This window comes from Callospermophilus lateralis, chromosome 6, assembly GCF_048772815.1.
Source record: "Callospermophilus lateralis isolate mCalLat2 chromosome 6, mCalLat2.hap1, whole genome shotgun sequence".
Lineage (NCBI taxonomy): Eukaryota > Metazoa > Chordata > Mammalia > Rodentia > Sciuridae > Callospermophilus > Callospermophilus lateralis.
Window position 1 is genome coordinate 73,635,502 of NC_135310.1, and position 60,948 is coordinate 73,696,449.

A 60,948-nucleotide genomic window follows, 5' to 3' on the forward strand; every position below is an offset into this window, starting at 1 on the left:
GCAAAAATTGTATACAAACTCCCCATTCTGTGCTTTCCCCCAACCCCTGGTAACCATCATTCCTTCCGTTTCCTGGAATTTGACTACTCTAGATTGAGTGCCTCATATAAACAGAATCATAGAGTATTCGTCGCTTTTTGACTTGCTATTTCACTTAGCATTAACATCTTCCAGGTTAGAGTACTATTTTGCAGCCCCGACTGGGTATTTTGCAACTGTAACAAATTTGTAGGGCAACTTAGGACATTGGACAATTTCAATAGAAACACTGTACTGAGCTACTTGTTCAACCGCTGAACCCACTGGAGCTAATTCAGGGTTCCTACATTAAATCATGTTGCAGCTCTCTTGATGACATCATATCTTTGCAAAGGTGGTTGTGTGACAAAAAGTAAGTGCTGTGGAAAAATGAATGTGGAACAGGAAATGAAAGTAGCAATGTTCAATCTTTTCCCAGGATTTGAGTAGTACAGGCATGCACATCCTGTTATTGTGGTTATTTATAAATAATATAAAATATTTTTCTCTATGTTAATGTGTATTATTTTTTCAAACAGCATCTAAGTGGTTAGGATATAACGACTTGGCTGTTTGCACCTACCACCACTAACTACCTCAACCTAGAGGTATTGTGAAAAAATTTACTCAGACACTAAGAACCAAAAATGGGAGGGTTTGCCTTAACTGGAAAGTCATGGAGTTGTGAAAGATGCACTGAAGAGAGCTGTGTGATCCTGAGGAATTAACTTAAAACAAAGACCATTAACAAAAATATAATAACCTGGAAAAAAGAATTTGGGTTAAAACCCTTTTATAAGGTCATTCTCAGTCAACTTAATCCTTCAAATCTCATACAATGCCCACTGGATAATTTGTATTAAACAAAAACAAAAACTTCTAAAGCATATGCATATAAATTACTGTTTTTCCTTTCTTAGGGACTCAAGCAAAGCTTTTAAAATTACAGCCTCCAAGCTATACTGGAAGAGACAGAGCCTCCCCTACACAGACAGAACACACCCTTGGAGTCTGTGCCAAGAAAACAGGAGAGAAATCTTGACAAAGAAATCCTGACTCTATATGAGGAGAACTAGGCCATCACAGCACTTGGAGATTTAAAGTTTTTCTGTGGTTTGCATCTTTCTCTGATTACCCTGCTTTTAACTTTAGAATGCTCCAGATTACTGGGGGAAATGCTTATTTGGAAACTTGCTTTCCAGGGAGTTTTTCATTTAAGATATTATATGTGAAAGTCAAGGAAAACTGTAACAAAAAATCCAGAACAGTGGTACCTTGGGAGAGTAAGGGAGAAGTGAGTGGAAGGTCACAAGGAGGAGCATTCAGAGACTCCAAGAGCCCAGGGATGCTCTAGTTCTTCAGCTGGGTGATGGGTAGCTGGGTGTGTTCTATTGTTAATCTTGAAATTGTACCTCTAAGCATCACAGAGACAGCACCAGAATCTTCTGCATGGGAGGGAGGGCCTTGGGAGTTGCAAGAATGCCTTGCTACTGATTTGAGACTATCACAAGCAGACTACTTTTACTTAGAGTATGTTTCTTTGGAGAAGTTGATGGGTTTACAGTGGAGGCTGAGGATAATTTTTGGTGCCACCATGAATAAGCAAGGAGTTAACAAATAAGCATTTTTTTTTCACCAACATTGGTTTATTCCACCCAACACTGAGCAACTAGTTGTTTGCTGGTCTCTTTACTACCTCTTCATCCTTCTTCTGCCCTCTCCTCCTCATTTATGACCCAGAGGGTAGAAAATCCAATTATAATCTGTATTCCTTATTTATTTATTTATTTATTTATTTTGTGTACCAGGGATTGAACTCAGAGGCACTCAACCACTGAGCCACATCCCCAGCCCTATTTTATATTTTATTTAGAGACAGGATCTCACTGAGTTTTGCTAAGGCTGACTTTGAACTCGTGATCCTCCTACCTCAGCCTCCTGAGTCAATGGGATTACAAATGTGTACCACCATGCCCAGCATATTCCTAATTTTTTAAAATTTATTTATTTATTTTAATTAGGTATATATAACAGCAGAATGCATTTTGATTCATTATACACAATTGCAGCACAACTTTTCATTTCTCTGATTGTTCAGTATGTAGCATTGCACCATATGTGCAGTCATACATGAACCTAGGGTAATGATGTCCATCTCCTTCCACTATCTTTACTGCCCCTATACCACCTCCCCTCTCCTCCATCCCCTTTGCCCAATCAAAGTTCCTCCATTTTTCCTATTCCCCCCAACACATTATGGATCAGCATCCCATATTCCTAATTAAAAAAAAAAAAAAGTCTATTTACCATATGCCAAGCCAAGCCAAGCACATATTAAGGATAAGAGGAAATTTAACACGTATAGTAGACACACTTAGGACAACAGGAACAGCAAGGTTGTTGTTGCTATTTTAAGGATGAGAAAGCCTCACTCAGTGTCAGGACACCAAGGGACCCTGAACCCATGTATGCTGGTCTTCATTCCTCAAGCTTTTTTTCACTTACATTGACTTTACAGATGTTATTTTTTAAGGTACCGAGGATTGAACCCAGAGGCACTTAACCACAGAGCCACATCCCCAGCTCTTTTATATTTTTTATTTTACTACAGGGACTTGCTAAATTGCTGAGGCTGGCTTTGGACTTGAGATCCTCCTTTCGAGCCTCCCAAACCGCTGGGATTATAGGCGTCCGCCGCCACGCCCAGCCAACAGACTTATCTTAACATGATTATCATCATCCAACAGGTTCACAAAAAAAGATGCCTAACATTCAAGAGCACTAGGCCAACCATTTTTCTTGCATCAATTGAATTTCTACAACAATACTTTGAAGTTATGTATGATACCTCCAGTTTACAATTCTAGAAACTAAGGCATAAAGGCGTGGGTTTCCTAAGACACACACCTAAGAATTGGTGGTGTCAAGACTAAATCTCATGACTCCAAAGCAGATCATCATCATCATCATTATCTCTTCCTCCTCCTCGTGTGTGTGTGTGTGTGTGTGTGTGTGTGTGGTGCTGGGCAAAGTGAACCTCCTAACCAGCACCTGAACCTTCTTTAGGAAAAACAGTCTTGACCAGATCGACAAAATTCAAGTCACTCACTCATGGGTCACAAATAATACTTCACTTTTCCAGCCTCCCAAAGCTACCTGAAGCACCGCACTTAAATCCCCAAGACAAGTGTCAGTAAAGTGATGTTTGAACCCAAACAGACAACACGGTCACTTCCTGGCTCCCGGGAGATACCACTTGCTGAATTCTAAAGAGCTGGGACTTCAGCGGGGGTCTCGACCATCCCCCGGGACAGACCCCCATCTCCCGGCACCCTTTACAGTTCTCTAAGGTGGCGGGGAAATGAGGTGGGGAGGGGACTGGCTGTGGACGCGTCGGAGCCCAGCCAGGTCACGCCAAGCCCTGTCCGCAGGCCAGGGGACGGCGACAGAAGAGGACCTCCTTTCCTCCCGCGGCCAGCCGCCGCGCGGTGAAGAGGTACGTGGTGACCTGCCCCCAGCTCCCAGCTCCCAGCCCCCAGCGGTCCTTTGCATAGACCAGTTTGTGCAAACTCCGAGGGCTTACTGGAGAAAAAGGAGAGGGGTGAGCGAAGAGGAGAAAGTTCTCTGTCCACCCACCTCCGGCCCAAAGTGCCATATCCTAAGGAGGCAACTGAGGCAAAGCAAAAGTGGGGAGCAAGGAGACACCCGCTTCCCGGGCTTTCCCCGAGGCCTCAGGACTGGGGCAACGCGCTGGGTCCGGGTCCTCTCCCCATAGTCCGCGATCTGAGGGCGCCCAGGGAGCAGCAGCAACTACCGAGCCTTGGACTAGTCCTCCCAGGATCAGAGGCGCCCTGGGAGTGAGGGGCGCCCAACCTCGAATTAAGGGGGCTCTCCAAGGGACCCAGCGAGGTCGCACGGTACCTTTCTCTCCCGCGCCGGAGGTCCACGCCGCAGGAACCGATGCCCGCTACAGGGTAGGAAGCCGGGGGAGACGATCGCACCGACTCCCGCTGGCTCGGCGGCCCCCGGGCCTCGGCGCAGTTCAGCGCCGCCGCCTCCAGCCGCCCGCACGCCCCTCCGCGCTCGCGGCTCCCGCAGGTTACCTGTGGCCGAGCCCGCCGCGCCCGCAGAGCGCAGGGCCCTCCTCCCCGCCCCGTCCCACCCCGCCCGAGGCTCCTAAACTGGGGCCGCAGCGCCCCGCAGCGGCCTGCTGGAGCACAGCGGGAGGCCGGGTGACAGCGGGACCACCAAAGCCCTCGGGGCTGCTCAGCATTTGTTCCCTGCTGGAGCGCCCAGCCTTGGGCCAGGAGAGGTCTCCTTTTGAATAGTGGAAGGGAGCCTGGAGTAGGACGAGGTTTTCCGCTCAGGGATTGCCAGGTGACTGAGGGAGAGCAGAATTAAGACAAACCTCCAATCCTCAACCTGTAGGCAAGTGGATGTTTCTATTACATCCAGAGTTCACTTGACTGGGGCCGGCTCAGCGGAAGCTAAACAACAGCAATGAATGACTCAGGCTCATTGAAGTAGCTGGAGAGGGGAAGGAAAGACTTTATTTCAACAGATTGTCAGTAAGTAGCTTGTCAAAACTATCCCATATGGAACAGGCAAAAACACTGAGAGATCCCTACCCCCATATTCTTTTTTTTTTTTAAGAGAGAGAGAGAGAGATAATTTTTTAATATTTATTTTTTAGTTCTTGGCGGACACAACATCTTTGTTTGTATGTGATGCTGAGGATCGAACAGGGGCTGCACGCATGCCAGGCGAGTGCGCTACCGCTGGAGCCACATCCCCAGCCCCCTACCCCCATATTCTTACCTCACTTTACACACCATTATCTTAATCTAGTTTTGTCTATTTTCTTTTCCGGTTACTTTCATAGTCTTACCTAGAAAAGCTCTCTGAACATAGACTAGGGTAGTCAGTTCTAGGGATATAACTAAGAGATATATCATGAGTGCAGGATAAAAGCTAATAGAAGCTCAGGGTTACTTCAGAGTGTTTGCTTATTTAGATTTGTTGCAGCTACGACGACCAGACTCTGATGATCAAGACTATTTTCCAGTCTAGATTATGTGAAGGACATTCCAAGACAATCTTCATGGCTTATTACATGTAGGTGGAGTCCTGAAGATGGAGCTTCAGTCTTACCTGAGGTTTGGGACAGGCTTATTATCAACCTGATTTTATTATCTCCTCTGAAATAGGCCTGGTTTCCAGGGGAAAAGAAACATGAGAATCCCCCACTTTTCCTTAAGATATTTGTCTCTCTCTCTAAGGGAGCACAGGCAGGAGAAATCCCAAGACCCCTGCCCACACTAGGGGAATGTAAGTGTTTGATTTTACCCAACTATTTTGGGAACTTCTCCCAACCCTGTAGTCATAGCTGCAGTTTTATTTTGCAAGGGAGTGAAACCTCCCTTCTAAGTGTTCTTTGGCCTCCATATTTGTTCCCAATCCCTGTTGTTCCCCACCTGGACTGTTATGATAACACCTTTCCTTTCCCTATTGATTAGTAGCTCCAAGTTTCTCTTTATCAGGTCACAATGAAGCTCCAGGAGAACCCCTAAAGGCAAGATATATACATATGAGTTTTCAGTGCGATCCTTTCTGTGTTTATACTTTTCCAAATCAAGGAGTTTTCCTAACTTGTTCCTTGAATAAACTTCCAAAGATGCAGAATGCTTCATTTCCCTAAGAGGCTTTTAGAGTACCACCATAAAGTCATGATGAGATGGGGTTTCAAGTTATATTTATGGGCAGTCAGAGCAATCACTCTGGGGAAAAAAAAAAAAAAAAAAAACAGAAAGCCCAAGCCGCCAGGCTGCAAGACATGTGAGCATTCCAAGGCACAGACTAGTCTGCATTTGTTCCCAGACTTTGATTAATGGGAATTCCTGGCAAGGGGGCCTCATGAGAGCCAAGGCAGACAGTGGCTGAGCTGCTTGGAGATCTTACTTGATCATCAAGGGGCACACAGTTCAGTGCAACCAATGAAAGCAGACTCCTAAATCTCCCTCTGTGTGAGGGAAAGTTCCCAACCGGCAGCTCCATTCAGCTCTCTCACAGTCACCTTCATATAGCCACCCCACCACCCACTCTTCTACCTCATCATAAAGAAGTCTGCTCTACAAGACACAAGGTTGACTATTTGGTGATAACATAATCTGCTTCTATTTCCAGCAGCATTTATTTAATGAGTTGACTGCACCAGCTACCTTTCTTGCTGCTAGCTTCACTTCAACCTTCAGCACGCTGTTCTGACTTCTGTCCCCGCCACTTCACACTGGCTTTGCTGAAGTTTCCACTCAAACAAGAAGCCTTCAGTATGCCCCCCTGGGATGGTATCCTTTTTCTCAAGAGAAAACCACCATCCTGAATTTTGGTTTAAGAATTCTCTTATCACCAATACATGTATCCCTAAACACTACATGGTTCATTTTAGCTTGTCCTTGAACTTTTGGCTAATGAAACAAATTTACACGATTCCTAGGCAACTTGCATTTTTCGTTCAGCATTGTAGTTCTCAGATTAAACTATTTGATTTCTCTGTTATATAGTATTTCATTGTAAGAATACACCACAATTTCCTGGCAGCGGTGGTGCATACCTGTAACCCAAGCAGCTCAGGGGGCTGAGGCAGGAGGATTGTGGATTCAAAGCCATAAAGCCCTAAGCAATTCAATGAGACCCTGTCTCTAAATAAAATATAAAAAAGGCTGGGCTTGTGGTTCAGTGATTAAGTGCCCCTGGGTTCAATCCCCGGTACCAAAAAAAAAAAAGAATATACCACAATTTAATTATCCACTCTGCTTTGAACATTGGGTTGTCTCCAGTTTTTCCTATTGCAAGCAATATTTCTATGAACATTCTTTTGGGGGTTGGGGGTGGCCCAGGGATGCTCTAAAAATAAGAAACACCCTCAGTCATTTTTTATTTTTATTTTAAGACAGGGTCTCAGTAAGTTGCTCAGGCTAGCCTCGGACTTGCAATCCTTCTATCTCAGCCTCCTGAGTTTCTGGGATTACAGCATGCACCACCATGTCCATTGCACATCCTTAAATATTATTCCTGCTACACATGCTACATGTGTACAAGAATTTTTTTTAGGATAAATATCTAGAAGTGGTATTGTTAGGTGTTAAGGTATGTGTGTGACATATTCTCAGCCCTTTGGTCTTCCAAGTTGGTTTGCCAACTTGTTCCAATGTTCATTCCCATTAACAGTATATGAAAGTTCCCCTTGCCTTGCATCTTTACCAACACTTGTTTCTTTGTGGATGTAAAACAATTTCTCATAATGGTTGTAATTTGTATTTACCCAACTACCGGTATGGTTGAGCATATTTATTTATTTATTTATTTATTTATTTATTTTTTTATTTTTGTGCTGGCCATTGAATTCAGGGATTCTTTACCATTGAGTTACATCCCCAGCCCTTTTTACTTTTTAGTTTGAGAAAGGATCTCATGAAGTCACTTATGGCCTCACTGAGTTGCTGAGGTTGGCCTTGAACTTGTGATCCTCTTGCCTGAGCCTCCCTAGTTGCTAGAATTATAGGCTAGCACCACCACACCCAACACATATTTAATGTTTAATAACCATCCTCATTTCCTCTTTTGTTAATTGGTCATGTCTTCCACCATTTCATGTGTTTTGAGAAGTCCTGACCCCTAGAAAATAAAAATATTCTCCCAGGTTTTCGTCCAAAAGATTTTAAATTTTGCCATCTACATTTCATCTGAAATGTATTTCTTTATCAGATTTGCAATGCTAGAGCTATCTTATAATAGGTTTCCATGTATGTATGGTTCTGTTTTAGGTCTTCCACTTTGTTCCATTTGTCTATCCCTGTGTTAGTACCATACTGCCTGATGATCTGTAGTTTTATTTAAAATCTTGATTTCTGATTATGGGAGTCCTTCCCTGACCTACTTCTTTTTATCCTTTACAAGGATCTCAAGTATTCTCAGCCCTTTGGTCTTCCATGGGCATTTTAGAATTGGTTTGCCAAGGTCCATGAAAAACTTGGAATTTGGCTTTGGAATCATAGTAAATTTATGTAGTGGATTTCATAGTTCATTCACAATTATTTCTTCCATTCCACCTTTGCCATACTTTCCTATATATTATATAATATGACTTCTGTGCTCTATTGACTTTGAGCTTGTGTTGACTTGCCTTGGTCAATACCAGTTTGGAGTAGAAACTTTAATATATTATGTCCTTTAGTATTTTTCCTACCATCCTGGGTTTTAGTCCTCCACCATGAATGTATGCTCGAACAATGTCTTCTCCAATTGGAATCCTAAAATGAGAAGACAAATGAAATAGTAAAGAAATAGGATAGCCACAGGAATTCTACAGCTCTCGTGTAATTGGAGCAAGAAATTGTTTGCTACTCTTGCAATTTGGAGCGAAAATTGCCATCTTCCCTTTTTTTTTTGGGGGGGGGCTGCTACTGGGGATGAGGATTAAACCTAGGGGTATTTAACTACAAAGCTACATTCCTAGCCCTTTTTATTTCTTATTTTGAGATAGTCTCACTAGGTTGCTTAGGGCCTCGCTGAATTCAATCCACTGACAACCTAAGACCTCCCTTTAGGCCCACCTTTTGTGAAGTAATGGCTCACCTTTGTGACTTAAACAGAACTTCCCAACTTGTTTGTCACTTTCACTTGTGTGTCATAAATAGGTTACAGATATGGACAAGATACTGATCTCCTTAGACTTTGGAGCAGCATAACAGGGCCCCATGTGACCAAGGTGTTCTGGTTACAAGCAGTCTGTCCATTTATATCAATGCACCATACAAATACTTTCATTTTCTATGTGTGTCATGATTGAACAAAGTGGGGAAGTACTGACTTAAGGAATAGATTTTTAATTTTCTCATGAGCCAGATGTGGTAGCACATGCCTATAATCCCAGTGACTTTGGAGGCTGAAGCAGGAAATTGTAATTTCGAGGACAACCTCAGCAATTTAGTGAGGTCCTAAGCTACTAAGTGAGACCCTAAGCAACTTAGCAAGACCTTGTCTCAAAATAAAAAATGAAAAGGGCTGAGGGTGTGGTTCACTGGTTAAGCACCCATGGATTTAATCCCTGGTACCAAAAAAAGAAAAAACACCTCGTGGAGGAAGAAGGGAAGAAGTTTAGGCTCTTTTTTACCACCATCTTGATTCCCTGTGCCCTATATAGGTGTGGAAAAGAATCTGATAATGATGAATCAGTATCAGACCTCAAGGAACAAGATTCCATGAGATTCGGGATAGGGATATAGCTCATTGGTAGAGCACTTGCCTAGTATGCATGAAGCCTTGGGTTTGATCCCCATGCCCTGAAACAAAACAAAACAACAACAAAAAAAAAGATCGATCGATAGAGAGATAGATACTCCACACAAGCATCAATACAAAAAGTCTCACTGCTGACAATAGCTGGTATCAATGAAGAACATTAGTAAAGCAAAACAAAGTCAGGTTGAAAAGAAGGCATGGAAGGCTATGTCCAAATTGGGTCTATGAGGTTACTAGAGTCTTATACTGTAATCTGGAAATATCTTCTCTTCCTCTTTGTCCTTTTAAAACGAGACATTTACAAGAGCCCAGCTTCAGATTCCTACATGGTTTTGGGTTGTTTTGTGAAACTAGGGATTGAACCAGGAGCACGTCACCACTAAGGTACATCTCCAGCCTTTTTAAAAATTTTGAGACAGGGTCTCAGTAAGTTGCTCAGGCTGGCCTGGAACTTGAAATTCTTCTCTATCAGCCTCCCAAGTGCTGAGATTACAGGCATGCACCACCACACCTTGTCCCGTGATGGGTTTTTAATCTTATGCCTGTTACCTCATATATGCAAGATGGCTTCTCCACCTCCAAGTACCATATTCTTACAGTTAACCACCATTACCTGCTCACCCAGTGTTGGTCAGTTCAAGGAAAGTGATTCTTTGCAGAGCCATCTTGTGACAATTGGTTCATAATGTCCTGCATTCTCATACGGTTGGAAAGTCAAGACGACACTGGTCACCCATGGTGTTCTCATCATCAGGAACCGTACAACTGTGCTCAAAGGTGCCTTTGGGGGACTCTCCCATCAGCCTCTCTTATCAGGAGGTAAATTCTTTCCTAGAAGTTCCCCAGCAGGATTTCCACTTACATCTGACTGGGCAGATGTGAAAGAGTCTTAAGAGATTGAGTATCTGACTTTTTCATCTCTAGCTTAGAAGCAGACTTAAGGAAGGGGTTTGGGAATGGCTGGTAAGTAGCTGACAACAGTGTCTTCTATACTTTTGTAAAGTAAAAGAAATGAAATGTACAGGTAGCAGATTCTGGATTTCATTGAGTGGATTTATTTTGTTATTGTTTTTGCTTCTTGTGGTACTGGAGATTGAACCCAAGGGCACTTTAACACTTTTTATTTTTTATTTTGAGACAGAGTCTTGCTATATTGCTCAGATTGACCTCAAACTTTTGATCCTCCTGCCTCAGGAGCTGGGTTTACCAGTGTTCAACACTGTGCCCAGCTCTACTGGATTTTTTATTTTTTTGTACCAAGGATTGAACTCAGGAGTACTTAACGATTAAGGCACATCCTCAGCCTTTTTTGTATTTTATTTAGAGACAGGGTCTTATTGAGTTTCTTAAGACATCACTAAATTGCTGAAGCTGACATTGAACTTGTGATTCTCCTGCCTCAGCCTCCTGAGCCACTGGGATTGCAGGTGTGCACCACCTCACCCAGCCACACTGGATTTGTAATAAGATTATTTGTTTTGGAGAATCTGCCTTCCTCCATCACTGAGTATACAAGTTGGTGTGACTATCTCAAAGTAGGAATTGCCAAGTCCAAACCGATCTATAGATACATGGAGTTCTTAATACCTCTGTTCTGCTGACTCTACTGTCAAAAGCTTTTTGCTTCATGGTAGGGCATTATGATGTCAAAAGTTTGTTCTTAAAGGTCCACAAAGATATATCAAAAAAAATTATAAATGTCTGTAAACAGAAATTCTAACTCATTAGTTTAGGACTTTTCCTGGATAACACAAATGTCATGGCTTGCAATTGGAAAACTTCATTATTTATGTTAAAGAGACAAGATGACAGGGCTGGGGGTGTAGTTCAGTACAAGAGTACTGGTTTAACAGCATAGAGCTCTAGGTTTGATTCCCAGAACTGCAAACAAAAGCAACAAAAATAATAACATAATTGATATTGAAATTGCAGGATAAGCCCGTTCCTATGTGAGACTTACTTTTTTAATAAACTTCATTTCCGTACATCTGATTGCTCAAATGAAATGCCTCAGAGGAATATTTCGCTGACTTCCAGTGTCAAAATCGTCAACAAATCTTACATTACCTCGTAAACTTATTTCAAATCTACCCACTTCTCTCCGTTTCCTCTATTCCCTCTTGTTTATCTTTTGGGCAACCACAGTGGCCTCTGAACTGTTATTTCTCATTCTACCCTGATGGCCCCTACAATCCATTTTCCCCACATCAGCCTGAGTATGTCCATCCGTTATCTACTGTTGCATAACCACGCAACTAAAAGTTTCCATGGTTTTTTAAAGGCACTCATTTTGTTTGCTCATGATTCTGTGTTAGCTGAGCAGCATTCAGCTAGAAGAGAGTCTGTCGCCTGGTCAGAGCCACACTTGTGCATGGAACTGAAGTTTGGGCAGGAGAATCCAATATGGTGTCACTCACATGTCTGGTCCCTCAACTGGAATAGCCGAGTACTGGGGCCTCTGTAACTGTGACCGTGTGCTTGGTCACCCTTCAGGGTCTCTCTGCTGATGGAGCCTCTCCAGCAGGCTAGCCTCAACTTCTTTTCATGGTGGTTCAAGGTTACAAGAAAGCTAAAAGGAAGCAACCATATCTTACATTTCAGTCTCAGAAGCTGCACCATGTCCCTGTCACTTCTACCATACTCAAGTGTGACTAAAGGAAAGTGACTGACTAAAGCAAGTCAAAGGGACTGCCCAGATTCAAGAAGGAGGGTAACGGAGGGGAGGAGTGACAAAGTCACATTTGCAAAAGGGCACATGGGTTGGGATGGATGGTCGTGGTTATCTTCAGAGACAATCTATCAGAATTAGCTTTTATCAAAGTAAACCACCCATGTCTCCTCTCTTCTTAAAAATTGTTAATGCTTCCAGTGGTGCTTAGAATAAAATCCAAATTCCCAACCTGTCCAAAAAGGCGACCTATGCCTTGTGGCTACCTCTTACCTTACCCTGACCTTTTGGTTCCTCCAACACCAAGCCCTGACCCTTTTCCTTGGTTTTTCCAGCTGATGATACACCTTCAGAGTATTACTTTCCACCCTTACTTTTTCTGTGCTAGCTCTCTTTCAGAGAGGTCTTCTCTGATTATCCCTGTAAATCACATTTCTCTGTTTATTTCTTCAAAGAACACTAAAAAATCCCACCGATTTCCATTTATTTATTTATTTATTTAGCATTAGTCAATGATTAAAAGGATGAAGTTACAGCAACTCAGCAGGCTGAGGCAGGAGGATCACAAGTTGAAGGTCAGCCTCAGCAATTTAGCAAAGCCCTAAGCAACTTCATGAGGCCCTGCTTCTAAATAAAAAAGTTAAAAGGTCTGGGGATGCAGCTTAGTGGTAAAGTGCCTCTGGGTTCAATCCCAATCCCCTCCGCTGCCCCTCCCCCCCAAAAAAGAAAAAAATGTTATAAAATATAAATCTCTAAAATGGCTATGAGTATGTTTGCTCATTTAAGGGCAGAGTGTTTCCCCCTGAGAATGGGGGTTGATTATAGTCAGAGGAGAGAGAGAAATTAACTTTTCAGTAGATATTCTTTTGTGCTGTTAGGGTTTGTTGTTATTCCCACAGTATGTTTTTGTGGTGCTGGGGACTGAACCTGGATCCTGGTACATGCTAGACAAACACCACTGAGCCACATTCCTAGCCCTGGGTTCTTTTACCATATGTATGTTTTTAAAATAGTTGAACATTATTTTAATAAAATCTCTTTCCATGATGGTCTGCCTCAGTGAACGTGATTTCATGAATGTTCATGATTTCATGAGTTTCATCAACTGTCTTAGGTGAGACAGAGGCTCTGAGCTTCCCTCTTGAGAAATCTGATTGGGTTCTCTGGATATAAGGAGTCCAGCAAGATCCTGCAGCAGGCTCTTTTCTTTGTTTGCTTTGAGAGTGAATAGCTTTAAATACATATTTAAAAAGAAAGCGTGAAAAGCTTTCAACATGTGAATCCCAGGAACCAGGCACAATGCCATGAGATGCCTCAAAATACCCTAGGATGCAGGATGCAGGCTGTATTTAATTGTTTGCCCTATTCAGGACTGCAATTACTCTGCCTACATTGTGCAGGTTTCTTTTAAATAGCTCTCATGTTCTTTGTCACAAGACATCTAATTGGTAACAGCAAAATAATTCACTGAAATAAGGAAACAAACTTTTGGCCTTTGAAACTCAGAATTTCAAGCAAAAGTGCATTTAGATTTTATGCTTTAGTTTAGCATACAGTGTAATATGGCCATTTAAACCAGAAAAGGAACTAAATCACTTGATGGTTGTGTTCTAAATAAAAGGAATGATGACGATGGACAATTTTATTATAACAAGAAGTTTTCTCTTTTGTTGGTTAAGAAGTTTTTCAGCACCCCCCCCTTCCTCTCAATGAAAGCCTATAAATTAAATGGCCTAAGAAAGCAGACAAATTTTTGAGTGTTTATGTGGGTTCTTGATCTTTCTTTCTTTCTTTCTTTTTTGGACTGGGGCATTTTACTAACTAAGAAACATCCCCAGTCCCTTATTTTTAAAAAATTTTCAGGTAGGGTCTCACTAAATTGCTGAAGATAATGCTAAATTGCCAAGGCCAGCCTCAAACTTGTAATCCTCCTGCCTTGGCCTCCAGAGTAGCTGGGATTTCAGGCTTGTATCCCCAAACTCGATGATATTTTCTTCTTGACCTAGAAGATTGGAAGCCAGCTCTCTAATTCCCTCCCACCCTTTTCAGTTCAATGGTGTAATGTAGCCTTTAGTCTTGGCCATTAAATAGGAATAAATTCTCACATAAGAGTTGCCTGAATTTCAAGTAATTCCGCCATTCTTCTTCCTGTGGCACCTGGGTAAATTGTCTAACCTCAGTTTTATTATCTATAAAGTAGGGAAGATAATATTACTTACTCAATATTTTGAAGTTCACATTATTTTGAAATAGTATATCATTTATGGAAAAATCTCCATTTACTTTTAGAAAATAATGGGCAAGAAACAAAATTCATCTTGTAATCCCAGTGACTGAAGAGGCCAAGACAGGAGGATTGCAAGTTTGAGGTCAGTGTTTGCAACATATTGAGGACCTAAGCAACTTAGCAAAGCCCTGTCTCAAAATAAAAATTTTAAAAAGACTGGGGATGTGGCTTAGTGGTTAAGTGCCCCTGGGTTCAATCCCCAGTATCCCCCTGTCCTGCTCAATAAAAAGCATTTAATTGTCATTTTATTGTGATTCCTTAAAATCTTCAGGGACTCCTGGAGGATGGATTCTTCAAGCTATCATTTCTTGCATATCAGCTCATTCCTAGTTACTTGTTTATAGTTCATTTTTACCTCCCTATGGCATTTCCCAAGGATTACAGTGAGTAGAAATCTTGTCTTCTCCCTCTTCCTAAAGTTTTTCTCAAATACGCTAGGTCTGTATTAAGGAAGATATACTGAAGAAGATCGCCATGTACTATCCATCTTCTTCTCTTTCTCTACCTTTCCTTTCTCTAACCCTCTACAGTCTCTTTTTTCTTTTCTTTTATTTTGTACATGTCCTAAGCCTTGGTCAAGTATAAGGCCACTTGCCATGGTTACATACAAAGAATGAGAACACTCTGGTAGAGAGACATCCACAGACAAGCTGAGCTCCAGGACAAAGAATGGCCAAGATAGCCACTAATTCACTGAGCAGATCCCACACTGGGTTTCTAAAAGACTTTTAGGGTTCTTGTCCTGTTTTTCAATTTTTATTTAAATTCTGAACAAGAATTCACACAAATGATTTTTAAATTCTAGAATTGTTCCAAGGATTTTTTTTCCCAACAAGTCCCTTGTCTGAAAACTGACAGTATTGAAATAAGAATAGCAAAAAATGAAAAGCAATACATGTTTTCCTGTCTTATTTATTCAAACTTTGCTAATACTATATATTTCTCAAATGACAGTGAATTAGAATGTCTTTAACCTGTATATCACTCTTTTATCTAGCTGGGAGTAGAGAATAATTGAAAACTTTATTTTCATTTGATTTTTGTGGTACTTGCTCCTTTTTATTCTCAAGATGGTCCTATTCTCAAATAGGATGTGCTCTGATCTATTGCTGGTATTTCTCCCAAGAGCTCTCTTCTTGGGGAATGGCCACTCCTGGGTCCATGGGGCATATAAACTTAGTAACAACAGCATGGATGCCCTAGTAGGTCTGAGTCTGGGGTGATGCTAGACTGTCTTTTAGCATCTTTAAGTAGCTCTCTGCAGCTTGAATCAGGCCAGCTCAAAGGCATTCCCAGGCTAGTAGGCTAGCTCTGGGAGAGAAGCAAGTCTTCATAGTCATTCTGGGAAAGTCTTCTTCCCCAGGGCTTCCTTTTATAGAAAGGATAAAAATGTGCTAGGAAAATTACCCCTAGGAAATGAACTTGGAAAGAACCTGAGTTTTATTTCATTTTCCTTTAATCTTCCTAATAACTCTTAGGGGGTAATGTTTTATTGATGAAGAGACAGGTTTAGAAAGGTAACTTGCCTGTGATAACAGTAAGTGGAGCCTCTTATGCTGGTTATGCTGTTTGTATCCCACTCCAGGCTGGGAGCACTACCTGCTGGAGTAGTCTGCCCTCCCTACTCATTATTGTCTCCACTAGGTCCAGGCTTTCTTGTGATCTGGTTTCCCCTTGGATTTGACCAAAGGGAAACTTCTACAAAAGAGTGGCGGGAAGGTGTGATTGGAGAGTTCTGGGTATTTCCTTCTACTGCTGTGTCCTGAATGTCAGATGGTTCCAGCAGTGGCTACTTCCCCTTCAGCTAAAATGCCTTTTTTGCCTCTCTCCAGAAGTATAACTTTATTTTCTCCTTGATAAATTTAGAGGTGGTAATATCTTCCCACTATTGCAAATTCTTGTGTTGATTCCCCAAATTCTGCCCACAACCCTACAAATTGTCCCTTCACCTAAAGGTTTTTCAGTTTCCTCCTGGGAAGGACCTTGACCCATGCAGTCATACCAAGTTACACTTTGTCCACCTGGAAAATCTAGGACTTTCCTATCAGAAGCAACCACCCACTAGAAGATGTTTACATCTACTTTCAACACCCAGGAATACTAAATAATCCAGGACACAAGTGATGATTTGGCAGAACTAGAGCTCCTCTATTCCTGCCCTTAGCATCCTTGGACCCCACTAGTAATCCCCAGCAGGTAGTGCTCAGTAAATAAACTGCACCCTTGGGGCCCAGACAGTCTTCAGCCCGAGCTGCCTTTCTCCTTTTCTCCTCTGTCACAACACCTGCTGAACTGCAGGCACCTGTAGGATCTGGATCACCTTGCTGGCCAGCTGGTTTTTTCTTATTGTTTAACAGAAGGAAGTTCATCCACGTGATTTTTTTTTTTTTTCCATTACTCTGGGAGGGTGGGTACAGTATGTTCTGAGGGGAAAAGCTTATGAAGGAAGAAAGCACGTTTTAGTCTCACCCCCACATCGCTGCTTTTCCTATTTGAAAATTGTTCACCCCCTAAACACACACACACACACACACACACACACACACACACACCCCTCCCACAAAAGCCTGGAAACATTTCAGGTGGGATTCAGTCTAGGCAACAATGAGACTTGAGTAGGTGGCTCTGAATAGCCCCTGAGCGTGTTGTACACCTGAGACCTTTTCCAAAAGGCTGCAGAAGAATTATTATTTAGTCTAGGCAGCCACTAGGCATGTGATTTCTTCAGAAACATTTATATCTGCGTAGGCCTGAGTTTTGAATATTCTTGGTGGGAAACACTTTGAACCATAAAGACACATTAAAAAGCAATTGCTATGGAGACTGCACTGCCGCTGTGCATTTCTCTGAGTTCTTTTCTCGGGGTACTTCAGCATCCACCTGGTGTCCTCGGCAGGCATGCTGCTCTGGGGTGGGGGCCTGGGCACAGCAGTGTTGGGGGAAAGCCTGTTTGGGACCCGAACCTTAGCCCAGGACTTAAAGTTGGAGGCTGCGGCCCAAGGAAGAGCACTGCTGGTGTGTATGTAGCGGGATGCGAGGAGGTTTCTCGGGATGTGCAGCCTCCCTGCACCCCCAGCCCCCCGCGGCTCGGCCGCCTTTGCGGACCACGTGCAGTAGCTCCGCGTGGGGGCCCCTGGCGCGCAGCCGCGGTGGGTGACAGCGACGCGTCCGGGGGCCAGTGTTCAGCGTGTGTGTCTGTGTGTGAGTGTTTCTTTGGGTGGAGGACGCCGCGCCGCCCCGCACCCCTCGTTGGGGGGGGAGAGAGAGAGAGAGAGAGAGAGAGAAAGAGAGAGAGGGAGAGAGAGAAAGAGAGAGAGAGAGAGAGAGAGTGTGTGTGTGTGTGTGTGTGTGGCCTCGGCCCAGCGCCCCGCCGAGCCGTGCCTGCAGCCGGGTGAGCGCGCGCACCCGTGTGTGTGCGTGTGTGTGTGTATGTGTGTGTGACAGTGTGTGTCAGGTGACTCGGGTCACGCAGTCTCTCCCTCTCCCTCCTCGGGGAGGAACTGCCGCGCTCCGGCTGACTCCTCCGCCAGCGGGCGAGCGAGCGGGCGGGCGGGGGAGGGGGCTCGGGGCGCGCTGGGAACCGCGCGACCCGGACCTGGGCGCCGCCCGCCGCTGGGTACAGGCTGCCCCCGCCTCCGCCGGCTCCCGCGAAGCTCCAAACAAAACCCCAATTCAGAAATAGGTTGTGGGCGGCTGGCGAGGCGGCTTGGCTCCCGCCCGGGACCCCTGCTGTCCCTGGGACGGCCGGACGGCCGGTGGGCGCGATGAGCCAGGTGCTGGGGAAGACGCAGCCGCAGGACGAGGACGACGAGGAGGAAGAGGAGGAGGATGAACTGGTGGGGCTAGCGGACTACGGGGACGGGCCCGACTCCTCGGACGCCGATCCGGACAGTGGGAACGAGGAGGGAGGTGAGCGCTCGGCCCCTGGCCCCGCGAGTCCTCAGCTCGCGCCCCTTTCCTTTCTCTCGGTGTCTCTCCGGCCCCGGCCGGGCCAGGCGCGCGGGCCGCCGACTTGGAGGGGATCCAGGGGATCGGACTTAGGGGGTGGAGGGGAGGGGCTATAGAGGAGCGACCTGGAGCAGCAAAATGGGGGATCCCGGTGCTGGAGGCGGAGGGGAGACCGTGATCGATGGGGAAGCGGGAAGGAGGAAGCGTCTGGGCAGGAGGATCGCGCGCTTTCTGGCCCCTTTCGGGGCTGGTGCCTCTCCCCTCCTCCCCCTAGAGCTCTCCGCAGAGTCCCGGGATTGGGAAAGGAGAGGATCGCCGGCGCTCCCTGGGACTTCTCCCTGAACGCTGCTGTTTAAGCGGAGGTCAGATGTCGTGGCTAAAAAAAGGCAGCCGGCGGCAGCGTGACTGGCAGGGTCGTCTGCAGCTGCGGGTGTCAGTCTTGTCCCGCGTTGCCACGGGAGGGGTCCTGGGGCTTCAATGTGGGAGCCCCCTCGGGGCGGTTGCTGGGGGGGATGCTCACTACGGGAATCGCCGAGCGGTCGCGGGTTTCCCGGGATCCAGGCAAATACAGTTGTTAGGACACCTTATCTGCGCTCAGTGTCACCAGCTGGGCATGGCAGTGCTTGCCTGGGAGTGAGCGCGGGGCGAGGACATTCTTTGCCCCTGAAGCAAACTTATTTCCTGTTCAAGAAGCAGGTTGTAGCTATCCTTCAGCCTGTAGAGGCTTCCTGTATTTTATTTTTTAAGATGTAAGGACGTTGAGCGCTTTTTAGGATTCCCGAAAGAACAATCTAAAAATTTCCTCAAAAGCAAGCAAAAGATTCTGTGTTGTAAGGTCACTTGGAAAGGTCAGTAGAACAAGGCTGTTAAACATAACATTATTCTTGGTGAAGCTGTATGCATCTTAGAGAAGGAATTAACTTCTTTAATCTTTCATACTGAAGAAATTGGGCAAGGGATAAAAGTACCTTTGTGGCTTGATATTTTTAGAACTTTTATCGAGAATTCACTTATTTTAAATTCTCTGAACAAAGTCTTTCTCTGAGGACAGTTTTGATTATTCTACATACAGTAGACACTACCTTCAATGAATCAGAAAAAAGTAAACTTTAGCCTTGAGCCTGGCAGATGAGAAAACAGCTTTCCAAGTCACCTTTTTTTTTCTTTTTCCCTCCCTACCATCTTCTCTCCTGGGAGGATTTGTGCTAATTCCCAGTTTTCTTAAACTGGTGTGTGCACCTGTGCACCTCTCTCTAATGCATTCCCACTAATTGGTCCCACTGTTGATCTCCAGGCCACATTTTTGTAGATAAAGAAAGGCTTTGCACCCTTTCTATGGAGTCTCTGGGGCTACCTTTTGTAATTAAATTGTTCAGCTGCTTCATTATTATTAAAATTGCATTTGTTAGCTCCTCCCAGATTCTTTGGAGACTCTGGAGAGGCAGAATGGGGATATATTTGCAAGATATTTGAAATGGTAGGTGCACCATGGGGTGCATGTGTGATATGCTTAAAAAACAGAAGAAAAGGGGAGGAAAAGTCAGCAATCTAATATTGTCCCTTGGAGGTGGGGTGGGGGTTGGGGCAGAGACATTCCTGGAAAAGCACAGGACCTGTTTGTTTATTCTGCGGTTCTTTAAGGGGGAACTTTTAAATTTTTGATGTTGGGACTTGAAGTTAAAGTGAAATTAAAACCATGCCCGAAAGGTAAGATTCCCTGAACAATGGCTTTTCCAGATCCTGGACTTGGAGACTTTCCTTGCTGCTAACCTAAAGGCAAATTTGCCTGTAGCTGATGTTTTGATGACTTCGGTAATAAAACTTCCCATGTGAGTTCTTAGGATCATCCTGGAATCTTGCTAAAAAAGTATTGAATATATTAATGTAGTGAGAAGATCAGTTCATTAACATTTGCCCTGGTAAATATTACTTAAACCTGGCTTCTTTCCACCTGCCTGATGTAGGTAGGTGGTCTTCATCTCAGACTTCCTTTGTTATCTTTGGCCCCTGTTCTTTCCAGGTTTCCTTACCTCTGATTTGGAGATATAGATCTTAGAGCAGAATCTTTATCAGCACATTTGTTTTCTACAGTAGCAGATAGGCTCCCATCAGCAATTCCAGCTAGGACTGGCCCTGATGATTGTCATGCCAACTGATATGGTCCCAGGGAGTTGGAGATGGGAGTAGAGAAGCCAGGAGTTTGGCTTCCCTCCCTGTGTCCTTCAGAAGTCTGTTTGATGTGTTGCATTATAATCCTGTTTTATTTTGGGTAAAATTCACACTTACCTGCTCTCAAACTTAAGAAATGGAATATAAAAAACAGGGACTTATTTATTCTGAGTAAAGATGGATATGATGCACTTTGAACTCAAGCAAAGCATTTTTGTAGTGAATTCTTCTCCCTTCTCCATCCTAAGAGACTTGGTTTAGTGCCTGTTCTTAGTGGAGACCTTGGACTTTTCCCATGAGGTTCAGAAACTTACCCTGGCAAATGGGATCCTAGGAGGGTGATGCATGACCCACAAGCATCACTAGTTAGTTGCAAGGCAATTCGTCAGGAACTGTGCAAGACACGTGGGCTGAGGTGGATAATGCAATTTTCATTTCCCTCAATCTGTGAGGCTTATAAAGGAATCTCTGATTTCATGTTTAAAGCACCACCTTGTGAGTTTTACCACATTGTGCATTGAATATGTAGTGCAGCTAAGGTGAGACTTAAATTGCACTTCTCTGGCTTCCACCCCATATTTTATTCATGAATACCTGGAGTGTTCTTAGGCACTTTATTTCTGTTTCGGACAGATTTAGGCACTTCTTAGTCTTTTTTTTTTTTTTTTTTTTCATTGTAATTAATCACAGATAAGGTGAGTCTTAACCTTTAACCTCTACAGTCCAGATAAATCTTCAGAAAGGGGGCAATGATGAAGCCATTAAAAACAATTGCTTAGGGGCTGGATGTGTAGCCCAGTCCAGCCCCTAAGCAACCCTTCTTCCACAACAATCCCACAATTTGCGTCATAATTAATTATTATTTTAGACCCATGGACTTTAAATCTTTAGCAAATTATTGTGCTTTAAAAGTTGTAATAACAAGGAAAGCAATTAAAAGATCATATTAAATGTGTGCCAGGTTCTGGGTTCCATTCCCAGTACCAAATACAATAAAATACTTAATCAGAAAGTGAAATTGGTTTTCCCCTCAAAGACCTTCCCAATTTTTAGGGGAAACTTGGTTAAGACATCTGCCCACCACAGTCTACCTAAGTTTGGCCTATTTTTCACAGCAACCTGCACACTCACTTAGAATCTGAGAAAGCAACAGTTTGGTTGTTACTGGAAGCATGAAGATCCAGGGTTAGCAGATGATTCTTCCTGAAAGTGTGTACATAATGTGAATTCATCATTTCCCAACTATTAATCACTTTTTTCCCTTAAGTTTTTTTTTTTTTTTTTTTTTTGCTTCTGGGGATTGAACCCAGGCCTCCTGAATGCCAGGCAAGTACTCTACCACTGAGCTAAATCCCCAACTCTTTTTATCTAATTTTTAAAATTATATGATTTTTCTTCCCATCATTCCTTGAAATTTGAGATAATCATTCTTCTGATACTGAAACCATGACTCAAGAGATGGCAAAGAAACTTTTCTGAGACCACATCATAAGCTACAAGTACTTGAGTTTTATAAGAGGGTCAAGAGCTGGAGATATAGCTTACTGGTAGAGCAAGGGCCTAGGATTGATCCCTAGGACTGCACCCCCGCAAAAAAAAAAAAAAAAAATGCTTAGAGAAGAGGGTCAACTATGTGAAAATGTAAGTCCCTTTCCTTGAAATTCCATTTTGTTCCAAAAGAGCTGGGTTCACCAGGTAAGGGGTGCACTCCTGTAATCCCAATGATGCAGGAGGATGACAAGTTTGAAGCTAGTCTCAGCAATTTAGTGAGATCCTGTTTCAGAATAAAAAATGAAAAGGACTGGGGATGTAGCTCAACACTAAAATGCCCCTGGGTTTGTAATGCCAGATTCATGGGACCCCAGTAGACCTCCAGGAGCCGAATCCGATGCAATCACACAGGAGTTTTTATTGCAGGCTCCAGCCTGGACTCACAACCATTCCCGACGCAGCCATCCCAGGGAGTGAGGTTTGGTCCTTTGTTCAGTGAGATTTTATAGGTTTTGGGGGATACTCTATGAGTCACAAAATCACACAGCAAATCATTTCATACTGCAGGAAAATCAAACAACAACTCTTAACATTGATTTAGCTCATTCACTGGTGGGAACAAGTTGGGTAAGGATGATTGGTTAGTTCAAGTGGTGGGTATATTTGAACTGATTGGTTTAGGCCGATAGAGGTTGCAAGAGTGTATATGCTAGACTGCAGGGTGGCCTAACCATGTTATCAATCACTGAAGCTACTGGGAGGGTCACCAGGCATTTCAGATATTTTCCCTGTCTCATGCTGATTGGTGGTTGCTAGGGGGTTACTATGGGTCCTCACCTAGTGTAACTGAGTTAGGGACACCTGGTGCTGCAGATCCCTCCTGTTAAACAACTCAGCAGGGTGGGTATGTGCCTAGGAGTGGTCTGTGGATTTTTCCAAGGACAAGGATCACGCCCCCTCCCTCTGAACAGGCCTTGAGGTAGAAGCTGTTTTCAAAAATGGAGTCACATTAGTGCCCTAAACAATTTAACTTTGGTAACATCTGTGAAAATTGGAGCAATATAGAGATTAACTTGAACCTTGTGTACAGGTGGCCTGCAAATTCCATGTATTCCATATTAAAAAAATATTTTTAGTTGTGAACGTACACAATACCTTTATTTTGTTTACTTAGTTTTTTTATGTGGTACTGGAGGTCAAACCCAGTGCCTCATGCATACTAGGCAAGCACTCTATCACTGAGCCACAACCTCAGCCCATGTATTCCATATTTTAAAAAGAAAATTTAAATGATGCTGCCAAAGTCACACCTTAGTTAAGTGCTTCCTCTAATACCTATATAGAGAAAGCATCATCTTAAATCAGATGTTTTGTAAGCACAGTGATCATCACCAGTGATTTAGAGTCTCACAGAAACTTGACTCTACTTTTCTTAGAAACCTCTCCCAATTTAATATTAAGACAGACATAATATAGACTAATGGAAATACCAGGCAGAAAAATCAAGTCCTGAAGTTCTAGATAAGAAATGGCTCCAAGTCTGAAAGAGCATCTTGCCTGTCAAAGATAATTATGTGTTCACCTGAGTTCACCTTCTGCTTTATTCCATTTTCCCCAACTCCATAGCAAATCCAGACAATTTTGCTCCCTACCATAGCCACCTCTTTCCTGCTCATTTTCTTCTTTCTTCTCTACTTCCTATATTCTTTTTATATCTTTTACCTTTTTAAGAAATTTTTTTTATCCTCCCTCCTCTGCCAAAGCCTTAAAGCTCTCTGGTGACAGTGGCTTTCCCTAGTTCTGTTTCACACTTAAATAGGCTTTTCACTCCTGGCCTAAAGTGTTCAGGTTGCTAGTTGACTTTCTCCTTCTGCAAACCTCTTGAGAAACTGCAGATCCATTTCTCAGTGTGTAAAAGAGAGGACTGGATAAAAGCAACCTTGAGTCTTAAGAACACTTTCCCCATTTGCAGGAAGGAGCATTGGTAAGGCAGAACACATCAGAAATGTCATCAAATGCGCATGTTAAGGAAATACCTATGTATGGTATCATGTGTTTGGGTTGCCTACCAGTGTGATTTTGAGAGGATTTTGTAGAGAAAGATTTGATCTTTACCTTCATGCCTTTGAAAAATATGTGTTATTTTCATTTAATGTGCCTTATTAAGTAGTTTATCAAATGGACAGGGGATCTTCAGGATTTCTGTATATCCTCTTCTTTATAGTGCTATTATTATCCATAGGATTCATTCCCTTTTGGATTGGGATTTCTTCAAGAACTCCTAGGTCTTAAATATGTAAGTAGTTCCATTGATCAGCCTACCTCCAGAAATGTAAAGGAGCCACAGATAATGTAAATAGAAAGTAACTAGAAGCCTCTTCCTTTTAACTATGCAGATCCCTAAGCCTTTGTTGACCCTATTAGAATTGCTATTAGAATGCTAATAGCAAAGGCATTCTAACTTCCCCTTAAAGTTGAGGGAGCCTCTCAAGCTTCTGGCTGTAGTCACATTCCACAAAGGACCTTCTTGTTGCCTGGGCTTGGGCTGGGAAGAAAAAGGGGAAAAAATGTGGGTGTGTGTACACTGACAGAGCCTGGCAGAGGAGGAAATTAAGACTCAGGGGCACATGTGTGGTGTCACATGCAGCTAGAAAGTGGCAGAACGGGGACTTGGATCCGATCTGACGTTACCCCAGGACTTTTTAGCCATTCTGCTTGCCATCACTTTGCTACCACCTTATCCTAATTCTTTCATTAAACCTTTGTCTTATTTTTCTGTCTGGAATCTATTCAAAGTTGTCACCTCTCAGAGAACTTTTCTTAATTAATAAGCTGACAGTTGTAATGTGCCAGAAATTATGAAGTTCATTTCACACAATGCCTCATTCTCCCCAGAGCGACCCCTTAGACTCAGGAATGCAGGGTCTCTTCCCTGCTAAGTCTGTACGGAGAAGCACATTGACCTTCAATTCCTGTTTTTTCTGATTTCTGGTTACTTCTTTATTGTGAGCATCCCCAGCCCACAGATCAGCGGGGCACAGTCCCCAGGCAGCCCTGTTGTTCAAGGTGCTAGTTCATCTTTCCTTTCCTTCTCTACTTACAAGTCCTGTTTTTTTAATTAATTAATTAATTAATTAATTAATTAATTAATTAATTTTTGACAGATTCTACTGGCTACTGGATAATTCCAGATTAAGTAATTAGCCAGCAGATGTTAAAGACTGGTAATGGCCCAGTGAGGTGACCACTCCTCTCATTGCTTTTCTTCAGGTGATTTGAGTATCCCTAGGGTCTTCAGCAGTCTTGTTCCACACCTGGGGTAGTGGGGAAATTTAGGTACTGTCAGGACCGCATGGAAGATGGATGGTCCATACTTCTGACCTTAGCAGATACTAAAGCATACCTAGGCATAAAGCTGACCCATTTGATACCCAGTTTCAAGTGTTGATGTGGGCCAAAGTCAGACATGAGTTTCTTTTTAACGCTTTGGTTAATTTAACTTTAAATTCTGTTCAGGCACTTTTATTTAATTGACCCAACCAATAAATGTCTGCTAAGTGTTTATTGTAGGAAGCTCTGAGTTCTCAATTTGTTTTGTTTTTACAATAATTTTAATTGTACTTAGCTACAAACTATTTACAAAATACAAACAGTGGTAATCTATACTTTGTAGTACACAGTCCATTGGATCCAAATTCATTTTTATCTCTCTATCTACTTATTTATTTTGTGGTACTAGAGATTGAACCCAAGGGTGCTCTACCACTGAGCTATATCCCTGGCCCTTTTTATTTTTAATTTTGATACAGAGGATCACTAAGTTGTCCAAGCTGGCCTTGAATTTGTGATCCTCCTGTCTTAGCTTCCTGAGTTACTAGGATTACATGCATATACTATCATGCCTGGCTGTGTCCACATTTTAGACTAAAGGAAAAAATGTTCCTTCGTTTTAAATTTTATTATTTTTTCTCTTGCCACATTTTTATTGGTGCATTAGAGTTGTTCATAATGATGAGATTTGTTGTTACATATTTGTACATGCTCACAATATAACAATATAATTTGGCCAATATTGCTCCCCAGAACCTCCCCACTTGGTCTCTTTCCTCTATTGATCTTCCTTGGATTTTCATGAGATCCACCCTCACACCTCTTTTCATTTTCCTCTCTAGTTTCCACATAACGGGGAGAAAACACAGGATCCCTGACCTTCTGAGTTTGGCTTATTTCACTTAACAGAATGGTCTCTAGTTCCATCCACTTTTCTGCAAATGACATAGTTTCATTTTTCTTTATGGCTGAGTAAAATTCCATTGTGCATTTACACCACATTTCCTTTATCCATTCATCCATTGATGGACACCTAGGCCAGTTCCATAGTTTGACTCTTGTGAATTGTGCTGCTGTAAACTTGGTTACACAAGTCTCTCTATAGTCCTATGACTTTAATTCTTTAGGATAAATACTGACGAGTGCTATAACTAGGTCACATGAGGTTCCGGGCCTAGTCTTTTGATGAACCTCCATGGTGGTTGTAATAATGTAAAGTGTAAAAGTGTACCAAAAAGCCCTCTTTAAAATATATTTTTAGGGTTGGGAGTAGCTCAGGGGTAGAACACTTATCTAATATGCATGAGGCCCTGGGTTTGCTAAAAAATAAAGAATTATAATATTAAAAATTTACAGAAAGGAGAGCCAGGCATGCCTGTAATCCCAGCAACTCAGGAAACTGAGGCAGAAGGTTGCAAGTTCAGTGCCAGCCTAAGCAACTTAGTGAGACCCTCAGCAACTCAGCAAGACTCTGTCTCAAAAATAAAAATATAAATGGGGGTAATGGTGGTACTGGGGACATGACTCAGTGGTATAGCACCCTTGGGTTTAATCTTCAGTGCCAAAAAAATAGAGAAAGGCAGAAATCACCACCAATACCTTCTCTCTCTTCCAATGGCAACCTTTTCATTTTTCACATATTGAGGGGTTTGGTGTATAACAGAGTACTCGACATTGGGTACTTTATAAAGAAAAGAGATTTATTTAGGTCACAATTTTGGAAGCTGTTCCAAGGTGAGACAACTCCATCTGTTTGTTCTCTGATAAGAGTCCCTTTGGTGGGAAGCAGCATGGCAGGGAAGCAGAAAAAGAAAACCAGCCAAGGATGTGGGGTGGCTTCACTTTATAACAGATTTCTCTCTTGAGAACTAACTTGTTCCTTGAGACCAGCTTTAATCCCTTCTGAGAGTGGTACCTCCAGTGACCCAAGCACCTTCCAGGAGGCCTGCCTCATAAAGATTCCACCTTCTCAACATCACCACACTGGGAACCAAGCCACCAGCATGTGAACCCTTGTCCAAGCCACAGTAAACAGATATGGCAGAGATAACAAAGGGTTACAGTGACATTTCCAAAATATGGAGAAAATAAAGACCAGTGGAAACCAGTAAGCTTACTGTTATCCATGGCCCAAAATACACCTATATATCCCCAGGTGAGGTCTTGCTTTGTTGCCTTTGTTGTATAAACAGTTTTCCACAAACAAAGGTTTTCAATGCCTACATGTCTCATAAGTATTGTCTGATTAGTTCATGTATCTTCTTATTTGCTTTTCGGCTATTTAAAAAAAAAAAAATGTTTATTGGGATAAGAACATCTAACCTGAGGTGTACCCTCCCAGCACGTTTAAGTGTAGGACACATTGCTGCTGAGCATATGAACATTATGCTGACTATAGGAACAGTGTTTACAGCAGATCTCTAGATCTATCAGTCTCTCACCTGGAACATCATTGATTGAAACTTGGTTGATTAGTCTGGGAGGGTAAATGCAATCGACCTGAGGACTGAATATGCTTTGTAGGTGCCCTGTTGGGAGATGGTTTGAGCTGTTCTGCAGTGACCAAGGCTGAAACCCCTCAATCCTTAGCCAACAAGATCAGGGGGAGAAAGGGCCACCAGACACAGACTGCCTCAGCACTCTCCATTCCCTCTTCCAGCCTGTGTGCATCCTCACCTTCTTATCTCCCTTCTGAGGCCCCATCTCATGGGAGCAACAGAACAGCTGGCACCTCAGGTTCAGCAAGTTCAAACACAGGCCCAACCTCTTCCCCATTACCATCTTGGTGAGAGGGGCCATCAGGTCAGGAACTCAGGTCTTCTTTCTCTTTTGTCCCCGACATCCAGTGGGCCGTGGGTCATGGGCCATGGGCTGGAGCTTCTCACAGATCCATTCCTTCTATCCCTTTTCACAGCCTGTACCTTGGTTCCATCTCTTCTTATTTGTGCTCTAGAACAACCATCTAACTCCTCCACCCTAACCCCTCCAGGGAGTCAATTTCTAGAGGGAACTTCCTGAAGTGTAAATCTGATCACCTTAGTCTCCCCTGAAATTCTTAGTGATTTCCTCATGTTTTGGGGATTAAACTCCAAACTTCTGAGCATGGCATTTGAGAGGTAGCTCTGTCAACTGATTTAATTGTTGAACTCATGCCTTAGGCTACATTGAATTTGCCTGTGCAGGAGACAGTACAGAAGCTAACAAGACACATGTACACAGTAAAAAGATAATTAATTGTTTTGTAGTGATAAGGACCATGAGACACAGGGCTATGAGCACAAGTGATAGGATGTGATTTAGATCAGAGGAGGTGAGATGGAGCTGCTGGGCTGAGTGCAGAGAAGGAGCCTGGGAAAGGCTCCCAGGTAGAGGGAGAAGCAAGTTGAGACCCTAAGGTGAGGAAGTTTCTAAAAGTTCTGAGTGGATGAGGGAAAGAAAGTGGAGCAGAAGAAAGTGGGTGAGAGATAGCCCCTGTAGCACCTCTGGATCCAGAGAGGAAGGTAATAGCTGGATTTTACTCTAAATGCTCCTGGGACCCTCAGACCACATGTCACCTCTTCTTACCTTCAAACTGCATTCCTTCACCTCTAGTTCCTTAACGTGCCAGATCTCTCCCTGGAGCAGCCTTTCCCTGTCAGTTCTTTTCTGCCTCCTGTATAAGATTCAGACATGCTCAGTGCTCCTAACACCTAGCTAGCTGTGCGTTGTAGCTGTTTCTCTTCCCTCTGTTCCCCTCTAATTGCTAAGAGAGGTCTTTTTTCTTTGTGTTTGCAGCCCTGCACGGCCCTGCCATACACTTGGCAGGCTTTCAGGGAACCTTCATGAAGTGAGAACAAACTACCCTCTTACAAATTTCATTCACTTCAGCAACTGCCTCCACCTCCCTCTGGCTCTGTCAGAACCTCTGGGGCTGCCTCTCTCATTTCAAGTCCTCTGTAGCTTGTTTCTGATTTCATATTTTTTAAAGACCCACTGTTTGATTGCCCCTTTCTGAGTAGCTGTCATCCTGTGTTCTCCTTCAGACTTTCGCCTTTCTGGGCTGTTCTTATTAAACCCAACACAGAAGTGGTCTCAGGGAGGAGGTGTTGGTGGACCAGCAAGGGGGCTTTCCTTTCCCATCAGCATTCCCTGCCTCTGCCACTCCCGTTGTGGAGCGGGGCCCTTTGGGGAACTCACAGTGTACTTTTGAGTTCACTTGGATGGGGACTTAAATTCTGGACCCTCAAGTTAGAAGTCTTGGTACTGCTCTGATCAAGCTACCCAGGCTCTGTGGGGTTTCTTAAGTGAAGATACTTGAGGAGAGGGTGGGAGAGGATTAGAGGGGCCATCTTTGGAGCAGTCTTTCTCTGATGTAGAAGAAACTTTTCTTAATCTATAATGGTAGTATACAAATTTTTGTTATTGCTTTGTTTTGAGGTTTTGGAGCTTGAACCCACAGCCTCGTGCATGCTAGACAAGTGCTGTACCACTGAACTATGTCTCCAGCCCTTTTTAAAAAAGTGTTATTTTGAAACAGGATATCGCTAAGTTGCCCAGGCTGATCTTGAACTTGTGATCTTCTTCCATAGGTCCAGAGTAGCTGGGATTACAGGTGGGCAACACTTCCCCGTCATTACAAATTTGATTATGGCCCACCGTAAAAAATGTATGTTATGAACCAGCACTGACATACATGCAAATAAACCCAAAAGTCTCACTTAGTAGTATTTACTCTTAACTATGCATGTACTCTGATATTTTCTAGAATCTTCTTTCGCTTCTTTGTTGTTAAGTTTTATTGCTGTTTAATGCCCACTGATTGATTTTTTTTGTGTTGACAAATGTCTTCTGACTTTAAGGCTTGGAAATCATAGATATGATGGAAATCATGGATATAGAATTTTTGAAGCTAGAAGTTTCCAGAGCTGTCACTAAGCCATTTTGTACAATGCTTGGAAGGTCTGGTATAAATTTTAATTTATAACATATGCAAATTAGACTATATTTAGTATTTAATGTGACAAAGAGAGCTGATTGGTGGCAGAGACTCTGAGTGAGCATATTGCCTTATACTGGGCATGTGACCTTGGACAGATTTCTTTCCAGTTTCCTCATGTGTAAAACAGAGTCTGGCTATGTTGCCTAGGTTGTCCTTGAACTCAAGCGATATTCCTGCCTGTGCCAGCTGAAACTGCAGATGTGTGCACCACTGAAACTAGCTGGAAATTTTTAATAAAATCCAGTTCACCCATTTTGAAGTGGAGAAGATGTCATATGTAAGGAAAAAAATTTGTTTTCTGTATTGGGAGTTAAATCCAGTGGTGCTCAACCACTGAGCTACATCCCCAGTCCTTTTTTATTTTATTTTTAATTTTGAGACAGGGTCTTAACTAAATTATTCTGGTTGACCTTGAATTTGTGATCCTCCCAAGTCACTGGGTTTACCAACATGCACTACTGTGCCTGACAAAGAGTTTTTTGCTCAACCTAAGGTCATAATATTTTCTTTCAGAAATTCTATGGTTTTAGATATACTTTACATTTAGGCCTATGATCAATTTTTCCCCTGTGATCTATTTTGAGTTAATTTTTATATATAGTGTAAGGTGTACATTGAAATTCTCCTCCTTCTCCTCCTTCTTTTTTGCATATGGATGTCCTGTTGTAGCACTGTTTGGTGACAGTCATTATCTCTTCCCCAGGAGCTGCCTTTGCATCCTTGTCAAAACCCCATTGTTGCTGGGGGTGTGGTGGCACATGTCCGTAATCCCAGAGATTTGGGAGGCTCAGGCAGTAGGATCACAAATTCAAGACCAGCCTCAGAATTTAGTGAGACCTAAAAAAAATTTAGAGAGGCTGTAAGCAACTTAGTGAGACCCTGTCTCAAATTAAAAAATAAAAAAGGGTTGAGGATGTGGCTCAGTGGTTAAGCACCCCTGGATTCAGTCCCCAATACCAAAAAAACCCAAACCAAAAACAATGACAATAGAAAACTCAATTGTCCATGTATGTGTGGGTTCATTTCTGGCTCCCCCTCTGTTCTAGTAATCTTTTGTATCTGTATGACAACATTACATGATCTAGACTAGATTTTTACCTTTCTCCAAGGTATGTTTTACATACCATTTTATCCACCAATGTTTCCCAAGCATCTATTTTGGGCACATTCACCAGTATTTTTTTATTATATTCATAAAACAGAAACCTTAAGACAACCATTTAAAGAGAAAACGTAGAGTTGAAATCACAATTTAAGGAGTGTTTAATAGTTTGAAAATTTTGTGTTTGGCATATAAAGTCAAATGGAAATATCAGAGGTTTACAGCGCTCTTGTGCATCTTTGGAAATTAGTTTGTCGGTCTGAGCTTTATAAATTAAAACCAAAAATAGAATGTTGTCTCTTCTTCTCTCTGTGTCCCTTATGACTCTATACATTAAAAGATTATAATTATGTGAATATATTTTCTATTTAAAATTACCTCATTCCTTACACTCCCCCCCCCCTTTTTTTTGGTAGTGAGGATTGAACCCAGGGACCTCAACACTGAGTCACATCCCTAGTCCTTTTTATTTTTTTATTTTGAGACAGGGTCTTGCTAAGTTGCTGAGGGTCTCACTGAGTTGCTGAGGCTGGCCTCAAACTATCAATCCTCCTGCCTCAGAGTCACTGGAATTACAGGTGTGGATCATCATGCCCAGCTCAAATTCCCTTTCTTTACCTCCCCTAAATCCCTCCCTCTTTATTTATCTTTACTATGTGCTATAGAACCTCTGGATCATTTCCTAGTACAATTTTCCCCCAAATTTTATCTTTTCTACTGCTTTCAGATAGTTATCCTTATATTTAAGGCAAAATTAATACTCAATACTTAACTATGCTTTTGTTGTTGTTGTTTGGTGTGTGTGGTGCTAGGAGTTGAATTCAGGGCTTCATGCAAGATGAGTATGCACCCCACCCCAAACTAGTTTTCAAACAAGAACCATAGTGTTCTTTTACTTAACTCTTCCTTAACCAACCTCTTGTTTCTACATTGTCTATAATTTTAGGTTCTAGTTTTTAGTGAAAAAAAATTAAATCAATACATACTTAATAGTTTTCACTATTTGTTTTCCATTGTTTATTGCATTGCTGGACATGTTGGGTATATTTTTCTTGCAGGAATACATCCTTTAGTAATTCAAGGAAATTAAGTGGGCTGACAATAAGATTGTTACAGATCTTTCTGATTCCTTTGCAGGTAATTACTTTCTTCTTCTGGTACTTGTGAGGATTTTATTATCTTTATGTTTTAAAGTTATGATTTTTTTTTTAGGTGTGGGTTTATTGTTTTTGTTTAAATTTCTCCTTTTGTTTAAATTTTGTGGGCCTGTTTATTTTGAGTTTTCTCTTTCCTTAACCTGGGAAAGGCTTATCTGTTACTTAGTTAAATATTGCTTATCCTTCATATTCTACATTCTTTCTTTTTGTGAACTTCTTTGACAGGATAATGGGACTTCAGAATCTTATTTCTGATGTCATTGACAGTTATGTGGTACTTTCCAGTGCTCTATCCCTTTAGACAGCATTCAGGGGGAATTTGCACTCTTTCCTTCCTCACCTGCTTCTCATTCTATATATCTTTTTTTCTCCACAATTATATTTTTGAAACTTTTATCTTTTTGTTTGTTTCTTATTTTTCCACATTTCTTATTGGTGCATTATAGTTATACATAATGATGAAATTTGTTACATATTCACACATGCACACAATATAACACCATAATTGGCCAATATCGTTCCCCCAGCACCTCCCCACCCCCCCACCTCCCACCTCTTGTCTCTTTCCTCTACTGATCTCCCTTGGATTTTCGTGAGACCTCCACCCACCTTCCTTTTCCTTTTTCTTCCCTAGCTTCCAGGTAGGAGAGAAAACATATGACCCTTGACCTTCTGAGTTTGGTTTATTTCACTTAACATAATGGTCTCTAGCTCCATCCACTTTCCTTCAAATGACATAATTCCGTTTTCTTTATAGTTGAATAAAATTTCATTGTGTATTTTTACCACATTTTCTTTATCCATTGATTCATTGATGGACATCTAGGCCAGTTCCATAGTTTGGCTATTGTGAAGTGTGTCACTATAAACATGAGTATTTAGGTATCACTATAGTATAATGAATTTAATTCTTTGGGATAAATACCGAAGACTGGTGTAACTGGGTCTTATGAAGTTTTCATGCTTTTGAGGAATCTCCATACTGATTTCTATAGTGGTTGTACTAACTTTGCAGTCCCATCAAGAGTGTAAAGGTGTTCCTTTATTTCACATCCTCTCTGGCATTTATTCTTGATGACTGCCATTCTGATGAAATCGCAATGTAGTTTTTTTTTTAACTAATTTTTTAAAAAAATGTGGAGCTGAGGATCAAACCCAGTGCCTCATGCATGCTAGGCAAGAGTGCTACCACTGAGTCATAACCCCAGCCCTCTCAGTGTAGTTTTGATTTGCATTTTCCTAATTGCTGATAATGTTGAACATTTTTTCATATGCTTATTATCCATTTGTATTTCTTCTTTGGAAAAGTGTCTGTTTAATTCACTTGCCCATGTCTTAATTGGTTATCTGATTTTTCAGTGTCAAGTTTTCTGAGTTCTTTTTTTTTAATATTTATGTTTTAGTTGTAGATGGACACTATACACACTATCTTTATTTTATTTATTTATTTTTATGTGGTGCTGAGGATCAAACTCAGGGCCTTGCATGTGCAAGGCGAGCGCTCTACCGCTGAGCCATAACACCAGCCCCAAGTTTTCTGAGTTCATTGTATAGTCTAGATATTAATCCTCTGTCAGAAGTATAGCTAGCAAAGATTTTCTCCCATTCTGTAGGTTCTGTCTTCACATTCCTGATTTTTCTTCCTTTGCTGTACAGAAGCTTTTAAATTTGATGTCATCTCATTTATTAACTCTTGGCATTATTTCCTGAACTTTAAGGGTCCTATTGAGAAAGGTGTTGCTTGTGCCTACCTACTGAAGTGTTGACCCTACATTTTCTTCTAGAAGTTGCATAGTTTCTGATATAATTCCGAGGTCTTTGATTCATTTTGAGTTGATTTTTGTGCAAGGTGAGAGATAAGGGTCTAGTTTCATTCCTCTACATATTGATAACCAGTTTCCCCAGCACCATTTGTTAGAAAGGCCGTCTTTTCTCCAATGTATCCTTTTGGCACCTTTGTCAAGGATCAATTGATTGTAGATGTGTGGGTTTATTTTTGTGTCTTTTATTCTGTATTATTTGTATGTCTGTTTTTATACCAGTACCATGCATTTTTTTGTTACTATAGGTTCTGTAATATAATTTGAAGTCAGACATTGTGATTCCTCCAGCATTGATTTTTTTTTTCTTTCTTTCTTTTCTTTTTTTTTTTTTGCTTAGAATTGCTTTGGCTATTCTGGGTCTTATATTCATTCTTCCAAATGAATTTTAGGACTTTTTTTCCAGTTCTGTGAAGAATGTTACTGGTATTTTGATGGGGATTGCACTGAATCTGTATATTGCTTTTGGTAGTATGGCTATTTTAACAATATTAATTCTATCCATGAACATGCAAGGTCTTTCCATCTTCTGAGGTTTTTCTTTAATTTCTTTTTTCAATGTTTTATAGTTTTCATTTTAGAGGTCTCTTATCTCCTAGATTTATTGCTAGGTTTTTCTTTTTCTTTTCTTTTTTTTCTGAGACTACTGTGAATGAAATTGTTTTCCTAATTTCTTTCTCAGCAGGTTCATTGTTGGTGTATAGGAAAGTTATTGATTTTGTAACTTACTACTTTGCCAAATTTGTATATTAAGTCTAGCAGTCCTTCAGTGGAATTTTTTGGATCTTCTAGGTATAGGATCATATCACCTGCAAACCTTGATAATTTGGCTTACTCCTCTCTTATTTTTGTCTTTTTAAATTTCCTTCTCTTGTCTAATTGCTCTGACTAGAATTTCTAGCATTAAATAGGAACGGTGAGAGTGAGCAACCTTGTCTTGTCCCAGATTTTAAAAGAAATGCTTTCTGTTTTCCCCATTTACTATGTATACTTTTTCTATTATCCTTAGGGATTTAGTTTGGGAAGAGACGATATCTTTCTGATATCAGGGATTGAACCCAGGTGCATTTAACCATTGAACCACATCCCTAGCCTTTTAATATATATTATATTGAGACAGGGTCTTGCTAAGTTGCCTAGGGTCTCGCTAAGATACTGAGGCTGGCTTTGAACTTGCAATCCTCTTGCCTCAGCCTCCAGAGCCACTGGGATTATAGGAGTGTGCCACTGCGCCCAGCATCAGAAAAGAAGATATCTTTAAACTTGAAGTCCTATTTTTTTTTTTTTTCAATTCATGATCCGCTTTTGCTGAGATAGACTTGTATTGGTGATACTGTATCATATAATCCATGTTGAAGAAGAAAGTTGTGTTAGCTTCTTGTCTCTGTGATCAAAATACCCAAGAACAACTTAGAGAAGGAAAAGATTATTCTGGCTCATGGTTTTAGAGGTTTAGTAGGTGGTGGGTCAGTTCCATTGCTCTGGACTGAAGGTGAGGCAGAATATCATGGCAGAAGGGCTTGGTAGAGAGCGCTGCTCCATTCATGGCAACCAGGAGACCATGGCACATTGCAGCAGGTAAGATGCACCCTTCAAGGAACAGCCCCAGTGACCCAAGTCTAGCTACCTCCCACCTGCCTCTAGTTCCCACCCAGTTAGTCTGACTGATTAGGTCCAGTCATTTCACCTCTGAAAATTTCTGCATTAACACAAAAGCTGTTGGAGAATCACCTCATCTCCAAACCATGACATGGAGTCCCATTTATGCATATCTCATCTCCTTTTTCTTTATTTAATCATTGTTTTATCTGAAATTTGGGTGTTTACCTATGCCTATTGCAAATGCAAATGTCAAAATATCATATGTAATAAATGAAATTTACAAAGATATTGTCAATGATTAACATGTGCTTTAGGTAATTGCAGAGTTTTGGGGTGAGGAGCACTATTAGTTACAACAGAGAAATAAAAGATTACTTTCCAGTCTCTCTTGGATTGTAGTTAGACTGGGACCAGGAACAGAGACAGACATAGGTATAATTCAGAAGGAAACCAAAAAAGAAATTTAGAAAAATAGTTTAATGTAGATTTATCTCTATATTTGTTTATATTCTTTTTAAAAGATGTTTGTTTCTTTACTTCATCTTTAAGTTTAATGAGGGCTCTTTTATGTGTTTATGGTTTTGGTCATTCATGAAGCTTTTTTAAAAAATTGAGTTATATTTCACATAGCATACATAATATTTGTCTTCTTAAAGTTTATCATTCAGTAGTTTTTAGTATATTCACGAATATGCAGTCATCACCACTACTTAATTCCAGAACATATTCTTCCTCCAAAGAAACCACATATCAATTAATGTTTACTGTCCATTTTTGTTTCTCTGTAGTCTCTGGCAATCACCAATCTTTTTGTCTCTGGATTTGTCTATTCTAGGCATTTCATATAAGGAATCATACAATATGAAACCTTTTATGTCTTGTTTCTTTTATATAGTGTAGTGTTTTCAGTGTTCATTCACATTTTAGCATGAATCAGTACTTCATTCCTTTCATATGGCTCAGTAATAGTCCATAGTATGGATATACCATATTCTGTTTAACCCATTTGAGAGTTGATGGGCATTGGTTTGTTTCTATTTTTTGGTTATTATAAGTTTATGTACAATTTTTACTGGTACATATGTTTTTTTTTCTTTTTCCTTTTTTTTTTTTTTTTAATGTATTTTCTTCTTCTTCTTCTTTTTGGTGGTGCTGAGGATCAAACCCAGCGCCTTGTGCATGCAAAGCAAGCACTCTACCCCAGCCCTTGGTGTATTTCTAGGAGTAGACTTGCTGGGTCATATGGCAGCTCCATACTTAAACTTTAGAGGAACTGCCAAATTGTTTTTCAAAATGTAACATTTTGCATTTTACCAGCAGTGTGTGAAAGTCCCAATTCTCTACATCCTTACTAACACTTGTTACTATCTGTCTTTTTAAAATTCTGGCCACCCTAGTGTGTGTGAAGTGGCATCTCATTTGGTTTTGGATTTTACTTCTCTGATGGCTAATGATGTGTGGAGCATCTTTTTTGGAGAAATGTCTATTTAGATCTTCGCCCATTTTTTGGGGGGGTTGTCTTAGAGTTGAATTGTAGGAGTTGTTAATTTAGTCTGGATACTAGACCTTATCACATATATGACTTGCAAATGTTTTCTTCCATTATATTGGTTCTTTTTATTTTTTTCTTTTTAAATTTTTGATGAAGCCCAGTTTGCTTCCCCTGCCCCTTTGTGGTTGTTTGTGCTTTTTGTATCATAGTTAAAAAACCATTGGGAAAAGGATCTAAATGGTTCTAAACTATTGCCTGATCTAAGGTCACCAAGATTTACACCAGTATTTCCTTCTAACCGTTTATAGTTTTAGCTCTTCATTTTAGGCATTTAGTCCATTTTGAGTTAATTTTTGTATATGGTATGAGGTAAGGATCTAACTTCATTCTTTTATATGTGTAAAACCTTTGACCTTTTGCTGAGTCTTACTTTTAGTAATTATTTTAGGTCTTTGATCTCATTTAATTACCATCACAACCTTGTGAGATATTTATTCCCATTATCAATTTGATTCATTTTGAAACAGAATCTTAAAAGCTAAGTATCTTTTCCAAGGTCTGCTAGCTCAAGCCCCAAGTTTTGCCTTCAGAGCCCTACCATTTAATCACTAGGTTACACTTCCTTTTATTTTAGGAAATGTACATGCTTTTGGTCAAACATGAAGGCTGCTTAGAAATTAAGTGGCTCTGTAGGACTAAAGAACATTGTGGAACCAACACTATATGTTTCAAACACAAAGAAAAGAAAACCCTACTGGGTTTTGAGCTTCTATACCAATTCCTACTTTTATTCAGTAAACTTACTCCCTCTAGGACTCTTGGCAGAGGATTTTAGGATTGGATTCTTATTACCAAGGGCTATAGTAGTGCTGACCTGAGAGCTTTCTGGATGACAACCATGTTCTGTATCCATGTTGTTCATTGTGTTAGCCGCTCCCAGATGTGGCTATTGAGCACTTGCAGGGGTAGTGAAACGGGAACTAAATTTCTTTTTACTGTGGTAAAATACACATAATATAACATTTCCCATTTTATATTTCCCCATCCGAAAATCTGTACTCAGTACTCCTCATTCCTCTCCCTCCCTGGCTCCATAATCCACCATTCTATTTTCTGAGTCTATGAACTTGGCTACTATAGGTACCAAGTACTTTCTATGATTCTAGGTCATACAAAGAGGATCCAGATTTCTAATTTTAATTCATTTTGTTAATTTAAATTTGAATAGCTCTGTATGGTTAATAGCTACTTACTGTTGGCCTAGAGCCAGGGTAGGCCTGGGAGAAGACCACCTCTCACAAAATCGACACCTGCTGTTAGACATAGTCTGAATCTGAGGCATCCAGTCCATGTCCAAATTCCAGGACTTTGTGGCTGAGAACGGAACCAAAGAGGTGAAGATCAAATAAACAAGCATCCCTCTAGTGCACAGAGACTCTGATGATGTCGCACAGAAGGACATTACTCCAGAATGCTAAGACCTGAGTTCTCTCCATGGACAGTCTGCTCTGGGGACTTTCTGCTCTTCACATGCCAGAGTACCTGCTTGGGATGTGAAATCATACATAGAGGTGTCTGCCCCTCTGGGAATGGCCTGAGGTGGGGAGAGGGCATCTTTCAGTGCTCTGCACTTGCAGGAACTGCCCCCTTCACAAGTTGGGTGGTCTAGTTAGGACTGTGTTTGGAAGGACAGCATCTTCTGTCAGTCATGAATCGCAGGAGGCGGAAGTGAAACTCCTCTAATTAACCACTGTGAAAGCAGCTCACTCTCATTCTTGTTTTGTGGTTTCTGCAGTGCTGGACTTCAGCGATCCCTTCAGCACTGAGGTGAAGCCGAGAATCCTGCTCATGGGCCTGAGGAGAAGCGGCAAGTCGTCTATTCAGAAAGTTGTCTTTCACAAAATGTCACCCAACGAAACGCTGTTCCTGGAGAGTACTAACAAGATATGCCGGGAAGATGTTTCCAACAGTTCCTTTGTCAATTTTCAGATTTGGGACTTCCCAGGACAGATTGACTTTTTTGACCCCACCTTTGACTATGAGATGATCTTCAGAGGAACGGGAGCACTGATATTTGTCATCGACTCTCAGGTACAGCTCAGTGCCTCGGGCATGATGGCCCTGAAGCCCTGCAGCCCCCACATCTCCCCACATTCATTTCTGATGGCTTCAGTTTGGTTTTTGAAATCTAGAATAGGCCTTTCTACCTAACCAGTCTTTCTTAGTCATGGCGCTCAGATTTTGCAAAGGAGAAAAGGCTCCCTTCTTCCAGCCTGACAAACAACCGGCCAACCCACCTTTAGAGGCCAAGGACCCCAAATATGTATCACACTTCCTAGGATCCCCTTGGCAGACATCTATAAAAGATCACAGGTTCTGTACACCAAAAATCTATATAAGTGTATATTTAAATGTACATCATGTCTGGCGAAGGTAAAGTTTTAAGTGAACATTTTTCTTCTGAATCAAATTTTAATTATCACTAACACAATTATGACATAATAACTGTCATATATTTTAATAGATAACTATTAAAAAGTAAAATTTGAGATAAATATCTTTTCTAAGATGGACATTTTGATGTTTTTCCACTTAATTTATATATCCATGCTAGAATAAGCTGGGGTTGGATCAATTGGGTTTGTATAGATATTCACACTTTCTTCACATGAATAAGTAGCAGATACAGGGTGAGTTTTATCATAGCTTTTTTGTCCACTTATTTTCAATCCTTCCAAGTTATATCCCCTACATCACCCAGTTTTGGGTTGAAAAGTAGTTTACCAACAGACAGCCTGATTAGGTTCTCCTTCAACCTTCTTGGAAGCAAAGAATAAGGAACCTCTGTGGACTGGTGAAGGGCTCTATTTTCCAGCCATTAGTGAGATTCACATGAGCCTTCCAAACTGGCTCTTTGACACCTGGGTTTCTATACCCTGGGGTTTTTCTCCTCTAATGGCTGTAAATGGGAGGAGGGAAAAGAAAACAGACCTGGTGCTTTTCTGGCAGATTGGTTTTAGGGAGGATGCCTGTTTTGGGGTTTGGGTATTGATGCCTTGCAAACACTTTTTCACAGTGTCTGCGGCTTGAGGCCCAGACCACAGGCTCTCCCATAGACTGACGGTTTTACAGCTGTTGGGGAGTAAAAGGCAACAGATCCTCCAGGTGTGTGCTAAATCATCTATGAAGTTCAGGTATTTCCCTTTTTCCCTGACATTTCTCTGAAATTGCATACCTACCATCATGTTAGGCAGCTGTTGGTGTGATCACCTGGTCTTCCAGAAGCCCAGGGGTGTTAGGGAGTATTGCAGGGTGTCCAGCACCCCACCAAGGTAGGTTCCTGTCAGGAGGTGTGAGCCACCTAAGAAATAAAATGTCTGAAATAATTAGTAAGAAATAGAGACAGAACCAGAAATTAGATATAAAAAGCAGAGCGCCTGATAGGTCTTCCAGTCCTGATAGGAGCTGGAACTGAACAACTGGAAAAGGGCCCCAGTTCTTGGTGTGGCAGGGGTCTTGCAGTAAACAGGTTGATTGGCATTTTGGCAAGCCACATCCATCCCTGAGAGGTTCCAGCGGGTCACCCTGTGTCCGAAGCTGTGCTGAACTGGTGACGGGGCTGGATACGAAGCCACATGAACCAGGCGTTTTCAGACCAGCAGGGTTAGTGCTGGGAGTTCCCGATACCAGGCTTTCCTGCCCGAAGGCTTCAATATCGTTTTAGTTCATGCACAGTTCACATGGGTCATGGATGGCTTCCCTCAAGAGAGGAAGGGGTTATAGAGACTGTTGGTTATCATGGTTCTAAGACCACACTTGGAAAACCATTTCCTGAGAAACTGCTTTTATGCCTGAAAGGATCAGGAACTAGGTGCCTATTTATATAATATAATAATGAAATTTTCAACAGTCTTTCAGTTCCAAGAGGCCACACTGTACTTGTGCAGCTGTTCTTCAGGGTGGAAGTATGGAGGGAGGAGACTGGAAATCCAATGCCTGATCTATGGACAGCAGTTCACCCTCCCATTGTCCCACCCAGAAATGCTGGTATTGTGTGTGCTTGTAGATACCTGAATCATATTTAGGGCCTGCTGTCAGCAGCTACTTTCCTGGCTGTCCCACTTGTACTGACCTGTTTTCTGGCCCATCTGTGGCCTTGGCAGTATCCTTTGCCTTCCTGTCTCAGATCTGCCTGGACCCCAAGGGAGTGGATAGAGCGTGTGCACAGTGCCTGGGAGTGTGGCTCCGAGGTGTGGGGATGTCATCTCTTCTAAGCTCCCCTTTCCCCTTGGGTTGCCCAATCCTGTGCCTGTACTTGTTGAACTAGGTAGCTGTAGTACTAGTCCTGGCCATAGTAAGTAGATTCCAACTAGATGACTCATTTCAAGATACAATGACTTAGTAAAAACTTACTTAAATACAATATTGTGCTAATATAGCAATTTGCATTTATGGAATTCAAATTTCCAATGCAAATCTATCTTAAGTGTTTATTAAATGACTGTAATTTGGCTAAAATAAGTATACTTTTTAATTTTAGATCTCAACTGTATTTGGTTTTAATGTTACCTGAACATGAAAAGCAGACCTTCTGTTTGGCTTATTTTGGTTTTGTTTTAAGATTTCTGTTTTGTTTGTTGTAGGTCAGAGAAAGGTATAAATAAGAAATGTTTGAATTCATCTTTTAAAGTTACACTTTAAAAATGACCAGGGGGTCGGGGGGCATAGCTCAGTGGTAAAATACTTGATAAAGATGCTTGAGACCTTGGGTTCGATCCCCAGCACTGAAAAAGAAGAAGTAGGAAAACTTTGTTGAGTGCTATCATTTACTAAAAATGAAGAATAATCTAAAAACCAGAGTCAGAGCCTATGTACTACTTTTTCATGTTTGTAGGAATCTTCATGATTTTGAGCATAAAGGGAAATCAGATTTTAGGGAAGTGGCTCTCGACAGCACTTGGATGTCCTTTCCATTATTTCTAAGCAGCGTTCTTATGGTCTGACACCTCATGTTTTTATTTTTTGACTGTGAATTCTCACAATCACAGGATTTCCAGATAAATATATCCCCAAGGAGAAATTAAATCCTCACAGAATGTTGTGAAATAAAAACGAATGAAAGCAAGAGTGATTTCCCACAAGCTCAGTGTAACTCTCCCACCCCCAGAAGAGACCACAGAATGTCCCTCTCTTCCTGAAGTCTTTGGATTCCAAAGAATTTCCACTTGACCCTGTTGGTGGTGATTGTGACCTACCTGCCTGTAATCCTAGATTTAATTACAGAGTAGAAACTAGACAGTATGTTTTACCTTATTTTTAAAATTTTGTCATAGGAAACAATAATAGTGGGAAAAAATCATTTGCAATCCTCTGTTCTAATAAATGGAGAATTTTCTTCTTTCTAATGTCAATTTTAGTCTTTTTTTTTTTCTTCAAAGCTGGGAATTGTACCCATACTAAGCACGCACTCTACCACTGAGCTATACTCCCAGTTCCTCGTTTTTGGCCCTTGAGGCTCTATGCTGTTTTACTAGTTAGCTGGTCATGAGACCATTTTATAGGCTTGGCAAGGAGTTTAGACTGGTGGTTTCTAATATTTTGAGATGTGATCCTCTCTAGACATTGGGTTACTTTGCTCATAGACCTGTTCCCTTAACTTCCTGTTTAGTTAAAGATGAAAGCAATAGTACTCTTTTGTGTATTAATATACATGCAATAACATGCACTCGTTTTTAAGCACATAATTTAACGGTATATGTCATGTAACCACCTTATATTCAAGACTGTGTATTTCTATACCCACAAAGGTCCCCTTGGGCCCTTTCACAGACCATCTCTGTAATGCCCAGACTCAGTCAAGCACTGAAATGTTTCTTGTCACTGGTGATTAGTTGCTTTTTCTAGAATTTCAACCATTGGAGCTGTTCAGTAGTAATGGTAGTTTTTATTTAATGCTTAATCTGCTGGCCCAGTGTCTGCTATTTGCCTTTCATTTTGAATAACTCTTCAGAGGGTATGTGTTCTTTATTCATAGTACCTTATTAGTATACTTAATATTTTGATTTACCTAGAGACTAGGGGTGCATTTTTATTGATTTAGTTTAGGAGATTTAGGAGAACAGAAGAATGCCCAAAACATCCTGTTAAATTGGCTTTCTGTATTTTCCAGATTTGAAGTCATAATGGGGGGTGATGAGCATGGTTGTGAAAAGTCCTTTAAATTCCTTTTTTTGCAATAAAAACAAGACCGGTCCACACCCTTCAAACTGGCAATAACTCAGCTTCTGACAACACCAGGTGTTTGCAAGGGTCTGGCACCATCACACACTGCCTGGTCACGTTCAGAGTGCTGTGACCTGCCGAATCAGTATGGCTGTGACCTGCCGAATCAGCCTGCAGGGTAGTGTGTGTTCGCATTACCACTGTGCTAACCACTGAGAAACATTTGGAATGTCCATCAACAGGCACGTGTGTGATAAATTGTAGACCATCCATTACATGAAATGTCACAGAGTCCTTAAAAGGAATTATGTGCTAGAGTTAATGCACTTAACAGAGATGAAAGCTCCTGGATGTAATATTGAATGAAAAAGGCATACATACAACGTGATAGTTCTATAAAATTTTTTGTTCGTTGTTTTGTGGCACTGGGGATTGAACTCGGGTGCTCTATCACTGAGCTACATCCCCAAACCTTTTTTTATTTTTATTTTGAGATAAGGTCTTGCCAAGTTACTGAGGCTTGTTTGAAACTTGTGATCCTCCTGCCTCAACCTCCTGAGCCACTAGGATCACAGGTATGCACCACCTTGCCCAGCCAGTTTAGTAAACCTTTAAACAATGAAAATGAATGCTGTCTGTTGTTTGGGGATGCAGATGTGTATGGTGTAAAGAGATGAGTGAAAATAAACACTGAACTCACGGTAGTAGTTGCCTTGAGTGGCTGGGTAGTGGGCTATGTTGGGAGAATTGGGAGAAATACACAGAGCTTTGGTATTAATGCTTTGCTTTTTAAATAGTGATCGATACACAGATATTTATTACATTGTCATAATAGAGAAAAAATAGATCGAGCTGTTTGGAGCAATTACTCCACATTGGGGGTCCGCAAGCTTTCTGTAAGGGGCCAGATGGTAATATATCTGAGACTTTGCATTCTGTACTGTCTCTGAGGAGCTTCCACAGAGGAAAGCGACTCAACTCTGCCTTGTGTCATGAAAGCAACCTCAGACTACATGCAGACAAATTAGATGGCTGTTCCAATGTAAGTTCCTTATAAAAACCAGGTGGGACCCTGAGGACAAGGTGGGGCCTGTGGCCCAGGGTATGCTGACTTTGCTCTCGTCCAGTGTTTCCAAAGTTATTCTCTGAGCCTATTTCCAATTCTCCTAGTGATCCCTGTTGTGTTTCCATCTCTAATGGTTCCTCATGGTTCACCAAGAGACTTGGAAGGTGGGGAGGACAGTATTGCAGGGAAGGACTGAGGTGGTGTGAGGTCATTTCTCTTTCTGAAACTACAACTTGGATCTTTTGTGTTCATCAGCCTTGGTTACAGCTGCCTAAATCAGCTGCATTTTGTTAGCCTTCTCTTCTGTTTGTTAACACAACTTAGGTTTTCAAACTTAGATTCCACGAAGCCAGGTTCTAAGGGGAGTCTTTGCAAGACATTCTGAAGGGCAGTAGCCATGTGGTAGGCTCTGGAGGGTGGAGCAGCCTCCTCTCACAGGCGTTGCCTTTGTTCCCAGGATGACTACATGGAAGCCCTGGCCAGGCTCCACCTCACGGTGACCAGGGCCTACAAGGTGAACACCGACATCAACTTCGAGGTGTTTATTCATAAAGTGGATGGTCTGTCAGATGACCACAAAATTGAAACTCAAAGAGATATTCACCAGAGGGCAAATGATGACCTTGCAGATGCTGGATTAGAAAAAATCCATCTCAGGTGAGAACAGAAATCCCTCAGGGATCCTAGTCAAGGATGGGAAAAAGCAGATTTGGGCTTCACATTCACCATGATTGGCTTGGAACAGGCTGTAAATTTACCTTCTTTGCCTGTTTTGTGCTATAGACACTGAGATAAGACTTAGGAAAGACAAGTTTTGCACATGCTAATTATTATTATTATTTTTTACCCCATTACCGGAGATTGAACCCAGGGGTGCTTAATCACTGAGCCACATCCTAGCCCTTTGTTTATTTTTTATTTTGAGATCGGGTTTCACTAAATTGCTGAAGCTGGCTCTGAACTTATGGTTCTCCAGCCTCAGCCTCCCAAGTTACTGGAACTATAGGCGTGCCCGTCTTGCACATGCTAATTCTAATCCTTAGTGAAAGTAGTGTTTTAACACATGGTCAAAGCTAAGCTTCTTCCCTCTGGTGAAAGAACATATAACAAAACCTACGAATCTAATCCAGGAAGTTAACTGATGCTAAATTTTACAGTTCTTGATAAATATGATAGTATCTATAAACATAAATAAAGGAGTAGTCTAAAATAGTTCATCTAGAAATACCTACAGAGGAAAACAACTTCTTCATTCTTTGGTGGTGTAGTACACAATTCATTCATTTTGCAAATTGGATAATGAAAAAAGTTACATGATTCATTGTCAGTAATTTAAGTTACTAGGCTAGACATTGAGAGGCTTGCATAAAGACTATCAGGTGCAGATTCTCTTGCAGAATGTATGGACCCTGGCAAAGGCAAATAGGGATGCATTTTTAAGCTTGCCAGTCAGCAGAATAGAACAGGTACAGTTCTGGCACTTGGGAAGGTGATGTGGAATGGCTTATTAAGACATACTCGTTTTTTACCAAGGTTACTGTAAATTCTGAAGGGTGTAGTTTTATGTGTTAGGATTGTAGATACAGAAGGGAGACTATTGGTGTTATACCATAGCTTAAGCAAACTATTCTTCAAAGGGAAATATGGATGAAATATTGTTTTCTCTTTCAGCTTTTATCTGACCAGCATATATGATCATTCAATATTTGAAGCTTTTAGCAAAGTGGTTCAGAAACTGATTCCACAACTCCCAACTCTGGAGAATTTGCTAAACATCTTTATCTCAGTAAGTAAATAATTTACTTCTGTTATAGTCATTTGAAGAATTTGAGAGGAACATTGCAAGAGTGAAAAGGGTCTTCTGCTTGCTCTTACATCACTTCAAGATCATTTAATTATGATTTTTGAAGTTTACTCCTTGATATTGTTCAGTTTTGGAGTTTAACTCCCAAAATGAAATGTGTTACTTCACTGGCATAAGTGGAGTGTTTATTCAAGTTGAGGGCATTCATCATTGTTAATAGAACCCTACCAGAGATAGAGAGCATAAGGCTTGCTGCATTAGTCAGGTTTCTCTAGAAAAACAGAGTCAACAGGAAGTATAATTATAAAAGTGGAACTTATTAGGTTGGCTAGTGGGATCAGAAGCTGGGGTAGTCCACAATGGCCGACTGCGGGCTAGAGAGCTAGAAGAACCAGTAGCTTCACAGTCCAAGAGGTTGGAACCCCAGAACAAGAGGGATCCACGGCTTCTGGAGAATCTGTTTTGGAATAGTGAAGAAGTGAGAGTTCAATCCTCAAGACGATTGCAGTAGCAATCAAGAACCCTTACAAGAGGAATCCAGCTTGCATATGCCAACTGCTTCTTTGTTCTTTCAATTTTTTTATTTCATCCAAGTCATCCTATTGGTTGGTGCTGCCCATGCTTAGGGAGGGTCTCCATTTTAGTTGGCTATCCCACATGCCAGTCATTCCTAGACACACCCTCATTGACACACCATAATCCTCTTGATCCTTGGCATTTCTTTATCCAATCAAGTTGACAATTCAAATTAACCATTACACTTGCTTTTGGTGATGACTCCTTCTTGAATAACTTTTTATTTGTTTAACACTGTATGAATTATGTGCCAAAAGAGTCCTAAGAGTTAGGAAATAGTGCCCAATTTGTTTACCTACAATAAATAATTCGCAGTAACCCTCCTTTTCATCTCTTCTGTAAGTCCATGATAAAGTTTAAGATAATAAGTTTAAGTTGTAATGCAGTGGTGCAACTTAAATTATTTGTAGCTTAATTTTTGCTCATTTATATTTTATATTGGGGCTGGCCCATAATTTTATGTAACCTGTACACAGTTTGAAGTCAGCTATGACTTTAAGGCAGCATCTTTTTTGTTTCAGAATTCTGGAATTGAAAAGGCATTTCTATTTGATGTGGTCAGTAAAATTTACATTGCAACTGATAGTACTCCAGTGGATATGCAAACCTATGAGCTCTGCTGTGATATGATAGATGTGGTTATTGACATCTCTTGTATTTATGGGTAAGTAAAACACTCATAAATGGCAACTAAGCCATCTTTCCCTTTCATAACTTCTTAGGCACTTTGCATTTATCTATTTGACTTTAATACTTTTGTTTCAAATGACCAAGGTCTGTAAATAGACCACTTAGCATGCAATAATAATAACAAACAACTATTGAGCAAATGCCTGGCACTATGCTAATAACTTTATTGCATGCATCATATAATTTAATTCTCAGCTATTCCATGAGACAGGAATTACTTACTATACCCATTTTACAGATGAGGAAACTAAAGTTTACAGTGTTTAAGTTTCTAATTGATGTTCCCATTGTCAATAAGGAACAGAAATAGAATTTGAACTCAAGTCTAAATGATTCCTGATCCTCTGCTGAAAAATCTGTCAACATCTGTGGATATAAATTAATCCTTAAACTCTGAAGAGATATGTCATTAACATTTCTATTAATCCTCTTTGTTACAGAAAATAACTGCTGAGTTTTTTTTAAATACACTTTTGATTTTCTGTGGCCAGCAAAGAATTATAAAACTAAGCAAACGACATTATCTGCATATTATTAGGAGTTGTACAGTCTTGTGTTCTTAGAAACATTTTATACACTGAAAATAATATCAAATAAACAGTGAGCCAGGTGCAGTGATTCGTTCCTATAATCCTAATGTCTCGGGAGGCTGAAGCAGGAGAATACCAAGTTCAGGGCCAGCTTCAGCAACTTCAGCAAGGCCCTAAGCAATTTAGTGAGACCTTGCCTCAAAATAAAAATTTAAAAAAAGGACTGGGGATGTGGCTCCATGGTAAAGTATCCCAGAGTTCATTCCCCAGTGCCCAATAATTAAATAAATAGAAAAACAGTGGGGAAGATTTATTGTATTATCAGAGATAGAAACAGTTCCGAATTAATTATACATTTGCCAAACAAGTCTTGTATAGATTGAGTGTGAACTAGCTGTTTCTTAGGACATCAGGATGTTGCTGTCTGTGGATTCTGGACCTGAGATTGTCGTCCTGTTGTGGACGAGCTGAACCTCTGGTCCATCTTCCTCTGTACTCACTGCCTGTGCCTGCCTCTCTTGGTACTCTGCCTCCTCTGTCAACTTCTGTGAGAGTGTCAGTCTGTTTCTGTCTTCCACTGCCTAAGAATCCTCTGCTCACTCAGTTCAGATTCCCTTGACTGTCACCCCCCAACTCCTGCACACACACCCCTCACAGACACACAACACAGTCCCTTCCTGATGGATGGGGTAAGCGATACCTCCAAAGATTGTGGTGAGGGTGGAACCATTAGGCTCACGATGTGCCTTGACCTGGTAGTTCCTGGATAAACTGTAGCTGCCATAATTTATTACTGCTGTTATTATTAAATGCTTTAAAAATAGACCCTATTTCCCAAAATTACTAGCTTAAAGTATCCTATTATTTTTAAGCCATAAGTGGATGACCTTGAAAGAGCCCTGGAGCTGAATGAACCCTGATTATGGTCTAGATTGCTGAAGTAATCAAGTACAATGAACAACACAATTAATCTGGCACATATTTAATGACATGCATGATCATTATTGTGCCATATGGTAATTAGACGTAAGTGGTAAGTTGTTTGTGTAAATGCTGTTAATCAGAGTTACTTTTACCCAGCTAAAACAAACAGGGTGAGGGAGGAGGCTAGCAGGAGGAAGCTGGGCTTTACCATCAGATTTTTTTCTATGGTGGAGTGCAATGTTCCCGAGAACCACAGGATTCAGGAAGAACCAGTCTGGGTCACAAATGATTTGTGGGCACTGGGTTTCTTTGCTGGAGCAGTGAGCCTGCCCAGTCAACCAGCAGGGGGCGGGGTGGGGATGTTTGTGGAGACTGTGCCCTGCCCCCTTAGATAGTCTAGGAAGGAAGTGGCTCTGTAACTGGAGGACTTGATCCTCTTTCCCAGCTGCCCAGTGAAAAGGACCAGTGTCGAAGGTGGTGCCTTAGGAATCTCAGCTCAGGTTCTGCTCAGAGCTCTACACACACACACACACACACACACTCACTCTCTCTCTCTCTCTCTTTAAAATAAGTTCCATTTGTTATGTGTATTCATTGCTTGTAGATGAAAACTTGTAGAACTTAGTTGTAGTTGCAAAACTTCACCAATTTCTACTTGTAATTTTATGGATCTTTTTTGGTTGTGTGTGTTTGTTTTGTGGTATTGGGTTGAATTCAGGGGTGCTCTGCCACTGAGTTATATTCCCAGCACTTTTAATTTTTTTTATTTTGAGACAGGGTCTCATTAAGTTGCTGAGGCTGGCCTTGAACTTGCAATCCTCTTGCCTCAGCCTCCTGAGTTGCTGGGATTACAGTGTGAGTCACCATGCCTGGCTTTTTTTTTTCCCTAATTAGTTTGTTGTTTTCTTCCTTTTTTTCATTATGAAATTAATATATATTATAATATGTATACTTTTATGAAAGCATAAAGAATAAAATTAAAATAGCCCATAATCTTACCACCTAGAGACAGTCACTATTTACATTTTTTTAATATTTATTTTTTAGTTTTCGGCGGACACAACATCTTTATTTGTATGTGGTGCTGAGGATCAAACCCAGCGCCCCGCCGGGGCATGCCAGGCAAGCGCGATACTGCTTGAGCCACATCCTCAGCCCTATTTACATTTTTTTATATATTTTATTATTACTTCTCTGTGTAATTTTAAGTATAATGAGATCACTTTGTATATATAATTTTATAACCTGTTTTTTTTATTTAACATTATTACCTAAGAATTTTCCTGTTTTTTGTTAAATGCTATTTATTAATAGATAAAATGTTTGTTATCTATATATTCAAATGTTATATTTACTTGAAAATTTTAAATGCAGTTTTCTTCATTGGGTAAAACATTTTAAATGTTTCAGTCTATTGCTCTTAGAGCATTACTTATAAGCAAGAGAAATTCAGTTTCCCAATTAGCTTAGATCAGACTTAAAATCTACTTTTAAGTAGTCCTGTAGAGACCAGTTTAAAATACTTTCAAAACTTAAAAAACCTCTATTTCCTTTAAAATACTCTATAATTCAGGCTCTTCCTTAAATCAAGCCTTTCATCCTAGCCCCTGTATACTTACAAAATTAAAGCATTGGCTTTTGATGTGAATCGGATCAGGTCTGAGGTCCTGGCTCCACCTCTGTCACCAGCTTTGTCCAAGTTGTCTTTCTTTCTCCAGTCTTAGTTTCTTCAGTGTCTAGCTTAGAGGATTTTTCTGGCAGAAATTGGATAATGCATGGTCAGAACTAAGAATAGTGTGTGTCACATAGTAAATGTTTAATAAATGCTAGCTCTTACTGTGAATTTGATAAGATTTAGCACAATTCCAGTTAAGTGAAAATTCTGGTCAGTTATTCATAGATTTAGGAAGTAAATATACATCAAAATGTATATAGCTGCAAATAAAAGGAAGGCTATGGGTCATGTCCTTTGCCTATGATGGAAGTATTCACAACTCTTTGATTATACCAGGGTCTTTCGTGGGTTCAGTTTCTGTCATCAAAACCATCTTAATTATAACAGCAGTTAAAATTCTTTGTACATTTTATAGATTCTCAGCTTTATACTGAGAATCATATATGCATATTTATTTACTTAGGGAACTTTGACATAATTGCTGTCAGTATATAAATGAGGAAATTGTGGCTCAAAGAAGTTACTAAACTTGTCCAAGTTCACATGATAAATAAGAGAGCTGGGTATAAACCCAGGTTTATCTGTCTGCAGACTACACCTTTTCTTAAGAAAATAGACCAACATATTAATTTAACTATTTTGAAAAAATTTCAAGCTACAGGAAATCTTATATCCATGTTGGGACATACCAGTTGTTACTAATTTGCCATGTTTATTCTTTTTTCCTAATACATACTCTTTGTGTGTTTTTGCTAAACCATCTGACAGTAAGTTTCAGACCTTGATTCTTTTGATCTTGGCCACTTGAACATGTATCTGTTAAGAACATGGACATTCCACTGCAGGCCCATGGTTTAAGTAGCAAGAGAAGCAGATTTAGCTTGGCTACATTACTCTGTTATTTAATACATAAGCCCATATTCAGTTTTTACCAAACGTCCCAATTCTGTCTTTTATAGCAGTTTTTCCCCTTGTTTAGGGTTCAGTCCAACATTTGGCTGTCATGTCCCTTTAGACTCTAATTGTTTTTCAGCCTTTCTTGGTCTTTCACCAGATCATGCTTTTGACAGCCTGGCTATTCTACCATGAGAAAATAAGAAGCCCTTGGCTGTGGAGGGGAGAAGAGTTCACTGAGATGTTTTGCTGAAGGGCACTGCAAGTGTAAATGACATCATTTTCTGTGTGTTAAAGCTGGTCTCTATTACTGGATTGCAATTTGTAATCGTTTCTCAATGGTCAAATACATTTTGATTTCTGTCCCCATTTAGTCTCAAAGAAGATGGAGCAGGAACCCCCTATGACAAGGAATCAACAGCCATTATAAAGCTGAATAATACAACAGTTCTTTATTTAAAAGAGGTGACAAAGTTCCTGGCTCTCGTTTGCTTTGTCAGAGAGGAAAGCTTTGAAAGAAAAGGTAATTCTTTAAATGTGATTTAAAAGAAGCATTTCAATTCATTCTGCCTTTCTTGCTTGTCGAATGTGAGTGAATGACAGCATGCCCTTGAAGCTTCCAGACTTTAGTCACAGGCCCTTTTGGCAGGCAGGCCTCAGGTATTCCAGAGATGGTGGGGTTTCACTGAACTTGCCTGCCCCCTAGTGGTATGGCTGTGATTGCAATGAGGTGAAGTAGACCTGAGGATTCAGCCAGGGGCCTGAGTATCTCTGAAAGTGAATGGTTGCACGGTTCCCAGGCTGTGTCTGAACCAGGAAAGGACTCCCCAGCTTGTGCTAAGGGTGGAGACTCTCCCTCAGTCTCCCTCTGGAAGGTCTAGGTGACGGTGTGACCATTTGGTCTCTTCATGTAAAGCAAGACATACAGCGTTAAAGCTAGACGGTATATGACTTTTTTTAGCCATAAAAAAACTATACTCAAAAAAAAAAAAAAAAAAACTATACTCTTTGTGATGTTGGGAAGTGGGTTCTAGGGATTGAAGTCAGCATGCTCCACCACTGAGCTGTATGCCAATCCTTTTTGTTTTTTTTTTTAATTTTTATTTTTTTATTTCTTACATACATGACAATAGTGGAGTGCATTACATTCATAATTATCCATTCACAGCACAATTTTTCGTAACTGTATATAAAATATGTTCATGCCAAATTATGCCATTATACATAAGCTCTCTTTTTTTTTGCATACAATTCTTTATATACCTTTATACCACCATTTATCATATCTCTGTTTGTATATAAAGTATGATGACACCAAATTGACATCTTCATACATGTATTTTGTGTAATGATGACTGTCTCCTTCCACCATCTAGCTAGTCCCCTTCTCCCTCCCTTTCCCTCCCACCTCTATTCCCTATCTAGAGTTTCCTCCCATGCTCTCCCTCCCTATCCCACTTTGAGTCACACTCCTTATATCAGAGAAGACATTTGGCATTTTTTTTGGGGGGGGAATTGGCTTATTTTTTATTTTTTAAAAAATGTTTGCAGTACTGGGGATTGAGCCCAGGGGTACTCTACCTCTGAGCTACCTTCCAAGTCCTTTTATTTTTTATTTTGGATAGGGTCTCATTAAGTTGCCAAGACTGTCCTTGAACTTGGATCCTCCTTCCTGAGCCTCCTAAGTAGCTAGGATTATCTGGTATTACAGCTGTGTGCCAGTGTACCCCACCTTCATAATAGTAGATCTTCAAAACACAGTGATAGTATCATGATTCTAAAAAGGGAAAATCCTGCTTCAAAATAAAAAAATAAGATCGACCGAAGATGTAACTCAGTGGTAAAAGGGTAGGGGTGTTATGGTGGCTTCTAATGCATATTGCAAAATGTCCATCAGAAAGATTGTACGGATTTACGCTGCTAAGAAATAATGAGTGTGTTCAGTTTTCTGTGTTCTGTTTTTAAGAAGTTTACCATTGAAAACTAGTATATTACTTAAATTGATATTTTCTTGCTTCTTCCTGAAGCTGTGTATTTTTCCTGTTTACTATGACTGACCAAGTTTCCTTGTTTCTTCCCCCACCAAGAACTTTTAATTAAGTGGTATTCATCCTTTAATTTTTCTTTCCTTTATTCTTGCTGAAAGTAAGAACAGATAATATATTAGAGTCATGGGATTTTGAAGATAGGACTATATATTATTTTACATATGATTTTACTCAGACCCAGAAAATAAAAGCGACTTTCCCTGGAGCTTCCCCCAACCAGTGGGCAGTCGGGGACTTACAGAGCTGGTTTTATGTGTGAACATGTGTTTTTAACTACTGTATGCCTATTTTGTTGGTTAAAGTTATTTCCCAGATTTATTGGTGGTTGATATTTCACAAAGCTAAGAGAAAGAGAAGTAATGCAAATAGTATGCCTTCTCTTCCAAAACCACATAGGCCAATGGCAGGTTCTAAAGTTTAGGGAGAATTATAGTCCCTACCTGGAGATCTTGTTTTTTTTTTGTTTTTTTTTTTTTTTAAATAAAGGTTCAGATAGATTTTATTTTAGTTGTCAATGGACTTTACTATTTATTTATTTATTCATTTATTTATCTGTGTACAGTGCTGAGAATCGAGCCCAGTACCTCACATATGCCAGGCAAGTGCTCTGCCACTGAGCCATAACCCCAGCCCTCTTGTTTGTTTTGAAATGATTTTAGATTTAACAGAAAAGTTGCAAAAATAGTACATAGTTTTCATATACTCCTTATCCACCTTCCCCTCACATCTCACATACTAAAACTGAATTTTCAAAACTAGGAAATTAATGGCAATATAATACTATTAACTCAACTATGGACCTTATTCAAATTTCAACAGTTTTCACACAAATGCTCTTTTCAATCCCAGAATCCCCAACTTGATTTAGTTATTTTTTTCTTCTGATCTTTTCCAGTCTGTGACAGCTTCTTGTTTCTCATGTTCTTGACTTTTCATTATATAGAATGTCTGCTGATTTTACACAGTGGAGATTATGCACTGTGACAAGAGCACCACACAGAAGTGATGTCTGAGTGCTACTGTAAGTGGTTTGGATTGTTGTTATGTCTTGTTACTAGGATGCTAACCTGGAGCTCGATAGTGTAGCATCTCTCCTGTTTTCTTTTTTTGGTACTGAGGATTGGATGCAGGAGTACTCTACTACTAAGCAATATCCCCAGCCCTTTTTTTAAAAAAAAAATTTTTATTATTAGTTGTTCAAAACATTACAAAGCTCTTGACATATCATATTTCATACATTTGATTCAAGCGGATCCCCAGCCCTTTTTATTTTTAACTTTGAGACAGGGTCATGCTGGCCTTTAACTTGTGATCTTCCTTCCTCTGCTTTCCAAGTTGCTATTGTTTCAGGTATGTGGCTTCTCCTCAAACTCTTGCCCACTGACTTTAATATCCCTCTATGATTGGGGAACTAGATTTAAGCAGGAGTTTATTACACAAGTCTTCCATAAGTTATTCCTAAACTATGACTGACCAAGTTGCCTTGTTTCTTCCCCCACCAAAAACTTTTAATGAAGTGGGGTTCATCCTTTAATCTTTGTTTCCTTTACTCTTGCTGAAAGCAAGAACAGTTAATATATTAGAGTCATGGAATTTTGAAGATATTGGGATCATTTGACAACAAGCAGATTTTGTAAAAATTTATTAAGCTAAGTGGAAATAAGTGTGAGTTTTAATGTAATAACTAAGAATATATGAAAATGGGTACATCTAATGTTTGACCTCGTCACATGTACTTTTTTAGGGTGGCCAGTCCATATCTATCTTCTTGGGACCAAAGGGATTCCTGGGTCAGGAAATCTTCAGTGCTGATATTGGGAAAGTCCCAGGTGAACACAATGAGTTGATCACTCTAGCTCCCAGGAGTATCTTTAAAGAGAATTTAGTGCTTGTAATGCATGGGATATTTGGTTTTGTTATTCTTGAGTCCTGTTGGTGCCAATAATCTACACTTGATTGACTTTTTCTCATGTTGGTTTCCTTCTGAGTTTTTATTAATGACCTGGTGATGGCTTTGGGTGGAAGAGGTAGGCATCTTGGGAAAAGTTAAAAAGTAAGAAAGTCTGAGCTTTCCTCAGGATGTTAGAATAGAACTCATGGGAGAGGGACTTGGGTTTTTAGTTTTTTTTTTTTTTTTTTTTGGTTATTTTCTTCGAGTTCCCTGAATGTTTTTAAGGTGCAGCTAAGGTTAGGAACTGCTGAATCTGAGAGGTAGACTGTATTAAGTGTGGATGGAGGTGATGGTAGTATTTATGCTGTTCACATCTCTGTTCTTGTATTTTCAACTGTCTTTCCTGATAGGGCAGATCTAGCAAACACTTTTTATGAATGCTTATTTCATTTAAAAACCTCACTTGTGAACCTTTTAAAACTAACACGGCAAGATTACCGTCTCATTTTGAAATGTGTGAAGATGAGAGAGTTAAGATTTTTCAAGATCTACCTATAGGATGTCTCTAAAATCTCAAGTCGATTATTTAATTGTACCCTTTGCTTGAGCCAGATTCCTTGAGCTGAGCTTTCTTTCTGTAAAAGTTTATTGTACATATCATCAGATAATTTTGAGATTGTTCTCACATTTCATAGTTAGATTTACACTAAAAAAAGAGAATTTCTTTGCTCCTTGTTTATTTTTTATTACTTTTCCCCTGATTGTTTCACAGGTCTTTTCTTGAGGAAATCTGCTGCGAATGGGTCATACTGCACTGCGAATGGGTCATTGTTTCTGCAGCAGCAGCAGCAGCAGGGACCACTACCTAGTCTTCCCCTCTAGAGGCTGAAATGGTTTCCTTCTAGAAGCTGAGACGGTTGTCCCCCTTGCCCATGCACTTGCAGTTAGTTGTAATGCAGAGTTGAAGAATTTCATCCTTGACTGGAATTCCATTTCTTTCTTTGATGGGGTTCTGGAAGCATCACATGATAGATGGAAATAATTGTTGGGCCAGTAAATTTAAAGATGGCAAATAGAACCAACCACTTTATCTTTGGTATAAATATAATGTTGCTTTCAATGCTTTTACTTTTGAGAATGAAAAATGCTTCAGATTTTGGATTATCTTTTATTCTGCTATATTTTCACACTGCTGACTTATTTATAAAATCATAAACAAGATTCTCTTTTGCTATTTCTCCATTTAAAATTTACTTATTATTAAAAAGCTGAACTTTTGTGTCATTGGTTATTGAGTTCCTGAGCTTGGAGCAGGCATGAGGTGACTATTACCGTTCCAGAATCAGGCACTTTGCTTTCCCTAGGGCTTATGAGAATGGTTTAAATATAATAGATACTCAGTAAAGATTGATTGATTAGGGCTCGGGATATAGCTCAGTTGGTAGAATGCTTGCCTTGCATGTGGAAGGCCATGGGTTCAATCCCAAGCTCAAAAAAAAAAAAAAAAAAAAGATTGATAGATACTGTGACTTTGATATCTCAGCTGCACTTCAAATCAGGGTCTGCCTCCATTCAGAGTCAATTTACTAATGCCTTTTGGTATTATTATTTCTTAGTTGTATTAAACTTTAATTCTGAAAGGTTAAAAAAAAAAGTGTGCAGTTAGATGGTTCTTAAAATCTTTTGGGCTGGCACACACTTGTTATCCCAGTGACTCGGGAGGCTGAAACAGGGGGATTGTAAGTTCAAAGACAGCCTCAGCAACTTTGTGAGACGCTATCTCAAAAAACAAAAAGAGCTGGGGATGTGGCTCAGTGGTTAAGAGCCCTTGGGTTCAATCCCCAGTACCAAAAAAAAAAAAAGAAAGAAAGAAAAGAAACTCAAAATACTTTGGGGTCATAGATGCCTTTGAAAATGTGGTATATACAATATACACTGGAATCTGTCCTCAGGAAAAACTTACCTTCACAGGACTGCCTGCAATTCCCACAGCCCAGCAGCAGACCTCTTGGGGAAATCTGGCTGTGAGGTTATAGCTGCTCCTCTATCACCCTCTACTGGCTTGTCCTGGTCATGGCTGACATGAGATTATTTCTGCATGGCATTTATAAATATTTTTGTTCTCTTCTCCAGGGCTTATTGACTATAATTTTCATTGCTTCCGGAAAGCCATACATGAAGTTTTTGAGGTGAGAATGAAAGTAGTAAAATCTCGAAAGGTTCAAAATCGACTTCAGAAGAAAAAAGGAGCCACCCCTAATGGGACCCCTAGAGTGCTGCTGTAGGTGAGGTTTCAGGAACATCTTTTGAAATCAGACCTTTTTGATGAGGCTGCTGCACCATGTTGTACTAAAGAAAGAGGAAGAAGATTGGTACACATGACACACGGATTCATTGTAAAAAAAAAAAAAAAAAAGTTCCTGCAACCCTCTTGATTTTCTCTTTTTTAAAAATAAAGTAAGCACTTTGAAGCAAAAACTTGTATATTAACCATGAAGTGAAATCCCCTGTACTTTCATTACTCAAATGTAAACTTTTATGGTCGATAGTGAGAAAAATCCCATGTGAGAACTGCCAGGAACTGTACATATGTTGCACTTTTTCACTTTTTTTTTTTCCTTATTGAACTGAACTTTGACTTTTCTAAGATCTTTTCTGTACATGGTATCAAGAACATGCCTACTGAAGTCCATATCCATATAGCAGAAATTAATCCAAAATGTTAGCTTGGTAATGACTTTTTGTAATATTTGGGGTCTTTACTACTAATTATTGAGGGAAGTAATTTTTAATGGAGCTGGAATAGATTGGGGCTGTAAGTTCCAGGAGCAATAAGAACTATTCCCTAATACAGATATAAGCAAGATTTTTGTAGAATAATATTATCACCAAACTTATATAAAAATTTATATCACCATGGCTGGGCTTCCCTACCCAACAGTTTTTGTTGTTGTTGTTGCTTTTGTACCAGGGATTGAATCCAGGGACACTCAACCACTGAGCCACATCCCCAGCCCTTTTATTTAGAGACAGGGTCTCACTGAGTTGCTAAGGACCTCACTAAGTTGCTGAGGCTGGTTTTGAACACACGGTCCTCCTGCCTCAGCCTCACATGCTGCTGGGATTACAAGCATGCATCACTGCTCCCAGCTCCCAACAGCTCTTTACCTCAGCATACACCTCTGTAGTCCTTTACACAGGTAGGTTTTTTGTTGTTGTTTTTTTTTTTTTTTTTTTTGCTGCATTACTGTTTTAGAACTTTGGGGACCAGATTTCCAAAATGGTGCAGACCATGGAGAAAAATAACAATCACTAAGGCAGGGTTTCTGGAGGCTCTTCTGTCCTTGTCAGGTGGGGTTAACATAACATCAGAGGCCAAAAAGTTTCCCAAAATGTAGGCAATCGAGAGCTGAAGACTAAAAAACTACATATACCATTTATGTTTAGTTCCTGTTCAATGGCCTATTGTGCTACATTTAAAATCTTTATTTGGAATTAGTTTTTTATTGCTCCATGACCACAGTGAATGGAGCAAATCTCCCATCTCCACCATAGAGCTTAACCCTGTTGGTTCCATTTGTCAACTTGAGTCACCTTTTTGTCTGTATAATGTGCCTGATGTCCTCTGCCTGTTCCCACCTTGTGACTAAGGTCAATTAATAACCAATATGTTCTGCAAAGTTGAAGAGCCATCTTGAAACTCCCAGCAATCAGTTGGAAAAGGATGGCCAGAAGAAGATAAAGTCTGCTGTGCAATTTTTTTCTATGAAGTTCATTCACTTGTGTTTAACTTAGATTAGTAGGAAATTAAGAATCTTGAATCTTTTTTGGAAGTGGATACTGGGAATTGAAACCTAGGAACATTTTACTCCTGAGCCCGGTGCCAAACCATTCCATGATAATTCTTTCTTTCTTTCTTTTTTTTTTTTTTCATACTGGGGATTGAACCCAGGGGACCTTAACCACAGAGACATCCCTAGCCCTTTATTTTGTATTTTGCGGCAGGATCTCACTAAGTTTTTTAGGGCCTTGCTAAGTTGCTGAGGCTGGCTTTGAACTCGTGATCCTCCTGCCCCTCCCAAATCACTAAGATTACAGGTGTGCACCACTGCATCCAGCTTCCAAATAAATAATTCTTTCTATACAAAGGTTAGCACTCTATAGCATGCTTGTGGGGCATTAAAAATTTTTTTTTGTTTGTTTAAAACAGAGCCTTCTACGGTTATCAAAGCTGGTCCTAGCAAAATATATGAAGTCCCTAAAGCACCTTGTCCTTGAACTCTCCCACTTCTCTCAGTGGCTTCTTTCCATCTTCTCTTTCCTCTCCCTAAGTCCTATTCCTTCAAAGATGGTAGCTGGAATTAAAGTTGGTAGCAGATTGGGCTTTAAGGTTTGAGCCTCCCAAGAGTCTAAAAATCACTAAGGCACCCTAACTCCCTTTCCTCATGACTTCTGCTCACAAACCTGGCTGAGCAGGGGTCAGGGTTCCAGGGAAGTTTTCCTGATTTTTGGAGCTATCCCCTGTTGGACTTTTGCCAACGGGTCTGAAACATGTGGGTTATTCTTACAGATGTTTCTCTTTGAATAAGCAAATAAAGAGTCAAGTTTCTAACATTACTTTATTGTCAAGATAGAGACACTTGCCTATATGGTAATTCACATGTTAAATATATCAATGTATATATATTTAAGAACCAGGTGGAACTTTCATTTTTAAGCTAGGTATATGATGGGTTTTATTAAAATGTGCCTTAAGAAGCCTATTACTTCAAGAGCAAATGATTCTTTGGGGGAAAGGCAAAAATAATCTGTGACACAGGACCCACATTCATGGTAGTAAGTGCACTCTTTGGTTAATCACATGCTAATATAGATGACATGTTAACATAGATGACTGCCTCAAACCATGTGTGACAATGATCTCTTAATTAAAAAAAGATGTAGGAATTATGTCTAAGTGTTCAGTTTTTCAAGTTTGTTCAACTGGAATTGCAACACCTTTTCAAATTTTGCATTTTATTTTGATATGGGAGTTTGCTTACTACAGTGTGTCTCACCACATTTTGTACTCAAACATGGTTATAAACAGAAAGTCCACGCCTGGGGATGTAGACCTGCCTGCCACATGCAACAGCCTGTGTTTGCATCATGAATTAACAGCCACAAAAACAGAAAGGCCAAACGTGGCTATAGTGATGACTGTACCGAAATATTTTTGCTTGACTCTAAAGCTTGCAAACTTGATTGCTGGTTTCTAGAGCGAGGT

General features: G+C 40.6%; 1 protein-coding gene across 1 annotated transcript; it reads left to right on the forward strand.

Moving 5' to 3' along the window:
- Window positions 1-17,737: 17,737 nt before the first annotated feature.
- Rragd (Ras related GTP binding D) lies at window positions 17,738-60,629 on the forward strand. Its single transcript, XM_076858430.2, has 7 exons — window positions 17,738-18,182; window positions 39,158-39,453; window positions 45,108-45,307; window positions 46,322-46,436; window positions 47,552-47,694; window positions 52,118-52,266; window positions 57,816-60,629. Exons 1-7 carry the CDS (start codon window positions 18,038-18,040, stop codon window positions 57,965-57,967), a joined length of 1,200 nt encoding a protein of 399 aa, XP_076714545.1. The 5' UTR covers window positions 17,738-18,037; the 3' UTR covers window positions 57,968-60,629.
- Window positions 60,630-60,948: the final 319 nt, after the last annotated feature.

Bases quoted from the DNA above. Each gene is read 5' to 3' on its own strand.
- Rragd (XM_076858430.2), top strand. From the start codon at position 18,038: ATGAGCCAGGTGCTGGGGAAGACGCAGCCGCAGGACGAGGACGACGAG. The intron at 46,437-47,551 runs GTAAGTAAATAA...TTTTTGTTTCAG, and splicing joins TGCTAAACATCTTTATCTCA to AATTCTGGAATTGAAAAGGC. The intron at 52,267-57,815 runs GTAATTCTTTAA...TCTCTTCTCCAG, and splicing joins GGAAAGCTTTGAAAGAAAAG to GGCTTATTGACTATAATTTT.